The sequence below is a fragment of the Protopterus annectens genome, chromosome 2.part1 (assembly GCF_019279795.1).
Source record: "Protopterus annectens isolate FY-2018-M chromosome 2.part1, PAN1.0, whole genome shotgun sequence".
Lineage (NCBI taxonomy): Eukaryota > Metazoa > Chordata > Ceratodontiformes > Protopteridae > Protopterus > Protopterus annectens.
The window spans coordinates 716,479,497-716,551,585 of NC_056729.1; positions in this window are offsets into that span (position 1 = coordinate 716,479,497).

Below are 72,089 nucleotides of genomic sequence, written 5' to 3' on the forward strand. Positions count from 1 at the left end.
ATATATATATATATATATCTAGTAGAATAAATCTTGGTACCTTAAAAAAGGAGAGAGTGGGATAAAGAACTTTTAGACTTACAAAAAGACATAGATAAGATAAAAATTGATGCAGAACCAAATAACTAAGTAGCTCATAACAAAATTACGAAGTTAAATTAAAAATAATTAGAAGTTCTGAATCATAAGGTAGCCATAAACCTGGAAAAATTGAAATTATAATCTTATGCTGTAAATCCCAAATATCTACATAAAATAGCGGTAAGTTCCAAAAAATAAACAACCAACATCTTATTAATGGGAGGATGACGTAATGGTTAAGGTGCTTACCTTAAACACACAAGATGCAGGGTTTGATTCTCACATGGGATAATTGGCTAGGCTTTTAATGGCTCAAAAGGGCAGCTAGCCTAGTATGAACCTATTAATGAGATTACATTTAAAAATGAGGCTTCAGTTAAGAGTGCATCTAACTTAATAGGCATATAAGAAGTGTTAAAAGACTACTATAAGGATATAAATAATAGCATGACACTTTTGGAGAAATATAATGTAATAAACACTTTTATTCAAGAAAATATAATTACTAAGGTATCAATGCAACAAAATAACATATTAAATAAACAATAATACTAACAGAAGTGAAAGAGCAAATAATAAAAAATTAAAATATAATAAAGCTCCAGGAGTGGATGGAATAATTCCTGAACTATATAAGGTTTTTCCTGAATATATAATAAAGAAAATGATGATTGCCTTTACTATGGTTAAACAAAAATGTATAACACCCCCATCATGGAAATACTCAGTTATCACCCCCATATTAAAACAGTGTAAGGACCCCAAATCTTGTGATTCGTATAGGCCAATTTCATTACTAAACACTGATTATAATATTTTCATGACAATATTAGCTAATAGGATAAAGAAAATATTACCTAATCTAATACATAATGATCAGACAGGGTTAATTCTTTGCAAGATAACATTATTAAATTACTATCATTAATAGACATAGCATGCAAATAAAAAAAACTAACCATTATCAGCCTAGATATAGAAACAGCTTTTGATTCTATTAGTTGGGCTTATCTACAAAGAAGTCTGATTGGTTTTGAATTCTCCTCAGATTTTGTCAACTTATTAATGAAAATTTATACAGCCGCACAAGCTTATGTGAAAACTGGATCGTGTTTATCCTCACCGCTAGAAATCCTCAAGGGAACTAGACAAGGTTGTCCTTTGTCACCATTATTGTTTGCTCTTTCAATGGAACCTTTTGCTACATATATCAGAAACAATCAAAATATAAAAGGCTTTCAAATTAATAAGGACTTTTCTCCTATTATTATTTTTTCTGAAGAAGTTCACATCATTAAAAGTGGATGAAAGCGCTAGCTTATTGTGCCTCAGTGTGTCTCTTGGTTGGATCCTGTTTTTTTCCATTTTGACTTTTCTCCTAAGATACAATTATTTGCTGATGATATGTTGTTAATGTTGGGTGATATTAATGGTTCTTTGCATGATGTTATAAAAACATTAAGCAAGTTTGAAAGAATTTCAGGGCTTAAATTTAATCATAATAAATCCAAAACATTACCAAGTAACAAAAATATCAACAAAACATAAGAGAGAATAGCCTGGTTAATTGGGAGAATGATGTATTAGAATATTTGGGTATCAGTATAAAGAATACATGGAAAAAGTCTGTTAAACTAAACTACAATAATTTAATAACCACCATTAGTGAACTATTCAAAAGATGGAATAAAATGTTCTTCACAATGGAGGATAGGCTCTCTTTAATTAAAAAGATAATTTTACCTAAAATTTTGTTTTATATACAGTCATTGACACTACCCCCTCCCAAAAACTTATTTAAAAAATTAGATTCCATGCTACTTAAATTTTTATGGTTCCCCTTAAAACCTAGGATTGCATATAAATGGCACATTAGAGCTTGGAACAGTAATGAGATAGCATCCCCTAGCTTAGATCTTTATTTCAAAATCAGTTATAATTAATGTTATATTACATTGGATCACACCTACCTATATATCTGGCTGGAAAACAATACATGAGATTCATATAACTGATGTCAGAGCTATAGAAAAGCAGTTTAAGGAACAATGTGGAATAAGTAGAGCTCATTGGCTTTTATGTGAATTTTGTTTATTTAATAAAAAGTTTGATAATTTTTTATGGAATTAATCAAATATTTAAAAATATAATTGTAATTACAACATTAAACAATTTCTGTTTCTTATATTCCCTATAGCATACTCTCCTGATTGCCTAGATTCTTTCAACATCAATGTGATGCAAAAATTAAAGGAAAATAACTTGATATTCTGGCACCAGTTTATTGAGAATAAGAGTATTAAACCACTAAACTCTCTTTTATGTAGCTTTGATAATAGTCAAGACAGTTGGTTGTTTATACATTCATTACGGCAGTTTATAGAAAACAAAATGAGAGTATCAGTCAACCTAGAGACTGAATCTATACCTAGTTTGATTCAACTTTTTCTTAGGTATCTTGAAAAGACAGATAATCAAAAATTAAGTATCTTATCTATCTATAAGATACTAAGAGAAGACATTCTAAAGTCTGACTCAGATTTTTGGAATTACTATGTAAAGATTAATGGAGAATAAATATCTGATGAATCCAAAAAAAATTGTTATTTAAATTCTATGTATGGTACCTCTTCTTCATTATATTGGATACTGTATACATAGAAATTTATGACTAGGAGTTTCTGTACTCCACATAAAATAAATCTTATACTCAAAAACAGTGAAAGTAAATGTTGGAAATGTGATGAATTACTAGAGGCCAACTGGGTTCACATGTTCATTGAATGTAGAAATGTTGTTCAATACTAGAAATACTTCAGATATTTTATAAATGCTTTATGATCTGATAACTGTCATATTTCTAACTCACTAATCCTATTCAATGTTCCTATACCTAATGTAATACCTAAATCTCAGATTCAGTTACTCTGATCAATTCTTGCAATTGCCAAAAATGTTATTACTTTGAACTAGAAAAGTAAACAAGATTTGATGTTTAAAGATTTTATTAATTTAGCAAAATTTTTTTGTAAAAAAGAACTGCAAACTATTTGTTATAGCACTCATAACATTACTCATAAAAAATAGCATGGCAAAAACTGGAAAACCATTTGAACAAATACTGATAACTTTTCATGGATAAAATGATTGTTTATCATGGATGAATGTAAATAATATAAATAGTTTTGTTATTGTTTTATTGTATTTGTTATAGGTACATTTTCATATGTTTATAATGAAAAAATAAAAATGTTTTTGAAAAAAAAAGAAGAATTGTTTCATCATGCATAGTAAAAGTATTATGGAGTGAAGTTGTAGGGAATTTGATATTAAGTAGGATGTCCCATATTGATATTCGTGATAAGTTAGTTTCATTTTTATATCTCTGGGAAATGCTTGTAACAGCTGAGTAGCTAAGTTAAGATTAATATTTTTTTGGTATGCTCCTTTGATCTCATTTGAAAGTAACCTAGTGGACCATTTAAGATTCTTATAGTTCTGGTATTGTTTCACAATTATTTAGATCTTTTTCCATTCCTGCATTGTCTTTTTTGTTGTATAAATTGAACATATAGTGCAGTAGAGTTTCACTTTAAAAAATATCCTTAACTGTTCACTTTGAGGAGTGAATGGGCTTGACTTGAATAGAGGTAAGTGTGTTGTAAAATTTAGATAATGTGATGGTAGCATCAGTAGAGCTGCACAAGGAAGTCCAGTCACTCACTCACTTGTAGTCCTTGAACAATTAGAAATTCAAGATTATAAAGTACTGACTAAAAGATAATGTGCCTGAGTGGAAGTAAAGCTGTTTTGAAGGAGCAGTAATCACTAAGGGCATTACAAAGGATAGATAGGCTCAATGGTTTGTTATAGAAGTTAGTTATGAATACGTTCAAAAGGGAAACAGATCTGGAATCTGATTTTGGATGTGTGCCTTCTCTTGCATGTTATACCATGTGTGACACTGCCAGCCTAGCTCTCTGGAATTTTGTGAATAATCATATATAATTTGTGAATATTAATATGATTCATATGCTTGTCTTACAAATCCAATTTATACTAATCTTTCCAAAAGTAATCTAAACAAGTTGTCTACTTCCTACAACAATATTGCCAGGTTTGCTACTGGGTCCTCATTCAGAACACATCACTGTCTAAACCTAAAACTTCTAGGATGGCTTGAACGAAATAACCAACTAAACTTTCAACAACTCTCCATTATCCATAAAATTCTACACCAGCCTAGTAATACTCCTATTCTCAGCAGCCTCATCTCCCCCTACACAAACCTCACTAACCTTTGCTCAGCAAATAAACTACTAGTTACCACCCAGAAATCCCACAACAGGGCAGGTGATTCATTTTTCTCTAATACAGTAGGGAAGATCTGGAACAAGCTTTCCACTAAACTTACATCTCTTTCATCACTAACACTCTTTAAAAACAACTAAAAATTCTACTAAAAACACAATGGCTATGTCCTTGTACTAACCTTGACTAACCCCCCCACCTTATCCGTACTCAACAGAACTCCTCCTTAACCCACTCCACTGCAGCATTAGCATTTTCACCCCTCCTCCCCTCCCTTATATCCTATTTCCCAGCATGCCATCACTGAGTATTTCTCCTTACTACACTACCTTCTCAGTGTACTCTTATCTTTCCACCCTGCACTTTTACTTTTCTTTTCTTTCATTATGATTTTTTCTTCCTCTTATACTTATCCTCCCCAATTTTTCCTACTTCCCTGTATTATACACATTTTATAACCCTTTTATATCTTTTGAAAAGCACATCTTACCCAACATACTAACGTTGAAGCTCTATCTCTTTCCCTTGGTAATAATCACTGTATTTTTACCCTTTTTCAACTCAGTTCTCAATTTCTGTATTTTCTTTATTTCTGTATAACTGAAATTGATGAAATAATTCTGCAAGCATATTCACCTTATCTACATTATATAATGTATTTATCTTGTTTTGGCACTGGCCTGATGTTAGCTAGTTTTAAGTAGAGCTTTTCTCCCCGGGCCTCTACTGAAAATGGACATGTATCCAGCTTGACTAGCCAGGTCAACAAATGTAAAATAAAATAAAATAAAATAAAATAAATAAATAAATAAATAAGAGAACTATATGTTATGTGTATATTAAACTACTGATGCAGAAGTGTGTGTTGAACTGTATTTTATGTACTGAGCTTCAGTAATATAACCACAGTGTGCCCTTCTGGAAAAGAACAAAAATGTATATAAACTATATACCTGTGCAAATGTATGTTTTACTAGTAGAAGCTGGAACATACAGAGTTAACTTGCAAACCCTCAAGAAAATAGGTTGAAATTGTTTTATGATTGTGTTGCCTCTCAGTTTCAGCAAGAAGACAGGATGTCTAGAGCTAGAAGTGTTTCCATTGTCTTGAAACGAAAATAATTACTAGGTTTAATTTGTAAAAGTGTTTGATTGTTTTACTACTTCTAGTTCTGAGCAAACATCTGAGGAATATGTACTTCTCAAACAGAGAAGCTAAAATTTTGATAAGTTTCTGTTAGCCTGGGAACTGAAGGCAAGTGACAGAGAGTGATGTCATCTGAGCTGACCCAGCAGTAATGTTTGACAAGTAATTTAAAAACTCTTTCAGAGACAGATTTGGCATTTTGTATCTTGTTCTGGACTTGGAAACATCCAATCATCATCTGCATTTGCCTTGCTAATAGTAAGTAACTAAGGTACAGTAATTTCTTTTAGATATAGACAGAAATATAGTAAAGATTAGTTTAGATGTTTTCTACATTTATTTGAGACTGTCCTGCAATGTTGTTTTAAAATATTTCCTGTGATTCTGAACTCTGTAGTTACTGTGTTGATTGAGTATTGTCTTGTTCTTTTATTATTTATTATTAACTATATTTAAACCTATCTTTGTGGATGATATTTGTGAGACATATTTAAGCTCTTAGAATACTTAAATATGTATTTGGTGACACTGTACAGACCACTCTTAAATACATTGGCTCTTTGTCACACATACTTTTTGGATAATAGTAACACTGCACAGTAAGTTTGGACACCCTTTGGTAAGGGTCTGTAGTTGATAAAGAGTTGGTTGGTGGCAGTGATAACTACCTTATAGTCTGGGCAGAATGGGGCATAGATAGTGAACCTGTCCCAGCCTTTCCCAGGTTTGTGTGTGTGTGTGTGTGTGTGTGTGTGTGTGTGTGTGTGTGTGTGTGTGTGTGTGTGTGTGTGTGTGTGTGTGTGTATGTGTATGTGTGTGTAAATCAAATCCCAAAGTGTGTATATTTCAGCTACTTGGGCAGGGAAGCACTGGTTGGACAGAGAGGATGCTGAAGGTTTTGGCTTGACCACTTGGCTGAGATCTCAACCCTATAGCTGTGCCAGTGGGGAGTGCTATTAGGGATCTGGTGAGAGATAGAGAAACCATCCCCAAATGACTGTGATCTCTATGTGTTTTTAAGGGAAATTGCCCTTTACTGTGTGTGTACTTGTCATCCTCCCAATGTGTACGTACCTCACTGGTGCTAGTGGTGAAGATTGAGGCTCCTTGATTACTGGGCTAATGCAGGGGCATCATGTCAAGTTATAATTAAGTGACAGTTGACTCACCTTTTTAAGGTGTCAATGATTGTTTTGTTTTCCCTTGTAAATATTAAGATGTTTTGTGTGAAGGTTGATGGTAGACTATACACCAGTAGTTGTGTTATTTACTACTTGGGAGCAGAGTTCCTTGGTTCATAATTTGCAACTATAAAAGTTATACAGAGGTGAGATTGATTATTTACCATCATTAGTACACAACTTCCTGGGCTTTTCCCAGGTCAGTTATAAGTGAAAATTGTGTAGTTTGAGGAGAAGAAGGGATCCATCCATGAGGCGTTTTATAACCAGGACTTAGTAATAGCAATGATCTTAGGATAATTCAGAGCTTGCCATGCTTCTTCTAATTGTGCCCATTTATTATTGATACTGGTGGAATTTGGTAGGGCTACTGATAGTAGTTTTACGTTTAATACTATTATGTCTTGGTCCTGCATTTAGATGCACATCTCCAGAGAGAGAGTCGAACAAGAGTGAATGTAAATACAAGTATACAATTTAGGTTTTTAGAATGGATTTAGCAGGATTAATTGTGCAAATAACCTTGCTAGATTGACTTTAGCATTTCCTGGTTGCAGTGAATGGTATAAAGTTGAAATCTAGCCACCACTCTCTCAGTTAGTATGCAGTAATATTGTTGTGCCTTGTATTGCTACAGAATTGCAGATAAGTGCTAGTTACAGCTGTAGTTGTCTTTAAAGTATATGTTAGTAATAGGAGGAATAAAGGAGGCTTTTGAAGGTGCAACATTTGGTGTGTAGGTGCACTCTGATGTATAAGAAGTAACAGAGTAATAATAAAGAAAAGACAAAAGAGGTGAGTAAGAATGTGAAAATATTTGTAATAGGTCTTGTTAATGTGTAGAGCTATATTGTTATTATAGAGTTTCAAAGTAGTATTCATAGATTCATAGGTTGGTCCTAGGCTATCGGCTCTAAGGCCTATGCAAGCCTAGCCATAACAATTCCCTGGATGTTTCTTCCCACAATATTTACTTCTCTGGGCCTCTGTCTAGCAGGGTGACTGACATGATCCCCGGGGTGAATTTCCTATCTCCCATCCAATCATCAAGGTTCCTTTTGAAGAGGGCCAATGAGGCGCTCTGCTTGACATGTATGGGCAGTCTATTCCAGAGTATGGGGAGTCTCTGGGTCAGGAGCCTATCCCTCCAGCATGCTTTGTTCATTGTGATGATAAGGTTTAGATCTCTGGAGCATGTGGCTCTGAGGGATTGGGATTTCTTTAAGTGGAGCATGTCCAAGAGCTCAGGGTTTGACATGGCCTTATATGTTAAGCAGAGATCACCTCTGAGTAGACGATATGCCACAGAGTATAGCTGGAGTTTTTTTAGATGGTCAGCATATGGCATCTACTTTAGGCCTGTGATTCTTTTAATGAGGTATTTCTGTGGCCTTTTCAGCTGTTGCAGATGTCTTGTGAAGTACATACCAAATGGGGCATTATACTCTATAATGGGTCTAATGAGGGATGAGTACAGTGGGACAATGACCTCCTTTTTTCTGGATGAAAAGCCCTTAGTGATGAGGTGTGCCACATACAAGGATTTCCTGACTATTGGGGTGATGTGGTTATCAAAAGAGAGACCACTGTCCACCTGTGTCCCTAAGTCTCACATCACACTTTCGATGTTTAGTGTCCTGCCACCTATGTGGTAATTCATGGGTACATGTATTTTCTAAAGGGGATAACTATACCTTTCTTGGCATTAAGCTTGAGCCCATGGCTCTGGCACCAGGCATCTGTTTCTGTAAGGCCCTTTTGTAGAATATCCACATCATTTGGGGATTCAATAATGGCTCCCAGTTTGCAGTCATCTGCAAACTTTGTTAGCCAGAGTCCCTTAGTGTTGGCCTGTACTTCAGAGAAGTAGATGCCAAACAAGAGTGGTCCCAGAACTGAACCCTGAGGTACTCCACTTGTCACTTGTCTGGAGCTGGATTTGGAGTCGGCTACTTTTACAGTCTGGGCTCTGTCAGTAAGCCAGTTGGCAACCCATCGAGTGATGTAGGGATTTATGCCCATCTTAGTAAGTTTATCTATGATTCCAGAGTGGGGGATGGTGTCGAAGGCCTTGGCGAGGTCCAGATAGGCTGTGTGGACCGCCTTACCCTCGTCCACAGTTTTGGAGACTGATTCAAAGAATTCACTCAGATTCATGGGACAAGATCGGCCCTTCACAAACCCAAACTGGGTGGGGTCCAGTGTTTGAAGGTTGCCAATGTCTTTGTTTATAAGTTCCATGATAATGCTTTCCATGCCCTTGCAGATCAGGCTTGTCAGACTGATGGGACGGTAGTTCCCAGGATCCAATGCGGATCCTCCCTTGTGGAGTGGGATAACTGTAGCTGTGCGCCACTCAGTGGGCACAAAGCCCAAGGTGAGGCTATGATTAAACATGACACTTAGGTGAGGTGTCAGTTCATTTTGTAGTTCATGTAGTACACAGCCTGGAATGTCATCTGGTCCCATGGATGCTGTATTCTTAGCTTTGGAGAGTGCGGTTTCTACCTATGTGGCCGTGATTATCGGAATTTGGCAATCTTTTGGTATTGAGATGGGCCCTTTAGGGGGTGAGAGGGGGGTGAAGTTGGCACTAAATCGATCTGCCAGGATATTGGCAATATCCTTGGGATCAGTATATTTAATGCCATTCTGTTGTAGCTCAGAGCAGATCTGAGCATTGCCATTTAGATTCTTGACATAACTATAGAATGCCTTGTGGTTGTCTTTGGAATCTTTGGCAATTTTATTTTTGTAACTAGCTTTTGAGGATTTTATAAGGGATCTCAGCTTCTTACTGAGGCTGGTGAGGGAGTTTTTTGCATCCTGGGATTTTCCTCTTTTCTGCAACAGTTTCTTCCTTCTGTTGTATAGTTTGTTTATAGCATGGGACCACCAGATTGACTTCCCTTTTTTTGGAGAAGAGCATCTTGGTTCTATTTGGGATGGCATGATTCATGCAGTGGATGTGCTCGTAGAGTACCTTAGTGTAGGATACTGCAGTCGAACTTCCATATCCTGTCTGCATGGGTGTTGTGAAGTTTGTCACTTCTGACTTCAGTAGCATGAAGTTGGCTTTGGAGAAGTTTTTAAGGAGGTTTCCTTACTGGGGGAGGGGGTGGGATGTGGATGTCAAGGGTGATTTGCTTATGGTCAGACCTGACCAATGAGGGGGTGACCACTGGTGTGGAGCATCTATCTCCCATGTTGGTAATGACGAGGTCTAGGATATTGGCGCTCCTGGTGGGACAATGGATTAGTTGATCCAGGGCATTGGAATTTATGAATTCCAAGAACCGTTGGGAAAAGGAGTTGGTACCCGAGTAGTTTTCCCAGTTCATAGGTTCATAGGTTCATACTAGGCTATCTGCCCTAGGACATTTATAAGCCTAGCCAGAGTATGTTTGGCTTTCGCCACCCATTTTAAATTAATTTTGCTATGCCCTTTTTTGAGGTTAGTATACTGTGCCTCTGTCTAACAGTGATACAGAAGTGATACCCGGGGTAAACCTATGATCTCCCATCCACTCATCAAGATTCCTCTTGAAGAGAGTCAATGAGGGACTCTGCCTAACCTGGACTTGGATTTTATTCCAGAGTGAAGGGAGCCTCTGTGTTATGAATCTGTCCCTCCAGCATGTCCTATTTATTTCAGTGCTGAGGTTCAAGTCTCTCGAGCGTGTAGCTCGATGGGATTTGGATTTTTTGAGGTACAGCATGTCCCTTAATTCTGGGTTGAACATGGCTTTATACGTCAGGCACAGGTCGCCTCTGAGCAGGTGGTATGCCACTGAGTAGAGCTGAAGTTTCTTTAACCGGGCAGCATATGGCATCTGTTTGAGCCCTTTGATCCTCTTGGTGAGGTACTTTTGGGGTCTTTCCAGTTGCTGCAGGTGTTTGGTAAGGTACATCCCAAAAGGGGCATTGTACTCGATTATGGGCCTGATGAGGGATGAGTAAAGAGGCACGATGACCTCCCCTAATCTAGATGTGAATCTCTTCATGATTAGGTGGGCTATATAAAATGTTTTTCTAACCACTTTGGCCATGTGGTTGTCAAATGAGAGATTGCTATCAACTTGGGTCCCCAGGTCCCTAATTACTTCTTCTGTACTTAATGGATTACCACCTATGTGGTAATTTGTGGGCACTTTGTTTTTGCCAAAGGGGATGAGTATACACTTTTTTGACGTTTAGCTTGAGGCCATGGCTCTGGCACCAGTTGTCTGTTTCTATGAGGCCCTTTTGGAGGATGCTTGTGTCAGCTGGAGAGTCGATTATGGCACCCAGTTTGCAGTCATCTGCGAACTTGGTCAGCCACAGTCCTTCTGTGTTGGCCTGTACCTCTGAGAAATATATACCGAACAAGAGAGGTCCCAGGACTGAGCCTTTTGGGACGCCACTTGTAACTGGTTTGGAGTCTGACATGGCTTCTGCAATTCTAACCCTGTGGGTTCTGTCCTTGACCCAGTTTGCAACCCATCTAGTGACATAGGGGTTTATATTTATGATGGTGAGCTTATCTATAATGCCAGAGTGGGGTATTGTATCGAAGGCTTTTGCGAGGTCCAGGTAGGCTGTGCGGACCACCTTCCCTTCGTCAATGGCCTTGCTGACAGTTTCAAAGAAGTCGACCAGGTTTAAGAGGCAGGATCTGCCCTTAACAAAGCCGAACTGGGTAGGATCCAGTGTCTGTAGGTCCCCAATATCTTTATTTATGAGGTCCATGATGATCCTTTCCATAGCTTTGCAGACCAAGCTAGTCAGGCTTATGGGGTGATAGTTTCCAGGGTCCGTTGAGGCACCACCTTTGTGGAGAGGGACCACTGTTGCTGTACGCCACTCTTTGGGTACATATCCTGTAGTAAGGCTGAGATTGAACAGTAGTTTTATGTTTGGGTTTAGCTCTTCTTGGAGTTCATGTAGGACGCAGCCCAGGACACCGTCTGGTCCCATTGATGCTGTGTTTTTTGCTTTGGAGAGGGCGGCTCTTACCTGAGCATCTGAGATGTCAGGGGGACAGCACTCTGCTGGAATAGATATTTGCCCTTTTGGTGGGGGTGGGGGGGGAGTTTGTGCTGAACCTGTCAGCTAAGATGTGTGCAATGTCTGTGGGTTCGGTCTATTTTTTGTCATTTTGGACTAATTCTGAGCATATCTGGGAATTCCCACCCAGGTTCCTAACATAACTAAAGAAAGCCTTGTGATTATCCTTAGTGTCCTGTGCAATTTTTCTCTCGAAGCTGGCCTTAGAAGATTTTATGAGTGCCCTTAGTTTTTTGCTAATACTGATCAGAGATGCCTTCCCTTTTTGGGATTTTGCTCTATCATGTAATAGCTTCCTCCTTCTATTGTATAGTTTGTTTATGGCTGGGGTCCACCAGACAGGACGTCTGCCTTTGGAGGATTGGGTCTTGGTTTTATTTGGGATTGCATGATCCATGCATTCCTGAAGGTGTTCATAAAATGCATTTATAAAGGATTCTGCGGTCTGGGCCATATTTTCCACAGGCCCTGGGGCTTTGAAGGATTCCACCTCGGTTTTGAGGAGTGTGAAATTTGCTTTAGAGAAGTTTTTCACTGTGGTTTTCTGGGCAGGTGGTGGGGTCGGGATGTGAATATCCAGTGAGATCAGTTTATGGTCTGATCTTACCAGTGAGGGATACACTTCTGGTCTGGAGCATAGAGTCCCCATGTTGGTGATGATCAGGTCCAGTATGTTTTCCCCTCTTGTGGGAGTGGTAACAAGTTGTTCCATAGCATTTGAGTTTATGAATTCTAGGAACCTTTGGGCTAGGGTGTTGGAGCTAGATTAATGCTCCCAGTCTATGTTTGGGTAGTTGAAGTCGCCCAGTATAATGGTATTTGGAGAGATCTTCATATTTTCCAGTGTTTTCAGGAAGGCCGAGTGGGGTTCCTGGGTTTGGAAGGGTGATCTGTAGCAGGCTATAAACTGGAAGGCAGTTTTACCCACTGTTAGTTGCACATGGATAGTCTCTGATGCTTCGTGCTTTGCCACCAACCTGGAGGTGTGGGTATCTTTGATGAATATCGATACTCCCCCTCCTTTTGTGGTTCGGTCCAAGTTTTGGGGGCGAAAAGCATGGTATGAGGTATAACCTGGTAGTGCTGGGGTGCTCTCAGGAGCCCTGAACCAGGTTTCTGTTACTGCACAGATATCGATGTTCTCCATGCTAAGGAGAGTTTCAAGTGCATGCATCTGGAGGTTTAGACCTCTGGCGTTGAGTAGCATTATTCTTAGTTTCTTATCCCTTGTGATACCTATGGAGGTGGCTTTGTCTTTGAGGCTTGCCTAAAAAGGCACTATGGGGGTAGCAAGAGCCTTTGCCAATATCTGAAAGCCCAGGGGTGACAGGTGCAAGCCATCCCTAGCGAAGCATCATGGCTTGTCGAGCATATCATCCCAGGCTGACAGGCATTGGATCCCCTTTGAATGACACCAGTACTTAAACCAATTGTTGAAATTGATCATCTTGTCTTCGTATTGTGGCATCATTCTTGGTGAGGGTAAGATGCTACTCAAGGTCAGGGTCATACCGGCCTGGGCTACATGCTCAGAGAGCTCCTCTATGTCTCTTTTCATGTAGTCCAGGGAGGTACATCTCAGGTCATTCACACCAGCATGGACAATGACTGAGTCTTTGTACTTGCCTTGGAGTGACCTGAGTGCTTGTGTTATGTGGCGGATCCTAGCACCCGACAGGCTGCTCACTGTGACCTTCTCCTTGTTCAGCCTGGTAAGCGGGACATCAGTGTGCCTGACGATAAAGTCACCTATTACAAGTGTATCAGGTGTGTTGTTTAGCCTTAAGGGCTGTGACTGTTTGGCACACTGGCTTTGTGAGATATGTGTTGCATGTGTTTTGTTTTGGGGTAGCGGTTGCTTGGGTGTCTGCTTTGGAGGTCTCTGCTGCTTAGGCAGATCTTTATTTAGAGCCTCTGAGTATGTTTTTGTGTGATTATGTGTTTGGTTTGCTGTCGTGGTAGGTCTATGTGAGACTGGAATTGTAGTGAGTGTGGTTTCCTTCTCCTCCTGACTGGTTATGCCAGTACTGAGTTGAGAGAGCTTAGCCTCCAGTTTGGCTATATGGTTGCATCTCTCACATGTGTTGGAATTTGTTGGGAGGAGGAGAGGGTTGTCTGTGTACATGAGGCAGTTGTAACATTGCCTCAAGATTCCCAGATTCACCAGCTGGACCGGAGAGGAGATTGACTACTGACCTTTGGACATGCTAGAATAATATTGGGAATTCCTTTATAATTGAAAACAAGGGCCAATGGGGAGTGAGGGTGTAGTGCTTTTAATTTTTAGTGCTGACTTATATAATTGCTTTAGTGAGCAAGTGCCAGGTAACTTAAGTGCAATGTGTTACAGGTAACTTAAATGCAAAAACGACAAACAGTAACTTTCTTTCAAGTGAAACAAGGAAATAAGTACAGTAAGCAATGCAGATATCACTAGGGATCCCCAGAAGCACTGAGAATCCGCATTTTATGTGGAATTAGTGTTCCAGGGAAATAAGCAAACAAACAACAAGCATACAAACAAAGATAGATTCAGCAGGCCTGGATCTAGTCTATGCTACAGCAAACAAGGTGTACCAATTTCAGTAAGAAAGTTCAAATATGCAGGCACTATAAACCTTTAACCAGAAATTCCCAGCTCAGAAGGGCAGAGTCCAGCCTCTCCTCTTACAAGAGTGCAGACCACGAACCTTCTTAATGTAAAATAACTGGCCTGAAGCCCAAATGCATAAACCAGAACTAATACACTTTAAGAATAACAGACACTGAGCTCTCAATCAGCAGTTCCCAACTTAGAAGGATGAAAGCTACCTGTCCTGCCACCACAGTGCATGCCGCAAACCTTCCTAATGTAAAACAACTGGTCTGAAGCCCAAGTGCTTAATCCAAAAGACTTAGAATGATAGCTACACTTTAATCAAGTTACTACCAAGCAGTAATAAATACAATTGAATACTTTAAAGAATGCCTGGATTAGTGCTCAAGTTATACAAACAAAGCTAGATTCAGCAGGCCTGGATCTAGTCTATGCTACAGCAAACAAGGTGTACCAATTTCAGTAAGAAGCAGTTCAGATATGCATGCACTATAAGCCTTTAACCAGAAATTCCCAGCTCAGAAGGGCAGAGTCCAGCCTCTCCTCCCACAAGAGTGCAGACCACGAACCCTCTTAATATAAAATAACTGGCCTGAAAGCCCAAGTGCTTAAACCAGAATTAATACACTTTTAGAATAACAGACACTGAGCCCTCAATCAGCATTTCCCAACTTAGAAGGATGTAAGCTACCTGTTCTGCCACTACAGTGCAGACCACAAACCCTCTTAATGTAAAGCAACTGGTCTGAAGCCCAAGTGTTTAAACTAAAAGGCTTAGAATGAGTTACACAAAGCAGTAATAAATACAACTGAGTACTTTTAAGATGACACAAAAGCAAAATAAAGTAGGAAGAAACACAAGTACAGTAAAAGCAGATGAATTTTTTTTTTCAGAAAAGTAGCAAAAGCAGTAGTAATACAATTCTCATGCAGTGCAAGCTGGCACACTTGAATATGTAGCAATATTAGTCCACACACAGTTTGAAAAAATGTAATTAAATTAAAATGGACTAAAAGCAAGTGCAGAAAGGGTTTATTAGGTAGAATGTGGTAAAGAGATGGGCCTGGGGGAGTGTCTTAGATCAAATCTACAGTGGGGTGGGCACTGCAAAAGCCACCAAATTTAAACTACAACCAAGAACTCGGAGGGGGGGGGTGGGGAAAACAGTTTCAACACAGATGTGAGGAATGTGCAAATTATAAAGCCAAAAAATATATACTGTTCTCTATATATTTGCAGAGCAGTAAGATAACAGATATCTAAGCAAACAATTTAGCTCTATAATACAGAATAATACAGAAGAATATACTCAGCTCTATATATTTGCAGATAGTTCTGTAAGGCTGTCTCTGAAACTAAGGTTCCAGTTTGAATGCAGATTGTTACTTAACAGGACACACAACACTAGCTCAATTATATAGCTGAAGACAAAGCAGGAAATGAGGGTGGGTGGGAAAAAACAGTTTCAACACAGATGTGAGGAATGTGCAAATTATAAAGCCAAAAAATATATACTGTTCTCTATATATTTACAGAGCAGTAAGATAACAGATATCTAAACAAACAATTTAGCTCTATAATACAGAATAATACAGAAAAATATACTCAGCTCTATATATTTGCAGATAGTTCTGTAAGGCTGTCTCTCAAACTAAGGTTCCAGTTTGAATGCAGATTGTCACTTAACAGGACACACACTAGCTCAATTATATAGCTGAAGACAAGGCAGGAAATGAGGGGGGGTGGGGAAAAACAGTTTCAACACAGATGTGAGGAATGTGCAAATTATAAAGCCAAAAAATATATACTGTTCTCTATATATTTACAGAGCAGTAAGATAACAGATATCTAAGCAAACAATTTAGCTCTATAATACAGAATAATACAGAAAAATGTACTCAGCTCTATATATTTGCAGATAGTTCTGTAAGGCTGTCTCTCAAACTAAGGTTCCAGTTTGAATGCAGATTGTTAATTAATGACAGGGTAGTTGAAATCACTCAGTATTAGGGTGTTTGGTTGTATCTTAATATTTTCAAGTATGTTTAGAAAGGTGTAGTGAGAATATTGGGGCATGGTGGGGGACCTGTAGCAAGTTACAATTTGGATTGCAGTCTTACCTAGTGTTAGTTGCACCTGGAGAATTTCAGATGCATTGTTTTGGGCAACTAGCCTGGAGGTGTGAATATCCTTGGTGAATATGGATACTCCTCCACCTTCAGTGTTTCAGTCTTGGTTTTGTGGCCGAAAAGTGTGGTAAGAATTGTAGCCTGGTATTGCAGGGGTGCTCTCTGGAGCCTTGAACCTGGTCTCAATTACTGCACAGACATAAATGTTCTCCATTTTTAGGAGTGCCTCAAGAGAGTGCATTTTGAGGTTGAGACTTCTAGCATTACGTAGCATTACCTTCAGATTTTGCATGCTTGTATCTGTTACTGTGGTGGTTTTATCCTTTGAACCTTGCCTAAAAAATGCACTATAGGGGTGGCAAGAGCTTTAGCCAGTAACCTGAATCCCAGGGGTGACAGGTGCAGGCCATCTCTGGCAAAGCATCATGGTTTGTCGATCATGTCTTCCCAGGCAGACAAATGCTGGATCCCCTTTGAATGACACAAGAAGCTTAACCAATTGTTGAAGTCAATCATTTTGTCCTTATACTGTGGTATCATTCTAGGCAAAGGCAGGATGCTACTCAGGGCTAGGTTCATACCTGCTTGGGTCACATGATCCAAGAGCTCTTCCATGTCTCTTTTCATGTAGTCAGGGAGGTACGTCTCAAGTCATTCACTCCAGCATGGACAATGACAGAGTTGTATTTGTACTTGTTGTGGAGTGACTTGAGTGCATGCGTTATTTGGCGGATCCTGGCACCAGACAGGCAGCTGACTGTAATTTTCTCCTTGTTCAGCCTGGTGAGTGGGACATCAGTGTGCCTGACTATAGAGTCACCAATGACTAAAGTGTTGGGTACATTGTCTTGCCTTAGGGGCTGTTGTTGGGTGGCACACTGGTGTTGTGAGCTATGTGTCACTTTGGTTGTGACTGGTGTTTGCGTTTCAGCTTTGGAGGTCCTTGTTGCTTGGACAGTTTAATGTTAAGGGCCTCCGCATATGTGGGTTTAGTGTTGTTTTGTGTGGGTGTTGATGGTGTGGGTTTTGAAGGGCTATGAGTTGCTTGAGGTGTAATGCAGGTGTTAACCTTCTCCTCTTGACTGTCTAGCACAATCTTGGCTGGAGAGAGCTTTGCTTCCAGTTTGGCTATGTAAGTGCATCTCTCACAGGTTGTAGTGTTGGGTGGTAGGAGGAGAGGATTGTCTGTGTACATGAGGCAGTTGCTGCATTTCCCCAGTATGCCCAGATTCACTAGGTGGACAGAAGAAATCACCGGAAGCTGACCCTTGGACATGCCTGTTTAGGTGCTTTTTTGTAAAGTTTAAGAGCTGTTTTCCCTTACCTTTGTAAGGTACTTTGCAATTATAGGCTGTTTAGTGTCTGTGATTAATTTCTCCTTATTGACAAGGAGAGCTGAGTGTTTGTATCAGTTTCAGGCTTCCTAGTGCTTTCCAGCAGGTTCTAGAGCAAGTGCTAGTCACAGGGGTTCAGATTTTAGTGCTACTACTGAGAAACCAGCTAGTTTTAAGGGAAATTTGGAAGAGCAGACTTTCTGGCTCCTGGAATAGTTTAACTGTAGCCTCGCAGTGCTGCACGATGTAAAAAATGTGCAAACACACGTGTTTTTAAGCCAGAAAGTTGAAAGGGATAGAAATCAGCCCAAAAAGGCTAATACAATTACAATTTCAGAGCTGGAAACCGCTCCTCTAGCATTAGATAGGCAGTACAATGCTCACCAGTCCCACTGGTAGGCAGTAGGACTTCCCTCTACCACAGCAAGGTCTGGATAGCTCTGAATACAGAAAATAAAGTCCTGAGACAAGCAAAGCTGAGTGTGTAGTCCTAAACAGTAAATGTAATTAAAACTCTACAAAATTAACAATTTAAAACTTTTTAAATGAAGCAAGGCAAGTGCACAACTGAAAAACGATTTAAGAGGCAGTAACACAGCAGAATAAGTAACTAGTCTACATATACAGAGATGTCTATATATACAGAAAAGTAGCTAAAACACAAACACTTCAGATGCAGTGCAACCCAGAGCACTTTAGTTGTAGCAATATTAAGGCAAGTACAGTTATAATAAATGCTCTAAAATGTACGCTATATTTCCAAAATGTTTGAGAAGCACAGTCAGAACAAAAGGAGATTCAGGCAAAAAATTGTTTTTTTTTTTTTTTTTGAAAGGGAAAAAGGAGAAATAAAAGGCCTTATCAAATGTTCTCTCTGTATTAGGTAGAATGAGCTAATGACACTAGACTGGGAGGAGTGTCCCAGATCAGATTTACAGTAGGGGCAGGCAACTGCAAAGATATTGAAAATAAACATTTTACTTTAAGAAGTTTTTACAAGTCAGTTATGAGTTGGAGGAATGCAGTAATCAGAAAAATGACACATTCTGGGTGGTTGGGGGATTGGGTGTTGGGAAGGGAGTGAATTAGGCTAGAAATTCCCTACTGATTGAAAGAGAGTGAGAGAGAGAGAGAGAGAGAGAGTCAAATAGCCAATCGTCTTATCACCTCACATTTTTTTAATAATAAATGATGGATTATTGCAGTTTAGTGCATTTAAATGTACATGTATTTGAACAATATCAAAATTTCAAGTAGCCCCAATCTTAATGTTGTCATTTGTGTATTTATTCAGGAAATGTTTACAGTATCTTGGATAGTTTCAAAATAATAAATTAAATAATATCAACCCCAGAATGCACCTGTGCAGTACACCAGATCTGATTAATTTCCTGTTTGAATAACAACCTTGAGTAGTAACCCTCTGAGATCTATCTCTCAGCCACATTTTATATAATTGTCTTTACTACATTTACTATTTGACATAAAATTCATATGTATAACCTAGAAACTAGAAAACCTAAAAAATCAGTAATCACCATTTATACTTTTCAATATTTTTATTTCTATTTATATATTTATGCATTTAGTTAGTTATTATTTATTTATTTGCATATTTATGTTACTTTTTCAATATTTTATTGTTTCCTTCCATTTAGAGTTTCTTGGTTTACTCTCCGTTATAACTTCTTATAACTATGATAATGGAGGTTTCATTTCTGTAATCTTCTTTTGTTATTTCCTGTAACCATCTTATATACTTCTTGAATTAAATCATCTATATCTGTATTTGTCCTTAACACATTTCCTTTCCATATTGTCTAATGTCAGCACATTTCCTGGTATATAGTTTGCTGATTCCTATGAAGCCTCTTTGCTTCCCTCTTTCATATCTCTCTATGTCCTTTATGTCCTATATCACTGGGTAGGTGGGGGGCCTGCCATTTCTTTATGATGTCTTTCTTAGCCATCATAATAAAACAAACCATAATGCTCTGTCTGCATAGTGTATATATTTTTCTGCACTTAACAGAAACAAAGACAGAGTGAATACCAATTTCTTTCAAATACTCATGCTCTTAACTTCTGCGATTATTGTTTGAAGTCCCTTAGATGTTCACATTCCTAAATTAGATGAGTCCCCATACTCCTATCCTGCCTAAATAAAATTGCCAAAGATTCCAAAGACAACCACAAAGCATTCTATAATTATGTCAAGAATCTAAATGGCAATGCTCAGATCTGCTCTGAGCTAAAACAGAATGGCATTAAATATACTGATCCGAAGGATATTGCCAATATCCTGGCAGATCGATTCAGTGCCAACTTCACCCCACTCTCACCCCCTAAATGGCCCATCTCAATACCGGAAGATTGCCAAATTCTAAAGCCAAGAATACAGCATCCATGGGACCAGATGACATCGGGCTGTGTACTACATGAACTACAATATGAACTGGCACCTCACCTAAGTGTCATGTTTAATCATAGCCTCACCTCAGGTTTTTGTGTGCCCACTGGGCGCAGAGCTACAGTTATCCCGACTACTGTCCCATCAGTCTGACAAGCCTTATCTGCAAGGCCATGGAGCGATTATCATGGAACTTATAAACAAAGACATTGGCAACCTTTCAACACTGGACCCCACCCAGTTTGGGTTTGTGAAGGCCGATCTTGTCTCCTGAACCTGATTGACTTCTTTGAATCAGTCTCCAGAGCCATGGACAAGGGTAAGGTGGTCCACACAGCCTATCTAGACCTTGCCAAGGCCTTTGACACCATCCCCACTCTGGAATCATAGATAAACTTACTAAGTTGGGCATTAATCCCTATGTCACCCAATGGGTTGCTAAATGGCTTACTGATAGAACCCACACTGTAAAAGTAGCCAACTCCAAATCCAGCTCCAGACAAGTGACAAGGAGTACCTCAGGTTCAGTCCTGGGGGGCTCCTCTTGTTTTGCATCTACTTCTCTGAAGTACAGGTCAACACTAAGGGACTACAAAGTTTGCAGATGACTGCAAACTGGGAGCCATTATTGAATCCCAAATGATGTGGATACTCTACAAAAGGGCCTTACAGAAACAGATGCTTGGTGCCAGAGCCATGGGCTCAAGCTCAATGCCAAGAAATGTATTGTTATCCCCTTTGGGAAAAAACATGTATCCATGAATTACCATATAGGTGGCAGTACACTAAACACAGAAAGTGTGATAGGAGACTTAGGGGCACAGGTGGACAGTGGTCTCACCTTGATAAACCACATCGCCACAACAGTCAGGAAATCCTTCTATGTGGCACACCTCATCACATAGGGCTTTTCATCCAGAAAAAAGGAGGTCATTGTCCCACTGTACTCATCCCTCATTAGACCCATTATAGAATACAATGCCCCATTTGGTATGTACCTCTCAAGACATCTGCAACAACTGAAAAGGCCTCAGAAATACCTCACTAAAAGAATCACAGGCCTAAAGCAGATGCCCTACGCTGACTGTCTTAAAAAACTCCAGCTATACTCTCGCATATCGCCTACTCCAGAGGCGATCTCTGCTTAACATACAAGGCCATGTCAAACCCAGAGCTGTTGGACATGCTACACTAAGAAATCCCAATCCCTCAGAGCTACACGCTCCAGGGATCTAAACCTTGTCATCACAATAAACAAAACATGTTGGGGGGATAGGTTCCTGACCCAGAGACTCCCCAGACTCTGGAATAGATTGCCCATACATGTCAAGCAGAGAGGGATCACGTCAGTCGCCCTGCTAGACAGGGGTCCAGGAAAGTAAATAATGTGGGAAGAAATAGCCAGGGAATTGTTATGGCTAGGCTTGTATAGGCCCTAGGGCTGATAGCCTAGTACCAACCTATGAACCTATGAACCTATGAACCTAAACATCTTCACCAAACCTTGTTCATCTGAAGTACATATGCTTTAACCTTACTGGGGTACAACATTTTTGAGTAGAGAGTTCCATTTGAAAATTTTGAATTTACCATTCTTATTTGTATAGTTTCTTGGCATGTTTACTTCCAATTGTTCCCATTAAGTGGCTGACTTAACTCCTCCTCCCAATTATTTCTCTAACAACTATATCTCTATATAGCCAACTGTCTAATACCTTTATAAAGGCAACTGATCGATTATTAAATTAGTTCTTTTCTACCTTAGAAGAGCAATTTTACCATATATTGATCAAAAGGAAATAATGTGCATTCCTTACTGCCCTTACCAACTGTGTGTGTTCTTGTCTATGGTAGTTTCTCAATACTTGTTGTTTTTACTGTTTCTAGCCAAGTTGGCAGTCTTTGCTTTCAACTAATTTGTTCCCAAAATCTTGCCTGAGTTCTTTTAGTTCCTCAATTTCTAAAGCTTTCTTCTTCTTTACAGCCTGTATGTGAGTAACCTAGTAGTCTTATAAAGTTCTTCCAGGTGACTATATTGTCTTTTTTCAGAAACATATTAGTAATCAACAACAAGGAGGCAAGTGCCCACCAGTACCAGAAACCAAGTCACAAAACCAGGGCACAAATAGCAGAGGTCCAGGCAGACAGCTGTTTATTAACCTTAAAAGACCAAAAATGCCCTCCATTTTTGGGATCCCTAAAATCCACAAGGATCTTAACAACCTCCCTCTTAGACCTATTGTGGCTGCCATGGGTTCTAAAACTTACCCTTTGGCCAAATTTTTGGACCTTAAGTTGAAAAATATTTGGACCAACATGGGGGATACTTAATGATTCTTGTGACTTTTTGAGGAGTGTAACAGATTATCTGTATGACTCCCTTATATTTGAAACCTTGGACATACAAGACTTGTTCAATGTTATACCCCACTAATTAGGAATGGAGTGGTTTGAGGAAGCCTTGAATCACCATAGAGACTCACACAATACTTTGCTTTGTACTGACTTGATGGATTTGGTATTAAAGTACAATTTCCTCTTTTTTGAGAGTGAGTTTTATAAGCAGACACAGGGAGTGGCCATGGAGGTGTGCTGCGCCCCCACCTATGCCAACATTGTTTTGTCAGTGTGGGAGGACAAATTGGTATTTTCCTCAGAGTATGCCAGATTTTGTAAATATTACAGGTGTTACCTCAATGACATTTGTATTTTCTGGATGGGAACAGAGGGCAAGTTGAATGAATTTATTTGTTATCTCAACCAGACTACTGAATTTTTGAAATTTACTCATTGCATTTCCTATAAAGAAATGCACTATTTGGATGTCACCATACAAAAGGTTGAAGGGGAGAGGAAATTTAAATCCACCATACACCGTAAAGACACTTTCGCTAACTCCTACCTTTACTTTTCTAGTTCACATCCTTATAGGCAAAAGGAGCATTCTGAAGGGCCACTTTATATGTTGTTCCAGGATAACATCTGACAACACAGATTTTGAGATAGAATGTTACAAACTAAGAGAAATGTCCCTAGCAAGAAAATACCCCTGAATTAATAGGCATAGGGCCGGATTCACGAAACCTCCATGTAAGACTTAATATGTCTTACTCGGAGGCTGCAGTTGAATGGTATGACGTCAGCGTGCCATGAATATTCATGAGGGCATGCTGACTCATCCGTAACTCTTACACAGACTGAGTAGGCAAGCAGGGGGCGTGTCCGACTGCCGAGCAGTCTAAAAGTCCGCGCCCCTGCAAGGTTTTAAAAAGCATAGTGTCAACAGACAAGAGCGAGTTCGCTCAAATGTACTTGCACCCAACACCACACTCCCTGACACTGTAAACCCCCATCACAGTTATAAAACATAACAAATAAATATTTTTTATTTAAATCCACGATATAGCTGCCCGTATTTGCTCTTGTTTGCGCGGGTATGCCCATTGCTTAACCCCAGTTAGCAATTGTGATATTGAAGAGCATATAAGAACTACTTATGCAAATTAATCCACATTGCAATAGCGTAATGGTAGAACGTATGCACAAAAAAGAGGCATTCATGGTTCGAGACCCACCACTTTCCTTCTTATTTATGTTTTAAATCAGAATTTGGAATAATACCAGACATATATGATTAAAATTGAATTAAAAGCAGTGAAATGGCCAATGTATCATTGAACAAAATATATATTTTTAAAGGAACCAGATATATAATTGCCTGCTGTTAAGCAGTGCTGTACCCAGGTAAACAGAGGTGCCCATAGTTTAATACCGCTTTACCCAGCTAAACAGAGGTGCCCATAGTTTAATAGCACTTTATCCAACTAAACAGAGGTGCCCATAGTTTAATAGCACTTTACCCAGCACAATAGAGTTTCCCAAAGTTTAAAACCGCTTTATCCAGCGCAATGTGTTTACGCGGACGTGTGCGCCGTGCCAACCAGGGCACCGTGGAGCAATGTAGAGCTAGGTTGCTTAAACACAGCCACACTCCCTAGCCTGTCTAGACAGTATTAAAATAAAAGAGTGACAAGGTTCGAACCCAGGATGCTGTGCATCATAATCAAAGCACAGAACCACTAAGCCATGACAGCTTAAGAGAAATAGCCACTATTACCGTACATATACATAGAAATGGTAGATTAACAATATAACTGAACTGATTGTGGTACCCATTGCAGTCCAGGATGGCTGCTGGCCAGAGAAGGTAAATAGAGCACAAAGGTGGGGCATTGAGGAGTCTAAATATATGGTTTGGCTCCTAGTCTACCAACATGAAGGCCGACTCATGCAGGGCCAGGTTCAATGGGTAGCGTACAAGGCAGAGGCATGGAACCAGTTGGCACATGATCTTACCAGTGCCACAGGCATTCCCAGGACTGGTGAGCAGGTCTGTCACCACCATGTGGACCTGAAACATCGAAAGGAGGACCAACTGAACCGATGGATCCAGGAGGCCCATCATATGCCCAATGCCCCATTACTGAGTAAGTATCCATGTAATTAAGTATGCAAGAAATGCTATCCTAGCCTATAGTATGGATAGGTATGTTCAAATATCCCTTCATTTATATTACAGCTGCAGGTGTTCATTCCATGAATCGGCAAGCCTATGCTGATAGGCTGTTAAGGCTGCGCCACCAGGCAGGTTAGTAATTATTCAGCTGGTATTATTATAGAATATAAGTGAGACAGCCTGTAAAAGAGTTCAGTGTTGTAACCCAGTAATAAAGGTCAAATAAGCCTAGAATAAAGCTTCTGTTAGTATTCTAAGATCAGATAAGTGATGCAGCCTGAAAAAGAGTATTGTAATCCATTAATAAAGGGTAAACAAGTCTCAAATAGAGTTTCCACTGGTATTGTAATATCAGATAACTGCTTCATCCTGAAAATGAGTGTTCTAATCCATCAATAAAGGATAGACAAGTCTTGAATACATCCTTGTATATACTGTCATATGAAATAAGTGAGTCAGCTAGAAAGGATTGTTGTAACCCAGTAATAAATGTTAATAAAGCCTGGAATTCAGTACCATCCTGAAATGTAAATATAAAATAAGTGAAAGAGTGTGAGAAAGAGTTTGAAGCTACCAATAAAGGTGTAAGAAGTCTGGAATAAAGGTATACTGCATGCACTACATAATGAAATGAATGAGACAGCCACAACCAAAGAGTGAAATGTTTTTAATAAAGTACAGTACCTGGACTGTGTCTGTCCCACATTTTGGATATGTTGTTGTACCCTTGCATTATGGAGATAGTATGGTTGTATGAAATGCTGAACATCCACAGTTGTCTAGGCCCATATAAACTGGCTGATGGGAATGCCAGTATCTCAGAAGAATATTTATAGTCCTCAACTGTTTCATGTATAGTATTACATGTTAATCCGGTACATGAGCAGCTTGTGCTTGTGATCCCACAAATGTCAGTGTATTGCTAGAACTGTATGTAACTGCTCAAATGTAGCAGGATACTTTACCTGAACACAGCCAGATATGAACATGCATGAATACAAATGGAATGTATATTAATGTAGCAGTAACATCTCCATCACCAACATTTCTAAGGTTACATGCAGGGAACTGTACTAATACATGTAGGGGATATATATCTGCATCTAGTAGGAATGTACAGTATACGTATAGGTATTTTAAGTTGTTAATGTAATATTTTACCACCCTATGTTATGTTCACAAATGATGCCATTCCACACCAAACTGGGTATGTGTATTCACAATTAATTCCTATGGACATTTGTCCTGTTGGTTTATACATATCTGCATGTACGTTGATGCATGTGCCCTGTTCACATATCCAAACCTGATGGCCTATTGCCACCAATCAACCCTGCATGCTGTTGGAATGTCCACTGTTGTTCTAAATATGCATGTGTTATGCTTGCTGTTCAACATTTGGAATTCATGTGTGTTTGGTTAATGGGAATACTAATGCATGCTGTTACAACTAATTTGGAATGGTGTTGTTTGTTACTAACCCAAAATGCCATTAAATACTGCTAAACATAGGACAACAGGGAAGGCGGGTCCCAGCGGACCCACCTCTCCCACCTCAGCTGGCGATTGCACCTGGCACCAGTGCCCAGCCCAGGACCTCCTCCTCCGGTGGCCCTGTGCCACCTTCGGGTGGAAGTGCTGCAGGGGATGGGGCTCACCGCCCCCCCCTCTGCAAGCGTGGCGGAGGAGAGCCTCCACTCACCCTCCAAAGGGTCCGGTCTGTAGTGTGTAGTGAGATCAGGTGTTCCATGACTGATCCCGTATGCCAAGTTGAGGCGAGAGTGGCACAACTCACGGGTGTGCCTGCCCCTCCTATCCAGCCCCAGCACAGCCTCGGCCTGGGCTTTGAAGGCACAGTGGTAACTGCCCATGGGTGAGGATCTCAGTTCCACTGTTGCCATCTGTGGGCTCATGGGCTTGCGATATCCAAACATCCGTCCCCGTCAATTGTGTGTACCCACCACATGTGTCATACTCCGCCCCTGTATGCGTCTTGTTTGTCTTGTCTGTTAACCTCCCCAACCCACCTCCCTCAATATTCCTACTTCCTTTACCTCACATTCCACTCCTATCTGAAAAAAAAATAAAAAAAAGGCAATCTGTACCCGCAAAAAAAGTACGCCCCATACATAGCTGCCCATTTCGCACACGTCTGCTGGACATGTAAACTGATAATTACAATTGGCTGTACAACATACTTTGTTATCCTCACTCCTCTCTCATGGGTGGAAGGTTTCAAATCTCACTCTAAATTTCTAACATATGCACAGCTGTTGCTGGTAAAGAATTGGGCAGCTATGGGCCTTCCCTACATCCTTCCTGCACATCCCGAGCTTGTTTTCCTACTGTCCTACCTTCTTTGTGCCCCCTTTTTTACCACTTTCCAATTTCCCCATTTTCTTTTCTTTAAAAGAAATTAGTGCGGGTGTTAGCGGGAGTAAGCACTTTTAAGCAGTAGTCAGTGGGTATGCGCTTGTGTGCGCTTAGCTAAGCGTAGCTAAGCTAAGTGCAAACTCACGCAAACCCACTTACAACTGCTTAAAAGTGCCTTAGTCACTCTGTATGACAAGGCCTGTAGTCTGCTCATCAGCAAAATAAAATACCTCTGTCAGTCTTGAACCTTGGACACACTAGACTGCATGAATTACCACTGAGCCAGATCAGATATACAATAACTTGGTGCTGAAAGCAATATATCATGCATTACCATGAGTGAATGTAAAGGGAAAATAGGAATGGCATAACACAAATCTTGTTCTGTTGGCCTTAACCAGCAGGTGTTGTTGAAGTGCATGGCATAACTGTGAAAAGAGAATCAGCCATGTTAGTAGGGAATAAGATTACAGTAGCAGCTTACAAACCCCACACAGTATCAGAGCAGGATACACACTGGCATATTAGCATAGGTCACAGGCTAGACCTCCCAACAGTGACTGCATTACAGTGATGACCCTGATTAGTAAACAAATGTTAGCTGTGCCCCTCTGACTCCCTGTGAAATGTACTAACAGTAGGCAGATAGGTGTTGAATCTCACTTCATAACAAATGTCAATAAGTGAGAGTAGACACCGCTTGCACGTCAGAAAAGGTGTAGTAATAGAAATGCTCTGAATCACCCAAAGTCTGAACTGAAAAATGTCAGAACTATATCACAGGTGTATCCCAGTTATATGTACCTTTCTCTGAGGAGGTTCAAATATATATGTGAGATTATCTGAGGCCTGGAAGAGTCAGAAACACACAGGCATATCAGCTTGTCTGCTGTTACACACTCTGCAAATAGCTGTAGAATGAATTCCACAAGCATGCCCTTATGTAGAAGTACAACACAGAAATAGCAAAAGATGTAGCCATGTACTGCTAACAACCACCTGTGACAATGCCATTATTCAGGTGCTGAAAAGACTGCTGTGGTGCACAGTCAAAGAATACTAGGCTGACCTCTGTCTACCATCTGGATATGTCCACAGGTGGGAGCTACTCAGACAGACTACAAGCCTTCATAGACTTACAGGTACACAGCAACTATGCATGTTCAGCAAGATAAACATCACACGATAATAAGTAATGCACACTGCAGTTCTGCACCCCTAACCAAAGGTACTATATACCCATGTATTCAGGCACAACCAAGGGTGTAGGTAGGCATACACAGTACAGAAATATGTCCAATCGTCCTGAGCAGACTGTGCTAATGCCAACACAAACCACAAACTGTTCAGATGTGAGTAATGTACTAATGACAGTATAGCTGTTCACAAACAGTGCATGTGCATGATATTCATAATTGGTAGTACAACATACTTAGATGTCCTCAACACTCTCTCAGGGGTGGAAGCTTTCAAATATCCCACCTAATGTATTGCATATGCACAGCTGTTGCTGGTAAAGAAATGGGCAGTTATGGACCTTCTCCACACCCATCGTGTACATCCCAAGCTATTTTCCCTACTGTCTTCTCCTCTTTGAGCACCCTTTAACACCACATACCTATCTCCCCATTTACTTTTCTGTCAAAGACATGAGTGTGGGGGTTAGCGGAAGTGAGCACTTGTAAACAGTAGTAAGCGGGTTTGCACCAGTGTGTGCATGTGTGCGCCTAGCTTAGCATTGCTAAGATATGATAAGCTCCGCCAAGCTTAGCTTACTATTGCTAACATGAAATGAGCTAAGCTAAGCTTAGCTTAGTATTGCTAAAATACAATAAGCTGAGCTAAGCGTTGCTTAGCATCGGTAAGTGTCTCGCAAACCCGCGCCAACTCGCTTACAACTGCTTCAAAGTGCCTTTGTCACTCTGTATGACAAGGCCCTTGTATTGCTCAGCAGCAAAATAAAATACCCTTATCAGTCTCAAACCCCACACCTTGGACTCACCAGTTTGCATGATGTACCACTAAGCCACAGCATATATACCACAACTTGGTGCTGAAAGAAATATAACATGCATTACAAGGAGTGCATGTAAAGGGAAAATAGAAAGCCATAGGAATACATTGCAATGAAGAAATATGACATGCATTACAAGGACTGGATGTAAAGGGAAAATAGGAAAGCCATAGGAATACATTGCAATAACTACTGTTGTATGACAGTTAATTCCCTAATTCCAAAAGAAAGTACATACTCCCATGTATCCAGTGTTAGCATTAGGAGGTGTGAGTAAACGTACACACCGAGAAGAGTGTACTTGAAGAAGCAACAGTCAGGTTTTAGTACAACATGCATTTCACTGGCTACAACCCAGCTTCAGATATGAGACATATACCAACCTTCTGACTGACACAACAGTGTCCACAGCAAACAAGCATGGTCCCCAACTTGCAAAACTGAAAGGCCTATGCCTACCTAACCTATCATTTTATAGCAGTGTCCTGAAATCACAGTGAGAACTGCAATTACCACACAGCAGGCTGCATGCAATTACTAAATGGTGGGCACCAACTGGTGCAGAGGCCATCACATGCACATGTGCAGATACCTACAAAAGCAGCTTGTACTTGCTGTCCACACATGCAATAATATCATTGCAGCAACTGGAGAGAGAGAGAGAGCAAGCGAGACAGACAGACAGACAAACAGTTGGAGAGACGAAACCAAAAAAAAACAGAGGCGGTTGGAGACACCGACCAATTAAAACAAAAATTAAAACAAACAGAGGCAGTGGAGGACACCGACCTAAATAAATAAAAATAAAACAACATCAACAGGTACAACAGACTGAGGTGAGACATACAAAGGTAAGGTATGTAACACAGATGTATTTGCTGGCATCCGAATGATGTGTCTGAAGGGTACTCTACATTCTGTGAACACTCCTTATGTGGTAGCAGTCTGCATCTATATGTATATGGAGATGTGCATAGGGCAAGGGACATACTGCAACTGTTAGTGAAGGCTGGATATATATATATATATATATATATATATATATATATATATATATATATATATACATATATATATATATATATATGTATTTGAAGGTTGCTATGTGCACATATCTATGTAGGTTGTAGTGTGTGGCATTGAAAACAGCAAGCAGTGCAGGTATATGTCATGTGGTGGTTAAATGCTGTGGGACTGAGTTACAGCCAGTGAGGTCTGCTACGGCTATACAGTCTGAGGATAGCGAAATGCATTCTGCACAACACTGGGCAATATTATTACATAATCGTATGTCTCACAACTGTTCCATAATTGATATTCCCACCATAAAAGGTGGCCAGTATATCTGAATATATGTGCATGTATATGTACAGCAGTGGCTGTTTACAAGTATGTGTATATATATATATATATATAGATAGATAGATAGATATATATATATATATATATGTAATATATATATATATATATATATATATATATATATATATATATATATATATATATATGTGTATATATATATATATATATATATATATATATATATATATATATATATATATATATATATATATATATATATATATATACATATATATATATATATATATATATATATATATATATATATATATATATATATATATATATATATATATATATATATATATATATATATATATATATATATATATATATATATATACATATATAGATATAGATATATATATATATGGGTCTCCTTCTAATGACCGAAACGCCATTGCCGACAGTGAAATCACCGACACGAAACCGAGACAACGCAGTTGACCGACACACTCGAATCCCGACAGACGGAAGACCGACAAGGGAAATGTAAGCGACCTGGTAAGTATGCGATAGTGAGGGATTTAGGAGTAGGGAGCGGACAGGTAAGTGTGCAATACTCAGGGATGTAGGGTAGGTGTGTGATAGGTGAGTGTGCGGTAGTGTCGGAGCTTGGGGTTCGGGTGTAAGTGAGTTAGGGTTAGGGTGCAGGTAGGGTGTGCGGTAGTGTCGGAGCTTGGGGTTGGGTGTGTAAGTGAGTTAGGGTTAGGGTGCAGGTAGGGAGAGGCAGTAGTGTCGGAGCTTGGGGTGGGTGTGTAAGAGTGAGTTAGGGTGCAGGTAGGGAGAGTGTGCGGTAGTGTCGGACCTTAGGGTTAGGGTTTGGGTTAGGGCTAGTGGATATGTGTTGTAGTGTACTGTGTTGTTTACGCAGGTGTGTCGGTGTTATGGTGTTCGTGTTTCGCTGTCGGGTTTGTGTGTTGTCGGGCTTCTGGCCGGGTGATTTCACTGTCGGCGAATCCAGCGTTCGGTCATTAGAAGTAGACCTATATATATATATATATATATATATATATATATATATATATATATATATATATATATACAGATATATATGGATATCTATGGATATATATAGATATGTATATATATATATATATATATATATATATATATATATATATATAGATATGTATATATATATATATATATATATATATATATATATATATATATAAAAATATAAATATACTACATATATGTATATAGATATATATAGATATGTATATATAGAGTGATATATATAAATGTATATGTATATAAATATTCATATATATATATATATATATATATATATATATATATATATATATATATATATATATATCTAGAGAGAGAGAAAGAGAGTGATTGAGAGAGGGAGACACAGGGTCAGACATATTGCAACAGGTGCCTGGTGACCAAGGCATGGACTGAACACCAGTGTTGCTACTGCAGTGCCATACCCCATTCCAAAACACTTTACCCACTAACTACCAGATAGGTGGTTGCCTGACTAACACTGAAGGTGTCAGAAGGGAACATGGGACACAGGTGAACAGTAGCCTCCCCTTTGATATTCACAGTGCCACACTAGTCTTGGAATCTGTCTACGTGGTACCTGTAATCACAAGCGATGTGTCATGTATGGAAATATAGGTCAGTATGCCCCTGTAACCACAGCTACAGTGCATTGTATACCGGCCACTCAGAGGTTACATCTGGCAAACATTCAGAGGCATGCCACCCCCATAGCAGTCAGACAACCACCATGTCAACACCTTGCAATCTCGCTGGGCTACACGGCTTAGGTCCCTAGTGCACACAACATCACTAAACAGCACATGCTGGAGGGATAGGCTCCTATTGGCATTTATGCCATACTCTGGAGTAAACCACCCATCATGAACAAACAAGGCTCCTCAGTAGCAGATGTCAGACATACCTCTGATGATTGTCTGGTGGATAGGTAACAAAACCTGGGAATCACCTCTGTGTATCAGGTTGACAGCAGGAAGTGAAATCTAATTACATGTGTGTCACAGGCCAGGGTAGCATCTGGCTAGGCTGCTGTAGGCCCCAGGGACAATAGTGTATTACCTACTTATGACACAATGCACACAGACATGTACACAGTGCAATACCAGCTATGTGAGGTGGAATGAGTGTGACAGTGAATGTGTAGAAGGTCTGTGACGGTGTGATAGCTAAGAGTGAGATTGTTTCTGTCATGTTCGTTTGTGTCCTACGTGTGAGGCCAGAGAAAGTTGTGTCAGTTATTGGGATACAGACATAGTAGGATGGTATATGTTGTGACGTAGGTTCTTGTGTACGACTGTGGGGTCCCATCATAGGATGATGCAATACATGTGTGCTCAGTAAGTGGTACTGCTGGTGACTCCATCCAACATTAGAACTGTTGTACCACCTGAATCTGTAGGCGTAAACAGCACAGTATGGTGTATGTTCACATTCCCTGGTAACACTGTCTTGTGTGTTTCCTGCAGCCTGCACAGATTACATTCCTCAGGCATAAGTATCTGTAAGTAGGGGCACTCAGTACTGTAAGGTACATAGCAAATGCTCATCTGTGTTAGCATACAGTTGTCTATGGTATGAATGTCTGATGTGTGTGTAATGATGCCTGTACCATGTCTGCAATCACATGTGTGATGCAGGGTTTGCGTGTGTACCTAGCAACATGTATACTCTGTTACAGCAGTATGCCAGCTATATTGACAACTGTGCACATATGTTAGGTAGGGGTATGGCATCAATGACTATGGTGGGTTACAAGTTATACTGTAACTGTCTATTAACCACACAACCAAAGGCTGTAACAGAACCAAGTCACCATAAAATGTAATAGTTCCAAATACAATAAAGGCTGTCATTTTTACCCTCGTATCACTCTATGCTAGTGATACAAACATCGATCTCATGCCAGTTGATTATTAGAATTTATTCCAAAAGCGAAAAGTAGAATAAACACTTTAAACACATGAAAATAAAATAAAACGAAATGAATGATTTAGCGCTTTCATCTCCAACACCAGAGTCTTCTTCAGAATCAATTAGCCATTCACTGTTCTTACTATATATATCCTAGATCATTAATTACTAATTAGACATTTATCACAATTATCAGGTTAAATGCATGTGTTGATTGATAAAGAATGAATAAAATAAAGGGCTAGGCATCAGACTTTTGTTTTCCTGCAACACTGAATGGCCATTTAAAATTTTGTTAAATGTGCCTATATATAACCATTTATAACCAAAATGTATTTGTTCAACATCCATATATATACTGTATTTTAAATAAATAAATAATTGAATAAATAAATATAGAAATATACATTCAATTACTAAGGGGCACAATAATAGATTGAAAGTGAGTAAATAAATAAGTCCTGTTGACATGCTTGACCAAAAATGGGTTACTAGTTAATAACTAAAAATTGTATCAAATACATATGTACAATATAAATGCATTTGTCAACATATTTGTATATATAATATGTGAAAACAATATATATATATAAACAGTAAGTAAATAAATATGATAAAAGACAAGTACATTTATCAATATATATGTGCATACAAGACATAAAGAATCCAATATAAAGATGAAAAAATAAACAGATGTAGCACATTGTAATTGTTTATAGAATGTATGCATATATATGTAACCATAGTAATTTGGATAAATCACCACATATTGTTAATAAACAAATAATTGATTTAGTATAAGACTATTAATTTAAAAACATATAAGCAAAAATATATATTATTTAAAAGTGTAGTTTAAAAATCTTTAAAAATATTATTTACTTAAAATTTATAATACTAGTAGTTTGTATACCTGTTAAAAACATATTGAAACTGATGGAAAATATTGTAATAGTGTTGTAATACCAAGTTATATAATCATAATGGATCGATAAGATTTATGTTATATATTATATATTAAGTATTGTATATTAACACCCATAGAGACCTATTTACACCTTTTTTATGTATAGTTACCTGTTAATTGGTTTCATTCTAGAGGGTATATGCTCTAAATTTTCTTAGCAGCTACTCAATTTATCTTTTCTTTGGATCCGCTGCCAATATTTTTAACGCTGGGGTAATAGATATGTGGTCATTTAGTCCTTTACCACTACATGCATCTAATCTCAACTGCCAGATCATTTCCCTATACTCTAGCTTAGTCTCCCAGTCACCTCCTCTTTCCATGGGTTCAATTTCCTCAAGTACCCAAAATTTAAAATCTGCCTGTTTACATACCATTGCGTGCCTATATAGTGCATTATTGTCATTATGTTTACTGATATCCCTTGTATGTTCATATATTCTACTCCTTAAATGACGGTCAGTTTTGCCTATATAGTAACTCCAGCATACTTTACAAAATACTATATATACTACTCCTTTTGAGTAACAACTTTTGTACCTTTTGGCTTTTAAAGTTATATCCAAGCTAGGTATTCTAATTTCTTTTAATCCTGCAATAAATGTACATTGTGCACACCTACCGCATTTAAAGGTACCATATCTCTTGTTCGCCCCCCTATTATTAGTAGTTCTCTGTTCAATAATATTTTTAATGTTCTTGTTCCTTCTGAAACTGTATTTTATATCACTTTGAAATACATCAGTCTTAGTTGCTATGTTTCTGAACATCTCCCAAGTGTCATCAATACTTCCTCTTCAACCATTTCACACCTTGATAATATGTCATCATCAGATATGGTGTATCCCTTGTGACAACTGTATTAGGGGTGCTAGAACTACTCTTCTCATTACTGATTACTGTAGGCTTCACACTCCCTTCTTTGGCTAATAAAGCATTGTATTTGTTGCCTCTTTCAGATAAAACATATTCTTTTATAGGGCTAGTAAAATCCATAGGGTAACCTATTTCATGAAACATTTTTTCTACTTCATCTATCTCATTTAAAAAATCTCCATCATCTGAGACCATTCTAGCCAACCTTGATCATTTGCCCTTTTACTATATTTTTCTTGAGTTGATAAGGATGATCACTGTTAAAATGCAAATAGGCATTGGAATGATGTTCCTTTCTAAATACATTAGACCTATAACATTTACTCTGTTTGTCCTTACTTAATTTGATATCCAAAAAATGTATTTCCTCTGCTTCTATTTGATATGTAAAATGAAAAAAAGTAGTTGTCTGATTTATATATTGTATAAAATCATGAATGCATTCATATGGACCAGACCATAAAACAAATATATCATCCAAAAAGTGAAAATAATTACTTATGTGTTGACTGTATACAGAATTGAACACATAATTCTTTTCCCAGAATGACATGATAATGTTAGCATACATAGGGGCACAAGCTGAGCCCATGGCTACTCCTTCTTTCTGATGGTAGTAGTCTCCTTCAAAGTATACATAATTGTACTTTAATATCAGTTCCATACATTCCAAAACTGTTCTAAAGTTAGTTTCTGTTACTAGTTTCAGTTCTACAAGTACTTTTTCAAACCAGTCTAAACCAATATCTTGAGGTATGACTGAAAACAATTCTTTAACATCAATGGTAATAAACAACATATTGTCTAAATAGGTACTCCCACCTATTTTTTCAAAAAATCCCATGAATCTATTAAAATATGGTCATATTTTGTGTTGAATCCTTTTAACATAGTGTCTACATAAATTGCCAAAGGCTGAGTTTTTGATCCCTGGGACGATACTATAGATCTCATAGGTGGGCTGTATAGGGACTTGTGTATTTTGGGTATTCCAAAAATACCTGGGATAACAGGTTTTGTTACCTTTAGGAACTTATACAATGCCAAATCAATCATTCCTGTGAACAGGTTGTCTTCCAAGATGAGGTCTATCTTCCTATATGCGAAGTTAATCTCATTTTTTGTTACTGAACCATATTGCTCTTCCTTGTCCAAAATGTCCTTCATTTTCTTAATGTAATCCCATTTATCCATAATAACCACCCCTCCCCCTTTATCAGGCTTCATGATATGAATTTTGTCATCACTACTCAGTTGTTTGAGTAGTTTGTATTCAGCATTAGTTAGATTGTTTTAATCTTTCTATTGTCAATATTGTTATTTTTATATCCATTTCGTATCCTATTTATAACACATTTTTCAAAATTTAAAATTTAAAATTGTAGTGGGGGGTTGTAGGTACTATGTCTTGCTAAGGAATTCTCTCTATCCTGCCCTGCTCTGTCCTTGAATATATGTTTGAAATTTAGTTTTCGTGTAAATAACTTAATATCTAGTATAATATTTTCCACTTTAGGTTTTTTAACTGGTACAAAAGTGAACCCTTTGGTAAATAATCTAAAAAAATCTTGGTTGATCAATATTTCAGTGTAATTAAATATATTGAAATTATTGAAAGTGTGTATAATGACATCCTCTGGTTCCTGTACATCCAAAATAAATTCAGAACTACAGTCACTTATTGTATCTTGGCACAAACCCATATCGAAGACATCTACCTGTATTCTCTCCCTACATGCATTACCTAAGCATAAGTTGGTTGAGTCCGATTTCTCAACCTCTCTGACCTCCTGGGTTTGTCTATCTCTAAAGGGACATCAGTTCTAATGCTGTTGTCATTCTCTATTGGAACAAAGTGTTCATCATTTGAATGTCTATGGTATTCCACTGGATTTGGGTCCAATGGCCTTTGTTCCCATTGTCTAGAGTCCCAGTTAACTCCTCTTCCAGTCCCTCTGTAACTTCTATTCTGGTTATATCTTGTCCTATGTATTGTATACGGGCCCTTCCCCTTTTCATTCATAAATGTATTCTCATCTGCATATGCATTACCTTTTTCATAGTCACCAAGGTCTCTTTCAAGCTTCTTTAACTTCCTATTAATGTTAATATTAGTGACAGAATCTATGTCATACAAAACTCTAAAATATAAATGTTTGTATTCATCAACTCAAAATAACAAATCAGTATTGATTTCACTATATAACTTGTCTATCTCATTTTTTGTTTGTTCCATAATATCAGTGTTGCGTTTCATCATCAGTTTTAACATTGCTAGCCCACATTCATTTAGGATGTCACAAATACCTTTAAAAACATTTTATCACTGTTTACATTGTTTGGAAACTTGTTAAGTCTCAAACCTTTAGGTACTATCATTTCTTTTATACATTTATCAAAGTACCAATTTTCAACACTAAGTGATTTATATTTCTGTAATAATTTTTTAAAAATCTTGCATTTGTCCTTATAAGATAAACTGTTTGCTGGTTCTTTCGTTTTTTCTTTTTCTTTTGTAGAAGTACAAGATTTGTTTAACCTTGCGCTGAAGTCCATTTCCTTGTACATGTCCATAGCTTCCACTTCTATTCTGCCATTAGTTCCATTGGTACCAAAGGTTGAAATGCTGTGCCCTTCGTTCATTCTCCTCCTCGCGTTTTCCACCATACCTTCTCTGACTCTAGTTGCATCGTCGCATACTTCCGACGTCATCCTAACGGCCCCCATCCCTTTCGGGCTGCTTTGCGCACAAGGTATACCATTAGAAGAGCCTGTTGACGGGATATCCATTTGTGAATGGGCTTGGATGACCCTTAACAGTTCATTCAACATATTGCTGCTATCCATGTACTGGGTTGACTCCTCGTATCCGGAACTCAGTGAATACCGACTATTAACCACACAACCAAAGGCTGTAACATTCAGTGTTGCAGGAAAACAAAAGTCTGATGCCTAGCCCTTTATTTTATTCATTCTTTATCAATCAACACATGCATTTAACCTGATAATTGTGATAAATGTCTAATTAGTAATTAATGATCTAGGATATATATAGTAAGAACAGTGAATGGTTAATTGATTCTGAAGAAGTCTCTGGTGTTGGAGATGAAAGCGCTAAATCATTCATTTCGTTTTATTTTATTTTCATGTGTTTAAAGTGTTTATTCTACTTTTCGCTTTTGGAATAAATTCTAATAATCAACTGGTGTGAGATCGATGTTTGTATCACTAGCATAGAGTGATACGAGGGTAAAAACGACAGCCTTTATTGTATTTGGAACTATTATGTTTTATGGTATACTGTAACTGTACTTCACATTCATTGCAATGGATGACATATATCTGCATGCATCAGCTTGATATGTACCCCCCCTGGCAAGGCTGTGCATTGGATCCCAAACAATGAGCAGAGTACTGGTGTATACTGGTGTGTCATATGGAGTGTGGCAGGCACTGTCAGCCAGTTGTGGGCTGAGCACTGATATGTGGTATTGAATGTGTGTATCCTCTGACAGACGAACAGATGCTATATATGGCAGTTAACTGATATCTGTACTGTATAATGTTGTGTGCCACATGACTTGCTCACACATATCGTTTACTTGTCTTGCAGGCTAATGGCTCATCACAGGAACCCCTGCTACACAGCTGCAGAGGAACAGGAAATCCACCAGAGCCTGGTACAGCACTATACCCTGCTGTTTTCAAGGGCCAGCCAGCACCAGCAGGAGCGTACTGCACTGTGGCAAGAACTTGTTCGTCGGGTAAAGGACATAGGCATGCATAACTGGACATATGAGCAGGTACGCCATCACTGCAGTGATTTAATCAGACATGTCTGGCAGAGTGCGTCTGATATCCACAGACAACAGCTTGCCACAGGTGGTGGGATGGCCATACATCCCCCCTCACTAGAGTGGAGGAACTGCTGCTAAATGTGGTGGCCCCTGGCCTACAGCAACAACAACATCACACATGTGTCATCATGGAGGCCGGAGCCACCCAGCATAGTGACATGGAGCGTGCAGGTAACATGCCCTAGCTGTAGACTACTGTTACCTGTATTGTTAGATTATGCATGTGTGAGATGTGTACTGTGTTTAGCAGTTGTGCTGCCTATCATGTGCAATACTGATAATTTGAATAGTATCTGTACACCTATGCCTGTTGTTCTACTGTAGTTTAGCACACTCACAGTAGCAATGTCACAGGTGTGGCCACTAACAAACTGTGTCATATTCTTGCAGGTCCCTCTGGAGTGACAGCAGGGCAGACATTACATGCTGGTGAGTGTGTTAACACATTAAACTTGGTATTGAACTGTGCATGTCATAGGTGAGGTGTAGGCCATGCACACATAACACACCTACGCATAATGCATGCTGTGCATGCTTGCTGTGAGACATGAAACATCTCAGTAATGTCAGTAGCTGCCTCATTCACATGCAATGCACAGAGCATCAGACACAAATGTTGCAACACTGTACTGCACATTGGATAGGCATAGTTGACACACATGTACACAACATAACACGTTTGTCATACGCAGTACACCTCAACATGCTACACTTAGTGTAACCAGACACCCGCTGGCAGGTCACACTTCAGTATCCCACATGTCATCCACACACCACACATACCATACCTGAGGGGTAGGGGCCTAGCATGTGGCTGTGCAACACTCCTCAACACATAACACAGTCATGTTAGGCAATGCTCCCTATTGGACACCTCACACACCCTTGTGCAACGTGGCTGTGTAATTGTGAACTTAGCCACGGCACTGCAGTTCAGGTACAGCTTGCTAGGCGGTGGTCTAGCACACTTTAGTGACCTTGAGTGACCGCATGATGCATGATGATAATGGCTAATGGTACTACACCCCATACTGTTACAATGGCCATGTCCAGGATTGGTATCCCATCATGTATGCATCACCACGCATCCCGTGTGTGTACATAGCATGCATGTGCTACACCTGTGTCCACAATTATCTGCTATAGACACAGACACTGCAATCAGACATGGAAATCCATGTGACACACAGATAACACACTCAGCCATGGTATGAGTACCTGTGTGTGATGGTGCACAGGATAATGCAGAGCTTAAAATACTTGCACAGAAATGTTGTGTCCTTGTACACATTGTGTTCCAGGGTGTAGGCAATCACTGAACATGTACACACATGCACCACAGTCATGTACACTGAAATCAACTATGGCTGTCTACACTCACACTGCATGGACTTGAGCAACACTTATTCTGCATGCTGACACATGTGCGTGACTGTTTGCCTTGTGATACTGTCACCCACCTTCAACCAGTATTGAGTATGATTTGGATTTCTGTTGTGTGTGTGTTTCTGCTGTAGTGAGGCATGTGCATGTGTTCCTGTGTGCATGTGTTCCCGTGTGCATGTGTGCACGTGTGCATGTGTTCATGTGTGCATGTGTGCATATGTTCATGTGTGTATGTGTTCATGTGTTCATGTGTTCATGTGTGCATATGTTCATGTGTTCATGTGTTCATGTGTGCATGTGTGCATGTGTGCATGTGCAGACCATAACATGTGTTTCCTGTCTTCCTCTCAGAGGTGCTGAGGAAGGGCTTGGCAAAAGCAGCAGGTGACCTGAAGCCACTGCCACAGATAGTGGTGATGATGAAACATGTATTTTGGCACAGGGAGATTTGACAGGGTCTGTCATTGGTCCACCAATCGGCAGTACACAGTGTTCAACCCCATCTATGTGCACACTCATACTGCCATTACATCCCTCACCACCAATGGCCATAGGGGAGGGACAGCATATAGTTGGCATTGACCAGGAGAGTTTGGTACCCATGGCACGTGCATCCCCTCACAGCAGCCATAGCCATAGACCCACAATGGTACCACATAGGCGGAGGTCCAGGGGTTCTCGGGGGAGCATCACTGGATGTATTGTCCCTGGCAGGCATGCCCTCACAGGTCTTACGACGACCATTATGTTCCGGGCTGTAATGCAGGCTCAGGCACGTATGGAACGGTACACCAGGCAGGGACTTAGGGCGCAGAGGGCACATAACACCGCTATCAATGACAGCATCTGTGACCTTGTCAGTGCCTTCCGGACATACACCGAGGTCATTGATAGACGTTGGGGGGAGACAATAGATGCCCTGCACAGCATGTCTTCCTCAAGCCAGGACCATGTGGGATGGTTGCGACGTCGACACGGACGCATGCCAGCAACAGCAACAGCTGGCAGTGGTCACGGACAGCCCACAGCTCACAGTCGCTCCTGTAGTGGCAGTACCAGCCCCAGCAATGCTGGGGCTGGCCTGTCCATTGTCCATCCCAGTAGACCACGTGCACGTGGCTCTGGCCAGTCCCAGCAGGGACATGGGTCCAGTCATCATACCTCTGCCTCTGATGACACTACCCAGTCAGGGTTTGTACCCGATACCGTCTGTAGCACCCCTGCCCAGCACAGGTACTGTGTCCATGACCAGAGACAGTGATCTGTACAGCCAAGCAGGTACAGTCTGTGGCTGTCCCACAAACCACCATATATGGCAGCCATATGGTGGAGCTGTGTGCATGCAGACACACACATTAAGCAAACAACTAGGGCTCACACATACACACACACATTACATCAACATTGGCCCATGCTGTACTGTTGTCCCCCCCACACACACACACACACACACACACACACACACACACACACACACACACACACACACACACACACACACACAGACATGTTGATTGGATGGGTCAATGTCAGGCTCTGGCAAACAACAAAATGCCCTGTGCATATGATGATACCTGTGCCACCTCCTGTCATCTGCATTATCGATGGAGGGATAGGCTAACATGGTGCTGATGCACAGAGTGACACTATAACAGTGTAGCAATAATAGTGAGTTGTCAACAAGGAAGTCTAACTACATCCTTGTAGGTATATCTGAGCAGACATTATGTTTCAAAGAAAAAACCAGTGCCATGCCAGTCAAGCGTTTATTGCGATCTGGTACCTCGGCCTTTCGCCTTCAAATGGATCACAAATTCAAGGTGCTGTTAACTACTTATTTATACACATCTTAATAAGTTAATCAGCACCAATTATTCAATCAGCTTTTACAAATCAGTTTAAAGTGCTCTGGCATTCCTTTTATTCTTTTTAAACATAGCTCATGGTGGTTGCTGACTTTAACTAGTGTTTGTGGAATTATGTTTCAAAGCTCTGTTTGTCAATGTAGCATTGTTTACACCACTGTTAGGTCTGATTATGTATTATCCACCCATGTGCCACTTGGCTGATGTGTGATGTGTTGCCAGCATGTGTTAGCAAGTGGACAGTACGTGTGTGATGTGTGCAGTACAGATTAATAATTGTACATCTGTGAACATGTTGGGTGCGCACTGTCTGGATGTACATGCATAGTGGACACATGGGACGTGTGGCATACCCTGTCGTACACATTATTAACATCCCATTGCATCTTTCAATGGCCAGTATGCATTCTACTACAGTTATGTACTAACATGGGTAGATGTGTATATGACATGGGTTGACACTATGCTGCGGGTGATACCGTTAATATCAGTCAATGATTTGCAGTCTGGTAGTATACACAACCTCAACAGCATGACTATAAGCAATCATTAGATGATGTCCTGACAATTGACACACAGTAGTGGGGAACCCAGTATCAATTGGATCCTTCCGGTGCTACACTATAACACTAACCAGTGGTAATGACCGCCACCCATTACTGTGACCACACCTGTGTGCCATATAGCCCCCTTAGGTACATGCAGACACACTAGGGATGTGTCCATCCAAATCTGGGAATGCATGGAATGGCCTACAATGCATTCCCTGGATGGGACGCATATCCTACACAAGGGTATCATACAGACAGATACCTGTTGTGTGATACATGCTGTATAGCAGGAAGCCGACTATGGCATAGTCATCCTCATGTACTCCACATAGTATCCTGTCAGTACCACACCGGTGGTAGTCCTCAACATGTATATCAGGTACCATTGTGTACATACAGACCCATGTTATGTCATGTGTCCCTTCGTATCCACATATCCATAGGTATTGTGGAGTCCCAAGGTGTATCACAGACATTAGAGGCCTGAATGCATATCCACAAGGCAGTCATACACCTATAAAGACTGTCCATTCTTGGCAGACTTTGTTGTGTATGACCATGTCTGACATATACCCCAGCCATATACCCTCACTCACACTACTCTTCAGTAACTGTCATGGGTGTGTGTGTCACAGATGACCTTGGTCAAAGAACACGACAGTAGATGGCCATGTCACATACATACATATGTGACCAACGATCTGAGTAGCAGCGGCACAACCTGTCAATGGAAACAAATGTATTCATGTAGTATGCAGGCTTCACACCTATGTACTGATTGAGGGGACATATACACATATATATTTGCCACGCAGATACCTGATGTCTGCAATGCACTTACTGTTGTCATCATACTATGTCATACCATAGCAAAAGCAAAACCCACACAGTCAGCATTTGCAAGAGTCAAACCCCTACCTAACAAGGTTATGCTACTAGAGAGTAATGCATTACCATGACACGCTATTTGCTTTATTGGCTGGTATACTTTCTCCTGCTGTATTTGTAGGATGGTGACATCATCAGACTTTCCAAAGAGGAATGTACCTCCTTTTCTGGGTTTTCCCAGTCTCCAAAAAAGAACACCTCTCAAAGAAAACTGCACACATACACTTACTTTGCAGGATTCAAACCCCTCCCTAACTATGTCATGATACTGGATAAAGACACATTAACCTGGCACGCTATTTGCTTTAGTGGCTGGGTGCCTTCTCCTGCTGTATTTCTAGGATGGTGACATCATCAGTCTTTCCAAAGAGGAATGTACATCTTCTAGTGTGTTTTCCCAGTCTCCAAAAAGAGCACTCCTTTCAAAGACAATTGCACACAGTCAGCATTTGAAGGATTCAAACCCCTACTTATGTTATGATACTAAAGAAAGACGCATTAGCAAGGCACGCTATTTGCTTTGCTGTCAGGTTTCCTTTCTCCTGTTGTATTTCTAGGATGGTGACATCATCAGTCTTTCCAAAGAGGAATGTACATCTTCTAGTGTGTTTTCCCAGTCTCCAAAAAGAGCACTAGTTTCAAAGACAATTGCACACATACACACACACAGTCAGCATTTGCAGGATTCAAATCCCTACCTGTGTTCTAATACTAGAGAAAGAACCATTAGCACAACAAGCTATTTGTTTTATTGGCTGGTTTCCCTTCTCCTGCTGTATTTCTAGGATGGTGACATCATCAGTCTTTCCAAAGAAGAATGCACATCTTCTAGTGTGTTTTCCCAGCCTCCAAAAAGAGCACTCCTTTCAAAGACAATTGCACATATATACCCCCCAAAGACAATTGCACACATGCACACACCCCCAACACAGTCAGCATTTGCAGGATTCAAATCCCTACCTGTGTTCTAATACTAGAGAAAGACGCATTAGCACAACACGCTATTTGTTTTATTGGCTGGTTTCCCTTCTCCTGCTGTATTTCTAGGATGGTGACATCATCAGTCTTTCCAAAGAAGAATGTACATCTTCTAGTGTGTTTTCCCAGTCTCCAAAAAGAGCACTCCTTTCAAAGACAATTGCACATATATACCCCCCCCACACACACAGTCAGCGTTTGCAGGACTTAAACCCCTACCTACCTTATGATACTAGAAAAAGACGCATTAGCACGGTGCGCTATTTGTTTTACTGATTGGCTTCCTTTCTCCTGCTGTATTTCTAGGATGGTGGCATCATCAGTCTTTCCAAAGAGGAATGTACATCTTCTAGTGTGTTTTCCCAGTCTCCAAAAAGAGCATTCTTTTCAAAGACAATTGCACACATACACACCCCGTCAGCACGTGCAGGATTCAAACCCCTACTTACCTATATTATGGTACTATAGAGAGATGCATTAGCACGGCTAATTATTTGCTTTACTGGCTGGTTTCCCTTCTCCTGCTGTATTTCTAGGATGGTGACATCATCAGTCTTTCCAAAGAGGAATGTACATATTCTAGTGTGTTTTCCCAGTCTCCAAAAATAGCACACCTTTCAAAGACAATTGCACACATACACATCCCCCCCACACAGTCAGTATTTACAGGATTCAAACCCTTACCTACCTATTTTATAATACTAAAGAAAGACGCATTAGCACGACACACTGTTTGCTTTATTGTCTGGGTTTCCTTCTCCTGCTGTATGTCTAGGATGGTGACATCATTAGTCTTTCCAAAGAGGAATGTACATTTTCTAGTGTGTTTTCCCAGTCTCCAAAAAGGGCATTCCTTTTAAAAACAAGTGTACACATACTCCCCCACACAGTCAGTGTTAGCAGCATTCAAACCCCTATCTACTTATGCTATGATACTAGAGAAAGACGCATTAGCGCAGCGCACTATTTGTTTTACTGGCTGGTCTTCTTTCTCCTGCTGTATTTCTAAGATGGTGACATCATCAGTCTTTCCAAAGAGGAATGTACATCTTCTAGTGTGTTTTCCCAGTCTCCAAAAAGAGCACTCCTTTCAAAGACAATTGCACACACCCTACACACAGTCAGCATTTGCAGGATTTAAATCCCTACCTACCTATGTTATGGTACTAGAGAGAGAGACAGACGCATTAGCACGGCACGCTGTTTGCTTTACTATCTGGTTTCCTTTCTCCTGCTGTATTTATAGGATGGTGACATAATCACACTGGACATGGTGATGTGTGTACACTTTGTTTTATGCCATTCCAGGAATGGTCCAGGTGTCAACAGCTTGAACACAGGAATGGTCCAGGTGTCAACAGCTTGAACATGACCTCAGTATCCTTACCTTGTGTGATCTATCTGTGGACACATTGACATCCCGTCATATGTCAACACATATTTATGCACAGCTTCTTGGTTTTGTGGATACTATATGTGTCTGGGATGTTGATAAAGGGCTATTCAAAGTCTATGTGACACATGTGTAGATGTGTTCATTGATGTATGTCCTGGGTGGCTGCCTTGCAAACAGTCTAGCATGTTTGGGAACCATGATCCGCACATGAACATACCACAATTGGTAGGGTTGTGTGTGTCAGCTTCCAATAGCTCTGTTTATGACTGCAATCATGATGGACTCCATGACCTTGCAGATCAGACCTCATAGGCATACTGGACTTGACTTCCCATGGTGTGTTGTGCACCAACACTTGTGGGGAGTGCCATATGTGACACATTCCAAGGTTCCACATCCTGTGTAGGGGGTGCGGCTCAGCTAACTGTTCAGGTGCATGATCTGTTTGTTCTGTAGTTTGTGCATGGCACATATTGGGAATTAATGTATTCCACCTGCTGCCATGCTTTTGGCAGTGGGGGTAGCTGCTCATCCATTCTACATGTGATATCTCCTGGTATGATGATGTGGACTATTGTCAGTGGGGTATGGGTATGTACATATGGGCCTGTCTGTCATGATGTCGGCATTGACACTCAGGTACAGTTGGCCCTGACTCACGACATATATGTGTGTACATTGATATTTATGACATAACTGAAGGAGGTGCCATGATTCAGTCTGGACTCCTTCTCAGCTCCTCTTTACAACACACTAACGAACATGAGCACTAATCCCTGTTATACTCTTTTACATGCTTAACACCCTACTGATCCTTTGTGATCAGGCTACAGAGTATGTCATGATAATATCCTGGCATGTCCAGGGGTCGGTTTTGTGTGTACTCTTCAGTCCAGCTGGTGGATATTGTGATATTGACACAATGTCACATCTGCCTCATGTACACAGACAACCCTCTCCTCCTCCCGACAAACTCAGATAAATGTGTGAGATGCACCTACATAGACATACAGGGAGCTGAAGTCTCTCGACCCATGACTGGCACAGTGTATCAGGTGGTGAAGGTAACCACACACACCACATATCAGTCTCACATATTCTCTAGCAACAGCACTCAAACCACATTAGCACACATTGACATACTCAGATGCTGTAAATGTACTGTACCTAAGCAGCAGAGGCCTCCAAAGCAGACACACACACACCTGCTACCCCACTACAATACCCACATATGACTAAGTTCACAATGTCTGTGTGCCACACAGTCACTGCCCTTCGGGCTAAACAACACACCTAATACACTTGTAATAGGCGACACTTATGTTCAGACACACTGACGTACCACTCACCAGCCCTGACAAGGGAATAGTCACTTTGGGCTGTCTGTTGGGTGACAGGATCTGCCACATAACACAGGCAGTCAGGTCACTCCAAAGCAAGTACAAGACTGGCACCATCATTGTCCATGCTGGTGTGTGCCACCTCAGATGTTACTCCCTGGACCACATGACATGATACATGGAGATACACTCTGATCATGTATGGCCAGTATGACCCTGACCTTGTCTAGCATCTTACACCCACCAATTATGATGTCACAGTATACGCTGACAGACACTATCCCCTATGAATGAAACAAATGTGTTAGCCAACTGTTAAATGTGATATGTGTGTCCGTATACTGCCTTTTTTACGCAGGGATCAGAAGACAAACCCACCTCCATAGACATTACACATTAAATGAAACTAAGGGTAATGCTGCTCAACAACAGTTGTGTTAATCTCATATTGTGGCCACTCAAAACTCTCCTCAGTATGGAGAAGAGCAATATCTGTGCACTGACAGACACCTGGTTCAGGCTCGCTTATGCACACCAGCACTACCAGGTTATGTTCCATACCATGCTGTCTGACAACAAGACTTGGAACAGACAACACAACTAGGGAGGGGGTATCCATATACATCACAGATACACACACCTCCAGGTTAGTAGCACTGCACAAAGCATCACAGACCATACATAGACAACTACCATTGTGCAATACTGCCTTTCAGTTTGTTGCCTGCTACAGAACACACTCCCAAACTCAGGAACCACACTCGGCTTTTGTTTGAACTATGGAGAATATGCAGGTCTCCACAGACACCATTACATTGTGTGACTTTATATACACTTCATATACACACATATTGACTGGGGATACTACTCAAGCCCCGACAACCACACCCAACAGTCACTACAATTTGTGGACTCATATGCTTTGGCACAACCAGTCAGCACAGCCACAAGGGGGAATACATATTGGACCTGCTCATCACCAACATGGGGACTCTATGTTCCACACCAGCAATATACCCCTCATTGGGTCAGAACATACATGTATCTCACAGGACACACATATACCCTCCACATACCCATCCTGGGTAATCTTGGTGAACTTCTCATGAGCCAACATCTCACTTCACTGAAGCAAGGTGGTATCCTTCAGAGATCCTGAGACAGTGGCATATATGGCTCACACTACTGCATCCTTTACATACACATTCTATGGACACCTAGTGGACCGCATGGATTGTGCTCTCCCAAATAACAACAAGACCCACTATTACAATGGCAGGGGACCTGTCTGGTAGACCCCAGCCATAAATAAGCTGTACAATGTCAAGAGGATGCTACTACATGATAGAGCATAATCCCAGACAGGGAAGGCATCTGTGAGCTGTATTAGCAGACAGCTACAATCACTCATGGACTTTCTGAGGGCCGCTTCTACCAGACAATTGCACCTGACATGTAGGAACATTACACAGCCTTCTTCAGTTATGTCAGGAACCTGGGTGGACACTCACTGATATGCTGTGAGTTACTGCATACTGACTAAACCTACCCTGAACCCACTGGCATTGCCTACATCCTGGCAAACAGGTTCAGTGCAGATGTCTCCCACTCATCCCCCCTAAGGAGCAACAATCCATCCCAACAGAGTATAACCTCCCTGACATCACATAGTAACAGGTGAGTGCTGCTCTCCCCACAGCGTACATCATAGTTCCAATGTGACCAGATGGTGTCCCAGCCTGCATCATACATGAGCATCATGACAAACGCAACCCTCACATTACATCACTGTTCAGTATCGGAGTTACCACACGATATGTACCCAAGGAATGGCATACTGCAACAGTGGTCCTGCTCCACAGAGTTGGTGCCACAGTGGACCACAGACAATATTGCCCTATAAGCTTATGTGGCCTGTTCTGCAAAGCTATGGAGCATATTGTCATAGTACTCTTTCACATAGACATCGGGAACCTACAGACACTATGTCCTACTCATTTCAGCATTGTTGTGGCCAGATCTTGCCTCTTGAACCTGTAGGTATTCTTTAAATGGCTAACAGGTCCATCGACATAGGGATGGCTATCCACACAGCCTCCCTAAACCTTGCAAAACCATTCAACACAATAACCCACTGGGCAATTATGCATAGGCTCACCAGTGTCAATTTGGACACATATCTCACACAATGGATTGATACCTAGATCAGGGATAGCACCCACATGGTGAGGATTGCAGGTGCCATGTCTGACTATACACCAGTTACACATGGCATCACACACAGCTTAGTCCTAGGATCTCTCTTCTTCAGTATATATTTGACAGGCTATCATGGGGGGAATATGGCTGATCATGTTTGCACTTGACTGCAAACTGGGTGCCATTATCAACTCTCCAGCTGCCACATGCATACTCAATCAGGGTCTCACAGAGATGGATGAGTGGTGCCTGAGCCATGGCCTACAGCTTAATGCCATTAGTTGCATAGTCATCCCCTTTGGGAGTAACAACATGCCCACACATTACCACATAGGTAGTACTCCATTACATATGGTAGGGGTTGTTAGGGGTTTGGGGACATCACTTGTTCATACTGTCGCCTTTAACATTCACATTGCCAAAGTGATTGGACACACCTGCTATGTGTGCCACCTTATCCCATATGGTTTCACATCTAGATCGAGTGAGGTCATTGTGCCCCTATACTCATCACATCCATGCTTGGTTACATTGCCACATTTGGGGTGTACCTTACCTGACACCTGCAGCAACTGTATTGGCCACGGACAGTCCTCACCAAGCAGATCTAGGGACTCACACAGATGCCCTGTATAGTTCAGATGCAGTAACTCCAGCTCTACTAAGTTGCTTACCACCTACTCAGATATGATGTGTGCCTGTTGTTTACAGCTATACCCAAACCAGTATTACTGGACATGCTCCACCTCAGGATATCCAACTCCCTTGGAGCTACACACTGCAGGCATGTATACCTCAGCACAGATGTTAATAGGACATTGTGGAGGGACAGATTCTTATCCCAGAGGCTCCACTCACTACAGAATATAATCACAGTTTCACATAGGCAGAGCCACCCACTGACCACCTACTGGAGACATCTTGATGACTGTATGGGTGACTGTATATTTACCCCTGGAATATCCTCTGTGTCCCTGCTAGACAGAGGCACACTAGCATAAATGTACATGGGCTATCATGTGTGATCTACTATTCACACACACATTGTAGTAATGTGACAGGGTTATGAATGCCAAACACACTCTGGCTAGGTTTGTACATGCCCTAGGGCAGATAGCCTAGTATCGACCTCTGAACCTTATGTTCATGATGCACAGTGTTTATTGCTGATACTGTTTGCAGGTCTTTATCATCTTTGCTTTACCCATTTCCATGAAGAACTTCAGTATCTGTAGAACATATTTGATTATGTCAGCGGTCCACTATATTATAGATGTGTCTGTTGTCATATAACTGTGTGCACAGGGTGGGCTGCTGTATAGTGACAGGTTCCTGGGTTAATACATGCAACAGCCAGATATGCGTGGCCCACTGCTGTACTCAGACATAGCCTAAGTGTGTGAGCATGCCCAGTTCTGACATTACATGTTTTGTTTCCTGACATTTGTCTCATTTATTCAAGTGTGTGAGCATGCCCAGTGTGAACCTTCAGTATGTTGCTATCTGAGGTCCACTACATTTGCTGATGTGTGCAAACATGACCAATATTAACATTTATACTGTGTGTTTTGGAAGTCAGGTTCTGCTCTCACTGCAGGACTCACCTTTATGTCATAACTCAACAAGGATTATGCTTTGCCTGCAGTGTTTCCATGGAATACTTTGCATAGACTTATCAACATTCCATCGTACAAGTCAAACACCGCAATGCTGTCATGGTTTAGTGGCTCAGTACTTTGGCTATAGTGCACAGTGTCCTGGATTCGAAGCCCATCACTGCTTTATATTTTCATACTGAGCAGACCAGACTGCTTAAGGGCCTGTTAAGCAAATATGAGCATGTTGGCTTTTGTTCAGCTATGCCCTACTTAGACCAGGCTTGTCCGACATTGCTCAATATTCACCAACATTGCTGGACGTTGCCCAATATTACTGAACATTGACCACAGTTGTGCTAGTTGGTATGTGCAATTTTGTTTGCATATACTACATGGTGGTAATTGCTGTTTAGCACTGCTTTATATTGCTTAACACATGGCATTCATGCCTTAGGTGGTGCTGCAGGGCTGCCTATGTCGGATGCACATACTACACTCCCTGCACATATTTGGAAGCAGGTAGTGTCAACTTAGGCATCCCTTTTACTTTATGTGCGAGTCGGAGAGGGGTATAATTTCCAGAGTTCCTACTGAGCCAGTGTATGTGATATGCGTTACCTCTTTGCCAGTGCCAAAGCATACTGAGCACGCCTCCTTCTGCCTACTGGGACAGGCTCAGGTTGTTCCTCCTCCGAGTCATGCTCTGCCTGTGATGGCCTTGGCAATGGTGGGGGGTTGTTTGGCCCAGGCCTATGCTGGTCCTGCTGCAGCTGTTTTCACAGGATCATATTATGTAGCATAGCACATACCATGACAATTTAGGTACATGTAGTTGGTGAGTACTGCAAGGCTCCACCAGATGTGTCCAGGCACTGGAACCATGACTTGAACAGCCCAAACACACGCTCTATTACATTACGTGTTTGTGCATGTGCCTCATTATGGTGTTCCTGTTCAGGTGTGTGTGCGTTTCTGATGGGTGTCATCAGCCACGGCTCCAGTGCATAGCCAGCATCCCCCACTAGGTGACCATGTGGGATGTCCCCATTGGTAAATGTCTGGTACAGCTGCGTCAGATGCCAGATATGGGAATCATGGTAGCTTCCAGGGCAGCCTGCACACACATTCAGTATTATACCCTGGGCATCACACATGACCTGGCAGTTGATGGAGGGGAAGCCCTTGCGGTTGAAGTAGACCCTACACTGCTCGCCGGCTGGTGCTTTGATGCATATGTGCGTGCAGTCTATTGCACCCACTACCTCAGGGTATTCCGCTATTTGCTGGAAGAGATGCATATTGCTGGCCAATACCTCACGGGAATTGGGGAAATATACATGATCACCGACATGTGCTGACATGGCATCCAGAAACTGGTGTAGCACCCTGGATGCTGATGCCTGTGATATCCCCATCATATCACCAGTTGGTCTCTGGAAGGTACCTGTTGCTAATATTCTTAGGCCAACACATACCTTGGTTTCCACTGGTATAGGTTCCCCTCTGTTGGTTCTGTGTGTAAGACATGGCCTGGACAGCTCAACAATTTGCTGCAGGAGGTCTCTGTCCACTCTATAGTGCTCCACTATCTCCAGCTCATGTAGCCCCTGATAGGTTAACCTGTACACTCTTCTCCGTCTCCTCACTGTGGGTTGTCCAGCAGCATTTCCATTGTCACCACCCTCAGCATGTTGCATATGTTGCCTTATAACAGCAATGGCAGCCCCTAACATTTCTTTGTCTCAGTAAAGCTTTTTCAGTTTTCACTTCTATTAGCTTACTGCAGTGTCTCTTGTGAGAAACATAATGGACTGTTGTTTGCAGAGTTTTAAGTGCTAGGCTGGGCTGGGCTAGTGTACTGCCTGTGTAATTGCCTGATTCTGATTGTTTTCACCTGCTAGCTCTGTTAGTACTCCCTGGTAGCTTCCTACTATTTGTTGTGCTTCCTTTTTCCTTTCTGTTTCCTCAGTGGGGAGCGTCACGCACACAAGCGCAAACATGAGCACAGCAACTAAGATGCACACACACACATGCTTACACGGACTAAAAGTTGCTTATTCGGGTTAAAACGTGCGCACACCAGAGCAAGCACGCTTACAACTCTTTACACAGCCTTATACATGCTTACTCCAGCTTAAACGCGCGCACTCATGCTTACACGCGCGTACTCTGTCTTACTCGCGTTTACACACACACACACACATGCGCATGCATGCTCAGCAAGACACTTTGGTGTTATCCACGGAATACACCTTCCATTTCTTGGCTTTCCCTAGCCTACCTGTTGACACACCTCTTTCCATGATGCCTAACTGACAGCGGACACATGCCACTCTGCTCCAATGAGCTTCACTTCTTTTGAACATACCCCCCTCGTGATGTCACCTATCTTCTACTCTGTTACTCCCCATATCCTACTCCTACACTCCACTGACTGAGCTCATTTGCTATATAAACTAGCGATTCACTATCCTAACACTCATTTACATAGGATTGCCTACTAATGCTTGGTTACATGTCTTAGACTGAGCTTCCCCCCTTAGCAACCTCTACTCGGTGGCCCATGCTGTCTTCAGCCTGCCATTCCCTTGCATTGTACATTAACAATTTCTATAAAATCCACATTTGTGGGTTATAATTTTTAGTATTCTGGTTTTTAGAGCGCAGCCCATTTGTGAGGCGCTGCGCTACACTTAAACATCGGAAATCGGCGTAAAAAAATATTTATTTTTATTTTAATTTTGCATCAGGGAACATTTCCAATGGCCATATATTTGGCCATGGGCATGCTTCCTGCACTGGATGCAACCTTTATTTGGAGCTGTCACAGCTCCGTTTTGCTATTTGCAGAATGGTACTCAGTTGTCAACTGAGTACATTTCTGCAAATAACACTGCTCTTACTCGGACTGGTTTGGGTTTTCTGAATCACAAATCTACCCCATTTGCATGCCTTTCAACTGTAATTGATGTGATTTGCATGTCCCAGCCCTGTCCGTGTAAGAGCCATTTTAGGAGCTCTCTTACATGCCCCTACAGGCTGTTCCTGGTTCACTCGTCGGACATGATGGCTGCATGGAGTCTTACTCTACTCTTAGACTCCGTGCAAGCCATAGTGAATCCGGCCCACAATGTAATGAAAGAAGTGCAACATGGTAGGTCCAACACATTTGGACCGGTTTTAGGGAAGGCCAGTGAGGATATCCCAAATACTAACCATACACAGGGTGCTACTAATGACCTTACGGATCACAGGGGGAATTTTGTTATGAACTACAGTTCCGATGCTAGTACTATTAGGGACATAATTTTTTAGAAACTGGCAGAAAATTGAGTGTTACTCTGATTTAGAAGTTATTTTTAAAACACCACTTCAGTTCACCTAAAGGAAAAGTAGGAATTTAAAAGACATACTAGAGAACAAAAAAGTTCAGGTCAGTATGAAAAGAACTGGTACTTTCAAATGTGGGACTTGTTCCCAGTGCTCTTACATTACTAACCAGGACTCTGTTAACATTTCAAGTACAAACAGAACCATTGAGGCTACTACATTTTCCAATTGTGACACTTTGGGAGTTATTTACCTCACTACCTGCAAAGTTTGTGGGGCATTTTATGTAGATAAAACTATTTGTAAGCTAAAAAGGAGAATATACAAACACCTCAATGAGATTAGGAAGCAGGACATTAAGAATGCCCTTTATAAACATTCTCTTACTTATCAGAATGCTAGTTGGAGGTTTTTTGTCTTGGAGAAAGTAGAACAGGACCCTGGTGGGTCATGGAAAAATCAGATTGAGGTTAGGGAACTTTACTGACAGTTGGTTTTGGAGGCTAATAGAACCCCTGGGTTGAACAGACACATTTCCATTTTACCAGTTCTCAGGATGAGAGCTGCTAAGTTGTAAAAATTTTTTAGCATCCATTTTTTGGTTAGATGGCAGTCATGGTTATATTAGCTTGACTTGTCATTTTTTTAGCTATTCAGTATTTTTGCAGCCACCTAATGTATTTTAACACACCTGTCTTTTATACGTGTTTTTATAGATATTTTTCCACGTAAAATTTTGCAATGTTTTTGGTTTTATTCATGTTTAATAACATTTGTAATTGTCACATATACTTGCTTGAAGATTTTATACATGCTTCCTCATTTTATCCTGTTTCTTTAAATTCTTAATTGGTTAATAAACATTAATCAGGGAGGGGTTGGTATATTTAAAAGGAGGGCTTGACAGTAAAAAGCATAACATCTGATGAAGTCTTTGTGATGAAAACGCTTGATTTTTGGAGTGCGTTTATGTTTATGGCTAATAAACAGCTGTCTGCCTGATCCACAGTCTTGATTATTTGGACCTCTGCTATTTGTGCTCTGGTTTTCAGAAACATATTTACTTTTGCAAATACTGATGATGTTCCTATAACTTATTTGCCAGTACTAACCCCATAGCCTTTCTTGACCATGCCTTCTAGTACTTTCTCCAAGTCCATCAACATTGATTTCCATCTGTCCACTGAATTCACTGCTTGCAGCTGGATAAACACTTGCAACTGTACTGCATGTAAGTACTGCAATAGATCTTGAAGGCCTAATCGACCCAAGTCTTTTGACATAATATGTTTTTCCTATAAGACCTTTGGCTTGGCTTTATCACAAATTAAATATATTATTACATTTTTAATCACCTGAAGCCACTTTTGTTGACAGCATCCTGGATGCACCTGAAACATATATAACCATTGTGGTAAAATAAAATTAAACTATTGGCTATATTTTCTGGTCAAATTCTGATTTTTGCTTTTCCACCTTTTTTATATTCTCTCTTCTCCTTTCAAAAAATTGCTTATATGTTTATAATGCTGGACTGTCTAATGAGTTACACAACCAGAACCCTAAATATTTCAGTGTATTATTCCTCCAGACTTGTGGATGCTGCAATCTTATTTCTAGAGGGGAAACATCATTAACAACTAGGCTTTGGCTTTATCAATATTCACTTTATATCCTGAGATGTCAGAAAACTCACTTATAATATTGTGTAACCTTCTTCTATCCTTCCATGGATTTTTCAAAAAGACAAGCACATCATCTGCAGAGACAGTCCTTTTTTCCAGTTTATATCCTTTTATATAGGGCAAACTTATTACCTCTGCTGATGAATCCATATAAGAAGCAAACAGAAGTGGGGACAGCAGGCAGTCCTGCAGAGTTCCCCACTAAATCTGGATTGACTGTGAGAGTCCATGAGCTATCTTTAATCTAGCTTCTGAACCATTATATGTTGTCAGTACTAGTTCAATATTGCCCCTCTTTAACCCAAATTTAAGCATAACCTTTAAAAAATATCTAGTCTACTCTGCAGAATGTCTTCTCATCATCTGAACTTATCAAAGGTACTTTTCTGTTTTATATTCTAGCATTTTCAATTACCAACATGACCCTCCTTATGTTGTCAAAGTTTTGACCTCCCCCAAAAAAACACTCTGGTCCTCATATATTAATGCTGGAATAAACTTTGTCAAAAGTTTGGCTAATATGGCCATACAAATTATAATCACATTTTAAGTTTGAAATGGATCTGTAGGAGAATAGCTGAGCTGGATTTTTCTCCTACTTATACATGACAGTTAATATAAGCTTCCTCCATGCCCAAGGTATTTTTGGGTTTTAGTACCTCATTTAGAGGTATAACACTACAGTATTGCATTTCTCACCTACCCACTTCCACTGATCTAGCAGTATTCTATCCGTTCCATTCAATTTTCCTAATGAATGTTCAACCACCAGCTATTTCACTCCCTCCTGAGTATCTTCTTCTAATTCCTGCAACACTTGATCCTGGTTAAGTTTGGGAAGAACTAGTTTTCCCAGGTAATTGTCCACTAACGATCATCAGGATAATTCTCCCATTTAGCATATAAATTATTGTGATAATCACAGCATTCCCTAAGTATACCCACTAGGCTCATTCACCATGTCCTTTGACACAAGATATTCTACATTTTGCTTAACCTTCTGTTGCCTTAACTGTAAAGCCAGGGCATTGTTGATAAATTATACTGATCTTGAAGTACTTATTCCTTGCCATCTGCTTTTTAAATCCCTATTTGGCATCCAGGATTCCAGTGAACTTATTTTTCTTATTGGTGTACTTTTATTCATCTATTACTCATCCAGCTCTTTTATTTCTTCCTCTCGCTCTTTTCTATGCCCTTCAGTTCTTGTTCCTGTGTCCCACCATACTTGTATCTTTTTTTTTCTAAATTGGCATAAATTATGCCTTCAACTTGCATACTAGCCTTTCTTTCATTTTGTCGAAGTTCCCAGGTAAACCTATCACTTCAGCTTCTGTTTTTGGACAGTCAGCTTGTACATATTTTAAATCCCATAACAAAACAGTAAGACAATAAGTAACTGATGCTGCAAAGATGCATAAGAATTCTGAACACTTTTTGACTTTCCTGCCAAGAGTATATCAATGTATGACAGATATGATTAGTTATGGAGCTCTGTTCACTTCCAAAAAAGGTTCTAAATATTGTTTTATATTAGGTAATCTGACTTTGAGTGAGGTGGAAACAGACACAACCACTTCATAACCATTTCAAAAGAATGCCAAGTTTTTGTAACAGCAAGTATATTATAATAATTTAAATATTTAATCATTTTAAGTTCCTCCCTTTTCTTGTTTAGATTTCTTGCATATATATGTGTGTGTGTGTGTATATTTATATATATATATATATATATATATATATATATATATATATGTGTGTGTTTATATATATATATATATATATATATATATATATATATATATATATATATTACATTAGAAAATAAAATATGCATGTATATTTTGTGACATTATTAGTTTCTTATATAATCTGGTATAGTCTATCCCCCGGATTCATGAATCTCGGCGCAAGGCCGGTGTAAGGCCTGCGCCGGCCGTGCAGCATACAAATGGCGTAGTAGCACCACATGCATAGTAATGAGTGTGCGCTGCAACCACAACCACGTGCATAGGGCACGTGCGCGAGTCCAGGGAGCCTAACTAGGTTGCGCTCGGAGGCGTGGCCAAGTCGGCAGGAGATGAGCAACCTAATGTGCTGAGTCTTACAGGCCGCCTGCAATAGTAACCGCACCTACCAGTGTCCGTGGATAATGAAACGTATGCAAAGTATGCTACACAGTACCCGTCCACACAAAATGGAGAACCAAAACATAAATGCATGACATACAAAATGTTCCCGTTCATGGAACACATGATACTCAGAATACTGTGTCCGTACATTGCACTGTCAGCAGTCATACCCAGCGGAGGTGTACTGCATCATGTCAGCGTGCCGCAAATACACACGACCAGCCCCATGGGCATGGTCACCAGCAGTCCCACAGTGGTAGTGATAGTACACAGCTGGGCAGTCGTGGCCATATAACAACCATAAAGAAACCAGAAATCCCAAACACACACACAAACATATGTACAGGAAAATGTGCCATACACAGCAACGTAACTGTCACATACACAAAGGATGGCATATGCTGAATCGGAATATCCAGAAGCAAAACCCATGCATGCAAATGTAATACACAACAACCCCGTCATAGCACGTAAGCCGCACCCATGTCCGAATGTCCACCCAATCCAGCTAGCAGCCATGCGCAGCTGCACACCTACACAGAGCGGGTATACCCCATATGTAGTAGGAAGTATTGTCCTAGGCAGTGACAGGCTTGCAAATATGTACCCCACATATGTCAACATCCCATCCCAGGTATTGAAATCCAAATGGCTGCATGTGAATGTGCCGGCAGAATGTGTACATCCCACGTGTGGTTACTGACCTGTCAAAACCCCATAGGTGTTCACACGCCATGGTGTCCATAACTGTACACATCTGGACAAAGCAGTATGTGCAGCCACGGTACTGATGAGTAGCTATGCAGACATGCCAAACACAATACACAGGGTGGAATAGCCATCCACCAAGCAGGCCACCCCAGCAGGGTTGCCACATGCACAGATTGTCAAGGTGGGACATCACTCGTAGATGTGTGGATCTGTATGGTAAAACACCCACGGCCAATGCAAAGGATAGAATAACATGTATATGCAAGAATGAACGGTTATTGCATAGCATGTGAATAGCTTAAGCTATCCAATATAATAGTCATGTGTACCAGATACAACATGCCTGTAACATGCAAGTAGTAATGAAGGTAAGAAATACACGACTGTGTTAATATCACAGGACATATGGCACGTGTCAAGTGTCCATGCAGGACACAAATGTCCATAATGGGGCCTCCCCTGCAAAGAGGAACAAGTGCCAACCCCACTCCCCACCGAAGTATCGGCAGTAGAAATACAACCCAATGACACACCAACACCACCATCCAACCCATGACAGCAACAAAAGCTGGACAAAGACCAATACGATGCGTGCACAAATAGGGACACATGGAAGCGGTGCTCACACAACCTTCAACAGGCCACCGAATAATAGTATGTACATACGCATGAAATGCTGCGAAGGATGTGTGGTAGTCCCCAGTATCACAGAGGTACGTACACATATACACTGTAACCAACCGTCACATATGTTCACTGTAACACAGCATACCTGCAGTTAATACATAGTTCAGTCATGTGCTACATAAATATACACGTATGAATGATGACAGGAGATAGACAATTGTGAATGGGAACAATGCACAACATGGAATATGTATGATAACCGGCACCACCCACATCATTGTATGCCAACAGCATACGCTATTGTCGGTTGTCCAAACACCCATGTCTGTAAACACGGATGGAATATAGCTTTAAAACCCACGCCTGAGTGTGGGTAATGCTGGATATACCCACGGTTGGCATGGTGCGGTCGCCCGAGGGACCAAACAAAGGCAACCGTGGGTAAATACAGCATTACCTCCACCCAGAAGTGGGTTATTGCTATTATACCATGTCATCATGTAAGAAAATAAACTATTAATTCCCTTACATAATGGCATAGTAGAATGCCTGTCTGCTGCCCATCCGCAGGAGTCTGGCATTCACGGCGGCACTGATGTACTGCGCGAGATGTCCGTTGCTAATGTCAAAACTGTCTCGCTATGTTAAACCCAGTTAACATAGCAAAACACTACAAAAAAGCAATGGAGAGCTTGCTGTCCCCGTTGCTTTGTTTTACAACCTGTCTCACTATGATAAATGTGTGTAGCATAGCGAGACTGCCTCAAAGTAAGCAACGGACATCTCCATGGCTTATTTAAAGCTGTCACGCTATGTTAAACACATGTAACATAGCGAGACAGGTCTTAAATACCGAGGTATACCAATGGAAATAGGTCCGGGTGACCGGACCATTCTCCATTACTATAACTCGATTTACAATGGGCACGCTGGCCAATCAGCGTGCACGGTTTGGAATAATGGGGGGTTATGGTATAGTAAACATGGACATGCCCATGTGCCTCGTCTGACATTTGTACATGGTCAGGGCAGTTCTGTACACTAGGTGGACAAGACCAAACCCAGAGCACCACAGGAACACCCTGACAATCAAAGACCTGTATGCATTGGGGCTATAAGCCTCTGTGATCTGAATATCCCTGCGGTTACACCATATGCATCCTGGGTCAAGAGCATTAGGGAATAGGGAATGTGTAACATGTAGTACCACACTTTTCCCAGCAGGAGAATGGATGCCTGTGATGTAAGTGAGTGCGGGGGGGGGGATATGGTAATGTAGCTATGTACCATGGGTATGCATATAAATGAGACAGAACACCAAACGTGTAGTGGTCACAGCAACCGGCCAATGTGAATGCAGTCCCATTTGAATTATGACTATAGAACATATAAATGTGAACGTGTAATTAATGCGTCTGTGCCGCAAAGACAGTTACATATGTAAAGGTGGAAGTGTGTTCCGCATACGTCCGTTAACCGGATCAGAGATATGTCCCTGGAACTGTCACAAGTAATACAGGCCACGTAAGCACACAGACTCGGTAAACATATGTAACCTGGAATATGGATATGCATGTGCGCCTGTGCGTAACCCACAATAAGGGAATGCAAGTGCGCCTGTGCGTGTGTGATCCGCTCACAGCAGAGTAACCTAATGCCATTACCCCCACGTTAGTTATACATGTCTCAGAACTGTCAGCCTCTAAAAGTATGGAACCGGACAATGCCATGCAAAGTACTGGTACAAATAGTGAGAAACACATGATATGTGCTAAGACAAACATAGAAAGTGGATAGAATAACGGGTGTGTTAGTAGCAGGGAGTGACGAAGGTTATGCATCTGTAACCTGACCTACCTGTCAGAAGGTGCCACCGTAAGTCTCACATGAAATGCCAGCAAATTGCCAGATAGACACAGGTCAATGTAAAACACACCTAAGATAAAGGGTAAACCATCCGTACACTCTGCCAGTATCTGTACAGTGGAAAGGTATGGTATGGTTATAGATGTGTACACAGGTAATTTATACATTTATTTTATTTTATTTTACATTTGCTGACCGGGATAGTCCGACTGGATATATGTCCATTGTCAGCAGAGTCCCGGGGAGAAAAGCTCCGACAGGGTTAACAATGACAGATAGTTACAAAGACATATAGACAATTTACATAGTATACAATGAAAAAGATCTTTACAGTAGAAACTACAGTTGGTTACAGTTCATTATATTCACGATAATTCGCAATCAGTTGAGTAAGACAGAAATAGCCTAGTTGAGTAAGACAAAAATGGCCTAATCTTGAGTTAATGTGTTAGTCTAGATTGATCTTATAGGTCGAATTACTCATAGGACTGTTATGATTTGGAGAGGGTAGGGTTCTTTTAGGACAGTCATATTAGACAGAATTAACAAAGCAAGGTATGAAACGAGGGGTTTACATGTATATATGTACACACAACAGACCTATGTCCCGTATAGATGACACATGGATATAAATATGCCAAGTAATAGATAATATGGGTAGTCAAACAGACATCCACGAATGGGGAACATACAGCAGCAGTCAAAATCACTGGCCAGAAAGTGACAGTCCAGCAAGTTCTACACTTTAAACATACACACTGGTGTCCATTGTAGGACGCCAAAAATTTATCCATGCGCAGCACCCGCTACAATTGATGCAAAAGAAGTGACAGCTGCAAATACGAATCAGCTATACATGCACTAAAAGCAGGTTCAAGGGTGATGACACATGTGTCCATGAAATGCAGGACATATGAACAGATATCCCTAGAGTGGGGAGTGCATATAAGTGCATCCACATCCCAGTACCGCACACATTAAGCATGTGTAATGTGTACCGTAGAGGGTTGCAGGCATGGGAAGCTTGGTATGCAGAAATGGGCCTAGGTGTTGTTTGGCAGAGAATCCGTAGGCCCACCCCGTGGGAGGGATGTGGGTATAGCACATGCCTTTATCCCCACTAATGGTGCAAAGCATCCACCGGATAATGCGGAAAGCAGGTTGGAAATATGTACAGCCCTAAATCAGTGTCATGTAGGTGAATCCCATGGATGGACATGCGTATGACCAAGATGGTACCCATAACTGGAAAACTGTCAGAATAACACAGCTGCAGTAAGGCATAGTACAGGAAATACAGATAGGGACAATATTATAAATACCCCAGACAAAGTCAGACCGTTGTGCGAATACTGGCATAGCCATGCATACAGATGTTATGAGTGTCACTAATCATGCAATGGAAATAGCAGTCAGCATCACCTACCGCACAGTCCGTAATGCCTAGGCAGCAATCAGCGAGGAAGGCACATCACTATGTGAAAAGTAACAAGGGCAAAGGCCGAACGTCAGGGCGTGTACACATAATGACAACAGGTCAAGGGTATGAAGGAGCTAACCTGTCCAAAATACATGTACTGAACTGGTGATACTAGGCGGACAGGTGAGAAGAAAGACAGCAGGACAAATGTGCAAACATGTATAAGTCATACCCCGGAAGATGTGAATGACAACGTATGCCCCGCGAAGGTCAATGTGGAAGGTAACCAGACACAAAGGTAACTGTCCCCCAGGGTGTCATGACGTGTCAACATAACAATTACCAGGCCCCCATAGTCGTACGTGGGCCTTGCCACTGACAGAAGGCACAAATATGACGCACACATATGGTACATGAAAGAACAATTAGTGTGGATAAGCAGATGTAGACCTGTGTGAGGAGTACAACTGTCTGCGGGTGACGTGCAAATACAAAGTAATGTCATGTGGTCTGTCATGCCGCCATACACTGTGTGTGTATTGTAGTCAGACAGTAGGTATGTTGTATCAGACACATACTCTGCAACTGCACAGATGTATGCAGACTGTGTGGAAGTATGCCTCATATGTTTGCTGTGTTCCACGTAACATTAACAGTCCGGCACCCTCATGATAACTGACGACAGGAAACAACAAACATGCGATGAAGACACCAAATCAGACAGAAATGCCATACGCATGCATAACATATCACTGTGCCCACTATCAATGTTTCTAAGAGCAACATGTCATGACTGGCCCTGAGTGTCCCACTATCACATAAGGCCTTGTCCAGATATACGCTCCTTGAGGTGGAGTGTTATGAACAGACACAGATACATGTGTGTGGAAACAGTATTATGCACTGCAGGACGATGAAATGTGCCGCAGTAGGAGGGGCAGTACTGTCCGCAGGTATGTGCTGGAATGCACATTAAACAGCAGTCTACATGGATCACCTATATTGGCGACACTTGCACAGATGAATATAGTGGGACATACACACGACCATGCACACAGCTCAGATAGACATACACACACCATACACAGGCAATGATACACTAAGTCTATGGTGTGTACGAGTACAGTGACAGTACAGCAAGGATAGCTGTCTGCCAAGATATACAGCAGATGTCTGTAGGGCGTGCAACACCTCCCGGAACACGGACATTGCATGGACATGCAGATCTGCATCGTACCACATTGCTATGTGTAAGCTGTGCACATATGGGACTGACAGCTGTCCATGCAAGAGCAGCACCATGGGCATAAAATATGTATATGTATATACATCGAGAGAGATACAGACAGACACATGTGGCAAGGCCGGTAGCGGAACCTACACATCAGTACCCTTACACACCACAGCAGGACGCACGTAGAGAACACGCTATGGAGGTCACTAAGCACAGCGGACACACAGGCAGTCCACTAGCTGCGTCTCAACATCCGCAAACACAGAGATGTCAGCAGGATATATGTGTGTTGCGAAGCATCTAAAACCATAACCTACAAACCCATGCGGCTGGGAGCATAGACACACACACACACATCTGGCAGGCATGGGAATTGACCTTACACCTACCTACCCTATCGCACGACAGTATGACACAATGCGCTACTTAGAGTACTGAACACAGCAATGTCAGAGGCATACGTCTAGGTGGGTGACATCATCCGCAAAGGAATAGATGCTGATAGCAAATGTATGTGTTGTGAAGCGTCTAAAAGCATTACTGTCCCTAGAGGCGGCTGGAAACACATACACACACGGGCTGGGAGTTGAACCTACACCTAACTGCATGAATACACTACAGCATGATGCATTTACAGAGCGCGCTACCGAGATTCCTAAGCACAGTACTGTCAGAGGCATATTTCTAGGTTGGTGACATCATCCGCAAAGGAATAGACGCTGAGAGCAAATGTATGTGTTGTGAAGCATCTAAAAGCATTACTGTCCCCAGAGGTGGCTGGAAACAAACACACACAGTGGGAAGGGCTGGGAGTTGAACCTACACCTAACTACATAAACACATTACAGCAGGATGCATTTACAGAACGCGCTACCGAGATTACTAAGCACAGCACTGTCAGTGGCATACGTCTAGGTGGGTGACATCATCCGCAAAGGAATAGATGCTGATAGCAAATGTATGTGTTGTGAAGCATCTAAAAGCATTACTGTCCCCAGAGGTGGCTGGAAACACACACACACACACACACACACACACACACACACACACAGTGGGAAGGGCTGGGAGTTGAACCTACACCTAACTACATGAATACACTACAGCATGATGCATTTACAGAATGCGCAACCGAGATTACTAAGCACAGTACTGTCAGAGACATATTTCTAGGTGGGTGACATCATCCGCAAAGGAATAGACGCTGATAGCAAATGTATGTGTTGTGAAGCATCTAAAAGCATTACTGTCCCCAGAGGCGGCTGGAAACACACACACACACACAGTGGGAAGGGCTGGGAGTTGAACCTACACCTAACTACATGAACACACTACAGCATGATGCATTTACAGAACGTGCTACCGAGATTACTAAGCACAGCACTGTCAGAGGCATACTTCTAGGTGAGTGACATCATCCGCAAAGGAATAGACGCTGATAGCAAATGTATGTGTTGTGAAGCATCTAAAAGCATTACTGTCCCCAGAGGTGGCTGGAAACACGCACACACACACACACACAGTGGGAAGGGCTGGGAGTTGAACCTACACCTAACTACTTGAACACACTACAACAGGATGCATTTACAGAATGCGCTACCGAGATTACTGAGCACAGCACTGTCAGAGGCATACTTCTAGGTGGGTGACATCATCCGCAAAGGAATAGACGCTGATAGCAAATGTATGTGTTGTGAAGCGCTTGCAAAAAATTACCGCCCCAGAGGCGGCTGGAAACACACACACACACACACACACACACACACACACACACACACACACACACACACACACACAGTGGGAAGGGCTGGGAGTTTCACCTACACCTAACTACATGAACACACTACAGCAGGATGCATTTACAGAACGCGCTACCGAGATTACTTAGCACAGCACTGTCAAGAGGCATACTCCTAGGTGGGTGATATCATCTGCAAAGGCAAGGATGCTGATAGGGAATGAATACAGAGTGAGCAGTCACACAGCATGTTACTATCCCAAGGCGGACGTACAGTAACACGGCGGTGCTGCACTCGGGAATACTACCTATCTACGGAGCAGTACAGCCTGAAATGGATAGGGGATGCACCACAGACAGTACACCCTTTGAGAGAGCAACCAGTGTGTATGATGTAGGCATCCATTGTGGCATAGCAACTACATATAATTTGCATGGACGTCCAACATGGCTATGCAGGATGTCATTGGGCATGGCCACATGCCTAGTATCAGACGTCGGTGCCGAATGTACTGTGTGTCCATGCATGACGTACTGGGCATGCTCACACACTTAGCATTTGCAAAGTGCAAACATGCATACACATGGAGTGTAATCATGAAAGGGCAGAGTGTGGAACGTACTGTGTGTCCACCTACACAACAGCAGACCGGGCATGCTCACACACTTAGCAGTTGCAAAGGGGAAACATACATGCACACGGGGTATACGCACAGAAGGGCGCAGTGTGCACTGTACTGTGTCCATCTGCAACTGCTTACTGGGCATGCTCACACACTTAGCGTTTGCAAAGTGCAAGCATGCATTTGCAAAGTGCAAACATGCATACACATGGAGTGTAATCATGAAAGGGCAGAGTGGAACATACTGTGTGTCCACCTACACAACAGCAAACCGGCATGCTCACACATAGCGGTTGCAAAGGGAAACATACATGCACACGAGGTATACGCACAGAAGGGCGCAGTGTGCACTGTACTGTGTGTCCATCTACGCAACTGCTTACTGGGCATGCTCACACACTTAGCGTTTGCAAAGTGCAAGCATGCATTTGCAAAGTGCAAACATGCATACACATGGAGTGTAATCATGAAAGGGCAGAGTGTGGAACGTACTGTGTGTCCACCTACACAACAGCAAACCGGGCATGCTCACACACTTAGTGGTTGCAAAGGGGAAACATACATGCACACGGGGTATATGCACAGAAGGGCGCAGTGTGCACTGTACTGTGTCCATCTACGCAACTGCTTACTGGGCATGCTCACACACTTAACGTTTGCAAAGTGCAAGCATGCATTTGCAAAGTGCAAACATGCATACACATGGAGTGTAATCATGAAAGGGCAGAGTGTGGAATGTACTGTGTGTCCACCTACACAACAGCAAACCGGGCATGCTCACACACTTACCCATGCCTCGGTCGAGGATTCCAACCATTTCACCTAATCCCCTATCCAGTACATTAGCAATCTGCTGTTGAGCATTTGGCAATGACTGGATGTTGTCATTTAGGGTATGGATTGCAGCCCTCTGCAGCCTCTGCCCTTCTTGGTTCTGCCGTTCTGCACGTGCCTGTGCCGCCATTACAGTCTGGAACATGCGTCTGGTGATACCAGCTGCTGCGCCCTGTACTGCAGGTGCATGTCTGCCAGAGGTCCTCCTATGAGCAGCACCAGCCACATGCCTGTGTGGCACATCACCAGTCATTACACTGGCAACATGGTGTGTAGTCGCACCTTCTGTAGCCACCACACATTCCTGTTCAATGCCAACAGTTACTGACTTTCCTTCCTCTATGGGCAACGGTGATGTGGTATGTGTTGGCATCAGAACCGCAGCGGGATGAGGGGGACATAGGTGGGATGGTAACCAATGGCGCAGATTCTGCCCCTGACAACCCTACCTGTGCCTCATGCATATGGTCATCACCGCTAGTATCCATGGGGACACTAACATCAGATGGACCGCAGGAGGGTAACGCACCTACACCACCTGTGAATGCAAAGACATACTGTAAGGTACATTACACACTGACACACACACACACACAGACACACACACACAGACACACACCCACAGACACACACACAGACAGACACACACCCACAGACACACACCCACAGACAGACACACACAGACACACACACAGACACACACACACCCACAGACACACACACACCCACAGATACACACACACCCACAGACACACACAGACAGACACACACTCACAGACACACACACAGACAGACACACAGACAGACACACAGACACAGACACACCATGCATGTGATATTACAGATGGCATGCAGCATTCCTGCACTACAGCACAGGGAATGCAGCTCAGACATTAATAGTGTCAGTATGCATACCACCCTGGGGTGCACACTACATCAAGCAGGTGTCATATCAGTAGGCATGCAGTACACACAATCATGGTAGTTTGCATGCATCACCGTGATACACCATGTGGCCACAAACAGGTTAACAGTACACATGGCTGACGTTACCTTGACATGTAATCCGCTGACATGTGCAGTGACATGTATACATGTGTGACACAATGGTGTCCCGCCACATGCACCGCATCATAATGGGCTTCACAGTGCAGTGTTGTGTGTACAGCCTACAGATAGAATGCATGTTCAGCACATATGTATGTGCAGGTGTGGTTAGTGTGGGCCATGTACATAGCTATACAGTGTGGAGTACTGGCACTGTGCCACTGCATGGCAACATGACGCATGTATGTTGCTGTGCAATGCATAACATGGATGCATTGCAATGCCATGACTGCAACACAGTCATGCTGTTCCACAGCACGCATATGGTAGACATCGGTGATGCCTCCGGTGGCTGCAGACAGGCATTCTGGTTGTCCGGTGTAACACATCAAATGTACAGGTGGTCCACTATGGTTATGCTTGCACTATGTGTGGACAATGTGCAACAGGGTCTATTCACATCAGGCATACTGTGTGGCAACATGCCTGTGGCTATCACCCATGGCCATGTGTGAATGGGACTTGGACAATTGTGTGTTATGGGCATCTTGTACACATGTCTGTGGTGTGCCATGTGACATACACCCATACATGTCAGAGGTGTCACACTCCACAGGGCTATGCAGACAACAGTGTGGATGTTTGTTATGTCGGGTGTAGGTCATGTGATGGTGTGACAATATTGCAGACAGAACACCACCAGCTTGGGACATGTCGGGTGGCATGTCACAATGTGTGCACACAATGTAGGGGCATATGTCACATTGGTGACACCTGTGTGCTGCCCAGATCACTGCTCACTGTGTGGTACTGTGTGCGTACCACGAATGTTGTTCCAATGCATACTACATATGCATCCATTGTAGAACACCTTCACCGTGGTATGCATAGCTGACTGCACATATCACATTGACAGGTACTGTGGTTTCATGCCGGTGTATAATAACGGTTGTATCTACTGCACACGGGTGGTATGTGTGTGTCTGGTGGTGCAACCTGTATAATGTGACTGGAACTAAACCCAGGTGTGCATGTTATAACTGGCCACATGGCAAATAACTCTACACTGTAACATTCCTGATACTGACAACAGTCTCACCTGCGACAGACCCCTGTCTGTGCGACACGCCATAGGTACCTGTATAGGGGCGACACAACAGTATAAACATTAGCCATGACTGTATGACAGCCACAGTTCGCACTGTGCATGTGACATCATGTACCTGTGTGATAGCATATGGTATGCACACATCTGCATACACAACGTAGCATACTGTAGTATGTGGCTTGTGTGCCCATATACCTGGCATGTGTTGTTACTTTACATGATGTACAGTGACACCTGCAACTACAGTGGATATCATACTCATATGCAAGACTGACTTACCAGGCAACTCCAGGCTCATTGGTTGGGAGACACCCACCTCCACGATGGCAGCTAGTGTTTCAGCATGCTGTTCCCTGGGTGTCCCCAGACTGGCCAGGAGCTCCTCTGTGTGTGTGAGTGGGGGCTGGGTTGGTGGCCCACCACCTGTTCCACCTTGTTTTCTGGTGATTGCAGTGGCATGCTGTTTCGCATGCCATATGAGGTCTGTGCAGTGTCAGCGTACCTGCTGGTAGGTGCAGTTGTTACCACCGATGTCATTCACCCTCCTGCGCATATCCTGCCACAGGTCATCCCGCTGCTGCGCTTGCTGTGGTACATGGCTGAACAGCATGTCATAGTTGTCATGGAGCAATGGTATGATTACTTCATCCTCCTGGTGGCTGAAGGCTGGGAATCATGAACGTGGCATTATCTGTAAGACATAATGATGGTGACAGGTCACATTCACACTGATGTACTGGCATGCCGCTGAACATACATTGCTATGACATGTACGACATCTGCACAGTAATCTCTGAGACGCATCATGACACTGACACTGCTGACGTGTTGCTGTCACACCTGTCACACCGTTATGCAGTGGATAGCATATCTCTATGTCAACTCATCACACTGTACATACTCCATGTAGATGGTAACCTGCTATGGACATGTGTACCTGCCTGCGCCTGTGTTCTTACCAATCTGCACTTGGCCCAATGTGTCCACAGTTCTACTGTTCACCTGGATGCTGTGTATATGTCACATGGCATCACAGACGCAGCCGTTATGGACGTCAGCAGTGGCACTGCACACATACACATGGATACCTGTACATGCATGTATTTTGCCATATACATCTACTCAGCACTGTACGCGTGTTGAACATTCTGCCACAGCTCGCCTGTATTGCACATGTGATACACATGGGACAATGTCTAATCATATGACATGTGCAGGGATGGTCAAACATAGCATGTGCACGCGCACGTTGTACACGCTGTCACACAGCATTTGTGACACGACAAGGTGCATCAGTGCCACATTACTGATCCGGTCAGTTGATAGTGCATGTGCCATGTGGCCATCGCACCATGTATGACTGTGATGGCACGTGCAGCCTTGATGGACAAGGTTGCATGGTATGGCAGGGTATATCACATAAATGGCACAGGGATGTGTCCAGCCTGTGGAATACCAGTATTGGGAGGGTGGCTGTCCATTCCATATGTCATTTATATGGGTATATGGACATGTCGCATGTCCATCATCATGGTGTGGACAATTTCCTTCTGCAAGGTAGGCAGCATGCTGCATGGTGGGGGTGTGTATGGTGCATGCTGGTATCACACACCCATGCATAAACATTACCCCTGACAGGTGCTATGTGCTGTAATATTGTTCAACAGAGTGCTGTATATGCCCGCACGGTGATATCCCGTGCACATGGATGGCACCCCGACCTGACATGGGTACCTCATATATCTACATCCAGTGCCTGCTGTCACCACCATGTCGGCGGGTGCACCGCACAGCACCATCCTTTCCACAGTGACCATGGTTTTCAGCACAGCCGAGGTATTCATTTATGGGGACGGGGATGTTCACATAGCGGTGGCAATGCTGGTATCATCCATCAGACCATACACTTATGACACACACCTCACACACACAGTCCATTCAGTATGTTGTTCGCAACACTGACACAGCTATACTGCTAGGCCAGGTCCATTCACAGCCGTACATACAGATGCATAACATGTCTCTCTGTGGCATGGGCTACAATGACGGTGGGGTTCAACACATACCGTGTTCGACTGTAGCTGGCGCTGATGTTCTGTGCACATGTCAACACATTAACCCTGTTCTACTGTAGCCAGCGGTGATGTGCTGTGCACATGTCAATGCTGCACATTGTGTTGATGTCTGTCTGTCAACAGGCCACTGGTGGAACACGCAAGGGTATTTGTAATCAAATATACATGCCGCCTTGTACAGCTGTACTGCTAACATCTCAGGTGCTAATGTGTCATGGACATGCACACCTTACCCGGAAAGGTGTAAGTGCATTGCCACTCGTACTCATCACCTCTTGTGGGTTGCTATTATCCAACACCCTATTTGTATTGTATTGTCAAGCTATGCA